General features: G+C 47.5%; 1 protein-coding gene across 1 annotated transcript; it reads right to left on the bottom strand.

Moving 5' to 3' along the window:
* Nucleotides 1-25,389: 25,389 nt before the first annotated feature.
* Nucleotides 25,390-68,411, bottom strand: Eipr1 (EARP complex and GARP complex interacting protein 1). Its single transcript, XM_032907565.1, has 7 exons — nt 68,394-68,411; nt 63,694-63,850; nt 46,898-46,997; nt 32,948-33,084; nt 29,824-29,991; nt 28,088-28,252; nt 25,390-25,957 (listed from the first exon to the last, which is right to left on the bottom strand). The coding sequence occupies exons 2-7, from the start codon at nt 63,807-63,809 to the stop codon at nt 25,783-25,785; spliced, it is 861 nt and encodes a 286-aa protein (XP_032763456.1). The 5' UTR covers nt 63,810-63,850; nt 68,394-68,411; the 3' UTR covers nt 25,390-25,782.
* Nucleotides 68,412-72,089: the final 3,678 nt, after the last annotated feature.

Raw genomic sequence — 72,089 nt, 5'->3', positions numbered from 1 at the left:
GTCATGTGTAGGCCCAGAGCCAGTGAGAGGAGCTGCTATGAAGTCAAGGTAGCAATGTCACGCCCAAAGATGGCCCCTCGAGGCTCTGCTGTCCATCCTCCAGCTTTTACATTCTCTCCTCCCCACGTTCTGCAACGTTCCCTGAGCCTTATACTAATAAATGCCCTGCTTAGGACTGAGCTCTCAATTGTCACTTACGATGATTCTACATCCACAGGCATAAAAAGGAGATATTTAGAAGGCAATTTGATGCTATATCGATTTACTTCGGCAGCAATAGTAAGTCCCCCTCCTAGAGCCTAGTATCTTCCAAAGCATGGGTTTTTGACTGGGTTTATGACACCAAGTACTGGCTTTCTCCTATACAGTGGGCTTCAAACCCAATCAGAGCAGTTGGTTAACCCTAGCACTGCACAGATGGGTACAGGCAGGTTGGTTTGACGGGTCACAGCATTCTTACAGAGTACTCCCATTCAAGCAGTATGAAGCAAATACGATCAAAGTTCAAAATGAATCTCTGTCTCGATTTGCTGTGCGAGCTCTGTAAGGTCATGACCTTTTGAATTTCCCCGGTTTGTTGATTCCGGAGAAGCGTCTCCAGCGTGCCAAGCCTTCCTGTTCTGTGTCCCATCCACATGGACATTGATTCCATGCCATTTAAAGTCAGATCTGCTTGGACTTCACAGAATGAGCGATGGTTGGTAGGAGCGTGGTCCTGTGACAGCTGGGGGCTTTCCCGAAAGGCAGCAGACAGTAAGAGTATCCTAAACCAGAAGCCTGGAGATCTCTCCGGATATAGAGACAAGGAGGGTCAGTAAGCTGGTGCCAATTAATAATTAATGGCCCTGGGTACTAGAACCAGACAAGCTTCATGTGCTTTGAATAAGCTTAAAAATATGTTTGCTTAGTAAATCTTTAATAAATGCACATGTTTTATGTATAAAATAATACAGGTACGGCTAGAAAAAGAAAAGGTGGGTGGGGGCTACAGAAGAAGGACTGAGGAGGAGGAGGGAAAGGAAGGAAGCCCCAACCAGGTCTCTCAGACTTCCCTGAGGTACAGCGCTTTTCATAGCACTGTTCGTATATTTTTCCTGCATTTTATTCTTCAGTGTCTCCGAGGAGTCTAATTACTGGGGATTTTATTATTGTTTGCCTACAGAGCCTATTTTTATCCCATTTATTTATTTTAAATAGTTTTAAATATTTCCAACCACAATTGAAGGATCATTTGTGGTGCAGGTATCAGAATAGAAGTCAAGCCAGGACCTGGCGCCTGACAGGTGAGTGATTTACCACTGAGACCTCTCTAGGCATGGTTCAGAGTGACGTTCTGCAGGTTGGTGGCAGGCTTTTCTTTGGAGGTGAGTAGGGATTCCCAAGTATCATAATGAACCATCTTTGACTCCACCAGCACTCCACCAATTCACCCCCTGTGCACATATACTGTTTTCTTGGGATATTTAGAGAAGAAGGAAGGGCTTTGCCCTCTCCATGGAGTGGAGTGACAGCTGCCATTGCGGTGTCTCACCAGGTAGGTCTGCCTGGACTTGGCTGTGTCTGTTCAGTTCACCTCCACTGTGATACCCTGTATCCACTCGCCTCCCTAGTCTGCTCCTCCATCACATGCACACATACCATTCGTACCCGCTGAGCAAGAACACCTCCTCCACCCCTGCCCGACTGTGCTCCAGACAGTCTCCTCAAGTCATGTGCTGATGGCTCATCTCCCAGCTCATGTTAAAGAGATCTGGGAAGGAAGGAAATAAACACTGAGCACAACCTGTCATCTTGAGCCAGAATCTAGCCCTCTTTTGCAAACAAAGCATCCTTTCTGACAGGCACAGAAGCCTGCTCTCAGAAAGTGGGGGGTAGGAGTACAGGGGAGAAGACATTGTATCTAGGCACACTTTCTGAGGGTATGCAGTATTCAAAATGCCTGGAACCAAAGACCCATACATGAGGGGCAGGGTCTAGTCAGATGGGGCCCTTCTGGAAAAGAAGGGAGGGAAAAGACAGAGAAGAATTTACCATGAGTGCTTGGATTCTGAACCATTTGGTCCTTGTGATACAAGGGGTTTATTGTCGTTTTATGATTGAGAATGTAGAGAGTTGTGCTTAATGATGATTTACCTATGAAGATCTCTCAATTCTACAAATACCCTCCCTAACTGCTATGATGTTCGATGTCTCCGTAGCAACCTGAGCACAGTGTCACAGTATGTCACACAGACAGGTTTAATGGCATACATGTGAGAGCACATCTAGACAGGCACCTTCTGTGGTCTTGAGTCCTTGAATCCTATCATTTTATATATATATATATATATATATATATATATATTAGAACATTCTGCCTGCTGGAGACAGCAAGTGCCAGATGGAGGCTAATACAGCCTCACCCATGGGCCCCAGCATCAGAAAGCAGAAATCGACCTCTTCCGTGATTACCCAGGCACCCAGTTCATCATGTCCCTGAATTCTCTCACTTCCTATACTTGCAAAGAAAGGTGCCTTAGTTTAAGGTTGAGAGGGGCATGGAGAGCTCTGATGTTGGGGTGACGCATGCAACCTGGATTTGAACCTGTATCTGTGTGACCCAAAGACAGGGTTCTTCCAGTGCATCACTGCTATTTCCGAACACCATAGAACACAGCACAAACACAGACACCACCTAGTGCTACACTAATGCCATATCAACAGCAGGTTAGAACAATGCTAGTACCACACTGGCACCATACAAATACCACTCTCACCATGCTAATCCCATGCCAGCACCATGCTAGCCATGCCAACACCACACTAACCATGCTAAACCCACACTCTCACCATGCTAGCCATGCTAACATCACACTAACCATGCTAAACCCACACTCTCACCATGCTAGCCATGCTAACATCACACTAACCATGCTAAACCCACACTCTCACCATGCTAGCCATGCTAACATCACACTAACCATGCCAAACCTACATTCGTACCACACTAACCATGCTAGCATCACGCTAAAGCCAGCAATATGTACCAATCACTGCAAAAGACCATGCATCAACTTATAAGAGAACACTGACACTGGTATGTTGGGACCTCCATGCTACAATATGAACAACACGGACTGATCAATAGCCGTGGCAACCAGAGTGATGAACTGAACTTCTCATACACAACCCAGGAAGTATGTGACAACAGACACCAAATCCTGCAGTGCCTAATACCCTTCTGGTGCCATGAGAATGCTTCTGCTGGCCACCACCATGTGCCAGCAGAGTTCTACAGATGTAGCAATAGCCTGGTTAGAGCCATTGAAAGTGGAGACCTCAACATACTCACTCATGCGGTAGTAGACACGCCTGTATCTCTTTCATGCTTCCTCGAAGAAGTGCTCGGTAGAGAACAGCAGCCACCATCTGTGCCCACCAACACCTGGCACGCACTGCCCCAGAGTCATGGCCAGTGGTACTTCTCCAGCGTCTTTTTGTTTGCTCACTCTTGCTCTCTCTTTGCCATTGACAGTGTCTCACTGCACTTTAATAGAGAGGTGGACAGTCCCTCTGTAGTGACCTGTAGGATCCTCATGCACTGACCCCATCCCAGGCAGAGGGTGGGTGGTCATGGGTAACTGTGCCTCTTGACTACAAAGTACACGAAAATAGTGTAGAACCACACACACCCAGGCAGGGGAATCTGTGTAGGAGGAGGTGGTTTGTATTAGAGCTGGTAGTCTAGCTGCGATGATCTTACAAGGCAGATTACCTTTTTTGGAAAGAATCTGGGTGAAGAATCTACGGGCCCTCCCTGTTGTTTCTTACCTGTGAGCCTGTAATTGTAGCAAACTAAGAAGGCTTCTTAAAGCAAGGAATACAGATTTCTCTGACCTTGCAAATGAAGTCTGATCTGCATTCTGGCTGGGCCAGGGAATGGGTGGCAAAGATAAGCTCTTGTAGTCAGCTAGGACTAGAAACCGCTGTCCAGGATACCGATCTTCAGTTTTGTCTCCTCTCTTCCCTGGGGTGGGGGTGGGGGGCTGGAGAGAACAGCTTCACCACAGGCTCCCTTAACAAAGCCTGGTGCAACACTAATGGCTAACAGAATCATTCAGGTGAGTGACTTCCCTCCACCAGCACGACATGGGTTCTTAAAGGAGTTTTGGCAGCCAGCATACAAATCAAAGGTTGGACAGAGCTGTCTTCTCTCAGTGGCTCTCTTTGCTTCACTAAACCATATCGCTCAAGTGATCTGGGCAGGCTGTGTGCTGCTTCCCCCAGCGCTGTGCCAGGAAACCCCGTCTACAGAGCTAGCACTCCCCGGTGGATGGGCTAGATCCTTCCAGCTGTCAGTCAGAGTGCCTGAGAATGATTCTATTCAGGGCACCGCATCATCAGAGGGAAGGCAGTGACGGGGAGTCGGGAGCCATGCGCTTTTTAATTATCTGCAGATCTCGACTGCAAAAATGATACTTCTGTCAAAGCGAAGGGTAACTAACGATTTTTCTCTGTGTGCTCAGCAGAGTGTGCCAAGAATTATGATAAGGGCGACACCTCATCTGCTCAGACCTTCCAGAGAAGGCTTGGGTTTCTCTCTCAGTACCGAAGGAAAAAAAAATAAAACTGTAAGTGAAATCTGTGGGTCAGACCAGTGGACCTGTTTGATGGGGGTTAATGGAGACAAGAGATAACAATACCTCACCACCATTCTGATGCTGCAGTCTGTGGTCAAGTCAGGGAGAGACTCAGATCATCCAGGACACCATGTTTATTAGGGTAACAAACTAATGCACGCTTCATTCTCACTCAGCCTGAAACTCAGATGGTTTGTGGCCAGGCAGTACTCACAGACCTCCTACAGGGCCTAGGGCCAAGTCCCCACGTGTGACTGCTACAGTGCCTTGGAGCCAAGGCACTCTGCACTCAACTGGCCTGAGCTTAGAACCAGGGCCATGGGGCACACATATGTGGCCACAAGTGGGAACTCCCGTTGTGTTCCTCTTGCTTTTCTGGACTGACTGCAGCCATCGGTTGAACTGCAGAGTGCACAGGGACTCTGATGTGACTCACAGGTTTCCTTAGCTGTGCTTATCTGCAGCAGACCCAGAGAAGCACAATGCATTTATCAGACCGGGCCCTATTACGCAACACAGCAGACCAGCATCTTAGTCAGCAGAAGCTGACATTTTATAATCCTTCAAGATGCAAATCCATGACCAGAATGCCAGCGGGGCCAGGTGCTGGCAGGCCCTCCTCTCTGGCTCCAGACAGCACATGTCTTTAATCAGACAGACAGACAGATCACCCTGGCTTCTCTGCTCATCAGGGCACTGATCTTGTGATGGGAACACCACCCACGGCCTCATTTCCAAACACCATTACGCTGAAGATTAAGCTAAAACAGCCACAGCACACATCAAAATCACCTTGCATCATAGGAGACAGTCCTCACAGTTGGAGCCCACCTCCTCCAGCTTTAAACAAGGGTTTCTTAGCATATGCATGGTTTGTATTTCTGACTGAGTATCTGTGAGCCGAGACTGTTTGCTATGTATGCTCCAGGAGGTGGCACGCCATGCCTGATCTCTATCCACTAGATGCCAGTAACACCCCATAACTGGGACATTCAAAATTGTCTGCGAAGATTCCCAAAAGTCCTGAGGGAGGCAAGAACACCTTTGGTTGAAACCACAGACTTAAAGAGAACTCATATCTCACAACACAGTATGCACAGGATCTAATCTAACATTACTTTGCATCCTAGGAGTCAGGAAAATCAGGTTCTCAGAGTTAAGGCCAGCCAGCACATGCCAACCTTGAGATGCATTCGATGTCTGAATTATCTATCCATCTACATTCAGCTTGATCACTTGTGCTCCAGAGCTGAAGGTGAACATGGCAGAAACAGAAAGGCTTCAAACACCTGCAGAGAAACAGCATTTACACCACGGAGATGTCGGAGTAGGAAAATACAAACCATAGGAAGAAAAAAATCGAAGTCCCAGATGGTTTCAGCCAATGACTTCAGATTACAGGAAAAAGCTAAAGATGTCAAAGACAGTTGCATATGGCCAATCTCATTAGGAAGACAGGGAAGCAAAGCAAAGCACAGCCTTTGAACTCAGCAGGGCAGGGCTGGAGACCCGGGGCAGCAGTGAAGAGAATGAACTGCTTTTGCAGAGGTTGGCTCCCAGCACCCACATTGCAGCCTTGCAACCACCTGTAATTCTAGCTCCAGGATATCCAACATCCTTCTCTGGCCTCAGTGGGCACCTGCACTCACATTCACAACTACACACACACACACACACACACACACACACACACACACACAAACACACACTTAAAAATAATAATAAGGAAAGACCTACTGGGTAATTTGAAACTCCTGACCAAGAAAACTCCCAGCCCAGATGGTTTTGCTGCAATTCTGCCAATGCCTAAGGAGGAAGTGAAATATATTAGCCCACAATAGTACTGAGTTCACAAGTCCAGCACTGCCAGTATCACCAGTATGCAGACAAGGAAACCAAACACAGCCTTCATGGATGTAAATGCCAAACTCCTTGGCACAATGTTAGCAACTGAAACCAGTGGAGCTGGGTAAGGACATCAGATGTCAGCAAAGGGGCCCTTCTGGGGCACATAACAGTCAGTTAGCCATCTACTATGTGAACAAACTGAGGGAAACCACACAATCTCACCAAGTGGACACTGGACGCATTCAACAAAATTCAACTCTGTTCCTGTAAAAGTTCTCCATGGAGAGGGGCAGAAAGGAGTCTCCCAACCCTGAAAGGGGTGTCTCTGAAATCCAGAATGTTATCACCGCACTTGCTTCGGAAGCTTGCCATCTTCTCTCCTAGCTGTGTGCAGCAGACCTCAAGGAAGCTGAGCTAAGTATGTGCTCCCAGATATGACGTCTTCAGCCCTCAGCTAGGGTCAGTGTGGAAGTCCTCCACATGAACAGCCCATCTCTGTGCTGGGTTGGGTGACCATGTAGCTCACAGCCACCAAAGAAAAATTCAGTTCAGCTTTTGAAATGTATCTGTTTTGCTTGTCTACATTTTTCTTCCTTTATCATAATGAAAGGTTTATGTCTAAGCAGAGCTGTTCGGAACAAGTAGACACAAAGAATACACAAGGATGATGGACGAGGAAGGTGGAATACAAGCTCTGTCCACTGTGACCCAAGGGGAGCCTGGAGACTGCCCATGCATGGTAGATGACAGTAGGCTGTAAGGAACAAGCCAGTTATACACAGTCCAGCTGTGGCCTTCAGTGGACACCTGCCTATACTAACTGTGGGATTCAACAACCTAGATGGAAGAGCCTTTGAGGGGACCCAAGTGGTTTTCTGACACTAGGTGTGGTCAGATGTGGTCAATTGTTCAATATCTGACTTGCCTTCCAATCTTGTTAAATCTATGGCTTAGTGCAGGAAGGCCACTGAATCCTTTGTCCTGCATTCCAGCCATATAGGCATCAGGTGATATTATCAACCAGCAAGGGAGGGATCTGGATGTGGGCAACATGGGGAGGGTGAGTTGCCTATCTCTCAGGATACATAGAGGGTCATCTGCTACCACGGGTTTGCAGTTCTCTTGTTGTGGACACTGCAGTGTGCTGGTATGCTGTGATTGACTGACAAGCCACCTACAAAGCTACATGTGCAACAGAGAGAAGAGACAAGGGGAAAGAGAAGGGGGTGTGGTCTTACCTCTCTCTGTAGGTTCAGAGTGATGGAGAATCAGAAAGACCTGCCAGATGTCACTGCCTTTTAAGGCAGTTATGCAGGAGATGTTTAACTAGCTCATTAAAACCTCCAGCCCATCTGAGGTGGCCTCACCCAAGGTCATCCCACAACCAGGTTTCCGGATCTTACATTGTGTCATGCTTTGATGAAAGCCATTACTGACCCATGGGAATAGGGAGCTACAAACAGAATGACCCCAGACTAAGAGGACAAATGGTATCAACCCTCCCTGAGTCTGGCAACACAGCCCACCTCTTGCCACATTAGGATCCTACCTTAGTGAATTCTAATGCTCTTTCGTAAAAGGCTATGCTCCTGGCTTTGCTGTGCTAACCCCACCCCTGCTGCCCTGACACTCAGCACAATCTAGTGGAGGTCCAGAACACACCAAGACATGCCTCCTCAGTGGAACCTGGCCCCGCTCCATGGCAATCCCAGTGTCCTTCAAGCACAATGGCTTAATTTATTACTGTTGACACTTTAAGTGGACTGCAGATTAATTTGTGGCACGAGGTCAGTCGGACGTCACTCTGCCATCTCCAGGGTTTGCCCTGCATATCTAAGGTCTATTATCTGCCTTGTTCCAGGACAGTGAAGAGGAATTCTCCTCCTTTTAACACAGAAAGAAAGGGAAGTAAATTATAACTCTCTGTCTTCCTAAAAGAAAGAGGGGAGGGAACTTATTTGCTATACTAAAATAATTTATATTCTGCAGAGTACTAATTCGTGTGATAATTTGAATTTAGCCCCCTCTTTGGTGATACAGCAGCTGGGCCAGGGCGCTCAGACAACTGGTATTCCATGCATGAAGTCCAGACTTTTAGTCCCTGAAAGGTAAGCACAGAGTAGTCTCTACCAACATCTTGTTACACCTAATTTATGTGCCTTTAGGAACCCTGGCCACATCCTCAGCGGCAATGACCAATGCTCTGCCAATTGCCATGGTGCGCTGGGGCACCCACGGGCAGACTACATCCTGTGCTGTCTAGAGTTACAAAAGGACTTGGTGCTGCGTCCAGCATGACTCCAGGGACTTGGCCTAACTAGAAAAGACAAACACACAGACACGCAGAAAAGAAAAGCTGGGTTTGGGTAAACTGCTCTTGGATGGAAAAGCTACAGTACCGCGGAAGTCCATCATATTATTATGCACAGCTGAGCAAGGAGGCGGGGTTATTGCTTACAGGTAAGCAAGGAGGCAGAGCTCGTGGTATACAGCTGGATCGAGGAGACAGATATAGATCATCTCTGTAGGAGCAGTCTCGATAGGAGAAAACTGTGGTGGGCATTTTCTGCACACACACTATCAACACCACACTCAGACCCTCCAAGGAAGGCTTTGCCATTGTCCTCTGAGCCTCACCCAGGGAAGGTTAGAGAGCCTGCTATTTCCTTCTGGGTCTAAGGCACTGGGGTCCTTAACATGGCTGTGCCTATGCCAACAGTCCACATTGACTCAGGATGTCCCTCATGCAGGGCTTCCTGCACGACCCACGAGGTGTGGTATGTGTCTTCTTGGCAAGAAGGCCAAGGCTCCTCCAGCATATTCCTGACCCTGCTTCCCACTTTTGTACCCCACAATCCATCTCATCTTTCACTCCAACCTACAAAACTCGACGGCTATTATGTTCCCTGTACGGCGGGAGGGGTGAAGATGCATGTGTAGGTGAGAAGAGGCGTATGGGTGGGTATGGAGGGATGTGGGGGCAAGTGGGGAGAGTAGGGATATGTAGGTGTGTGTGTGTGTGTGTGTGTGTGTGTGTGTGTGTGTGTGTTCAAGTACACATATTTGGGAGGTATGGCAGTTAGAGAACAAACATTAGGCATTGTTATTCAGGCCCTGTCTACTTTGTTTTTGGAGACAGGGTTACTCACTGGCTTGAAGCTTACTGATTAAGCTAGGCTCGCTAGCCAGCAATCTCCAGAGATCCACCTCTCTCTGTCTTTCTAGAGCTGAATTACAAATATTACAAATGTGTGCAGCCACACTCACTTGGCTTTCCTATTTTATTTCATTATTAAAATTTTCATACAACTTATTTTGATTATATTTGTTTCTCTCCCCAACTCCTCCCAAATAGGCCCCTCTCTACCCACCCAACTACATGTTCTCTCTGTCTCTCTATCTCTGTCCCTGTTTCTGTCTCTTCCCTCACCCTGTCTCTCTCTCTCTCTCTCTCTCTCTCTCTCTCTCTCTCTCTCTCTCTCTCTCTCTCTCTCAACACCCCCCCCAATATTCACACAAAACCAAACACGGAGTCTCCATGGAATACGGCTGACATAACCATAGACACTCAAGTAGAGAAAACTAATTTTCTCTCTCCCAGCATGTCAAATAGCTTCTTGGTTAGGGCTGGGACTTTGTGCTCGCTTTTTCTTCTCCCTGGTAGGATTGTTTCTGGCTTAGACTTGTGCAGGTCATGTGCAGCATGATGTCACAGTCTCCATGAGTTCCTATGTGCATGAGCCCTGTTGTGTCTGCAAGACATTTTTTTCTTGGAGTCATCTATCACCTCTGTCTCTTACCTTGAGGACAGGAGTGTGATACAGACCACTTAGGACTGAGTGCTTCAGGGTTTGAACTCTTTGAATATTGTCCAGTTGTGAGTTACAAGAAGAAGCTTCTCTAATGAGGTCTGAGTGATGCTCTGGTCTATGGGTAGTATGCCATCAGGAGTCATTTGTTGCTGCTCTTTTAGCAGAGTAATAGTAGTACTCTCTAGCCTCAGGGTCTTGTCCTCATCAGCAATGTCAGCTATAGGTTCCATCTCATGGATTGGGCCTTAAATCCTATCAGAAAGTGGCTGGTTATCCCCAGAAAGACAAGCATTACATCTGTGTGCCTTTTTATGTGGTTATTAGATTTTAAGCTTTAGGTGGTGTGTGTGTGTGTGTGTGTGTGTGTGTGTGTGTGTGTGTGTGTGTGTGTGTGTTACCTAGTTAGGAGGCCAGGGGAGGAGAAAATCCCCAAAAGAAATGAAAAATAGAATATAGTGTTACTAAAAAATAAAAGGGAAACTATGACAATTAAATGGGTGGACAGGCAGGCAGGGTAAAGGAGGGGATATGAGAAGGGCCTTTTTAAAAGCCATGTGGAAGTCTACTACTGTAGACGCTTCCTAAAATATGTACATATATAAAAGGAATTGAAATGGGGAAGATGAGCCCCACTTAGATATTTTATATTACCAAGTCAAACCCTCAGTACCAGGAATAGGTAACACTTCTTTCAGTTACTAGCCTAAGGGGTCCTAGAGATCAAACATTTCAGGTTATTGTCAATGCTACTGGTTACCTTCCACAACCTGACAGTAGACAGACAACTCTACTGCTGAGAATACCATATGCTTATGTCACCGAACATGGTGAAATTAAGCTTGAACTCAATTCAAAGCTTGTTGTCTACTGGGTAGCATTCGCAGGGCTGGAAGGTGCTATGTATACTACTAGAGGGAAAGAGTAATCACCAGCCAGCTATGGACCTTCTGAGCTACAGTAAGGATGTGCATGCAAGGTATACTGGTACAACGGTGGCACAAATGTTATGGTAGCCCACTAGCTTATCTAAACATGGGTCCTGGGGATGGAGCTCAGGTCCCCATGAAGGTAAGGCAAGAACTTTTAAGGTAAGAGACATTTCCCTACATTTCCCTGCATTAATCTAATAGTATTCTGGCAATGCCTGCCTTTTCCTGGCCATCTTGTAGTTATTGTGGTAAAGTTCTTCAGACTCATGTCCACATGATGTCATTCACACATGAGACATCCCAGTTGTAGTGCATGCACATAGCATCCCTTGACCATAGTCCACACGTAAGACTCTTCTACATGGTGTATACATAGGACTCCTCAACAATGGGGTCCTCTGCCATGGAGTAAGCAGCCACAAGAACCTGTTTGCATAGACTATGCATAGACAGAAATCCATACTATTCCTCCTTGGTTATCACAGATATGTGTCAAGTTGTCCGTCCAGGGTAGAAGACTGCTTGCTACCTGCCAGTTCTCCTCTCTGGCTGAATCTCATAAACTCAAATAAATACCTGTACTCCATACACAGACCGGGGTCATTTAGTAGCATGTGCCCCCCCCAACCCCCAACCCTTGGTGTCTTCTGGTATCACTTGCTTCTTTGCCAGACAACTCTCCTTTCTTCCAAAGCCTTAAGACATTTTCTAGTTCCCCTTAGGATTACAGTGCCTATTCTCACCACCTAATTTTGAACTCCCTGAGAGCAGGGACATAGTCACACTGCTCTTAGACACAAGAACAAGGCCCAGAGCATATGCCATGCCTTGGTGATTTTCCCTCCTTCCATGAGGTTGTATTAGGTTCCCAACCCGAGCTGAAAGCATGCTGTCCCTCTCCTCCACCCTGACAGAGTGAGCCAGAGCACTGGCCAGTCAGCTGGTGTCTGCTGTGCCTGCAGGGGCAACGGGCAAACTTAGCACCTTGATTAAGAACAAAAGAGAGATGCCAAACATAGCAGTACACACCCTTAATCCCAGCACTCTGACAGGAGAAGCGAATGGAGCTCTGTAAATATGAGACCACCTTGGTTTACATATAGATTTCTAGGCCAGCCAGGACTGCAGAGTACAGGACTGAGACAAGAGAGAAGAGGGGGTGGGGGACCTCAGTCCGATCGGAGAGAGGCAGGCAGGGGCATATCTCACTAGAACAACTGAGAGGAGAGTCAGCTTTGATATGCCTGCCTACAGGGCATGAAAGCAGTTACTTATGCAAATTTATAGGCCAGTGTGTATTACTGCACAATACAAATCACAACCAACCCATCACAGCACAAACAGAGAGCCCCAGGCACTTCAGTCTGAAATGAATCCTGCCTCTGCAGCAGGCTGTTCTCAGCCACCTTCATGGGTCTCTGGACAGTCTCCTCAGCACACAGCATCAGAAGCTGAAGTAGCTGGTACCTGCAGAAGAGGCAGCACCAGGCTGTACACAGCTACAGACTTTCATCTGTCTGGCCTGAATATGACTGCAGGAATCCCTCAGCTACCTAGGTGTGAGCATTTGTTAGGGGGTGGGGGTGGGGTGACGGCAGCAGCGGTTGAAGCGATGTAGTCATCTCTGCACACACGCCCCACCCCCAGCCATCTCTACACCTACCGCTGCCACACTGCAAAGCTATGGTTCTCATCACAAGGCATGGCAGACAGACCCTTGCTAATACACACTATTCCCACTTTACAAATAAAGAAGCTGAGCAGAGAAGGCTCATAGCAAAAGGCAGAGGTAAAATCTAAGTCCGAGCCCAGGAGGATTGGCCTCTGAATTCCTATTCTGCTGGGGATGCCCAGCAGGCGTGATTCCCACAATGCCAATAGCAGAGACTCAGACAACAGGGGACTGGAGACGTTTGGCCCACCCGATTCGCCTACAGCCTAATCCAATTCTCCCTGTAAGTATTTCCGCGGAATGGAATTACCAGGAGAGCTGCACGCTGGACTTAAGTTAGAAGGCTTACCTTACAAATGAAGGATTTGTGAAATGGAATGGGTATGAGACAGAAGCAAGGGGCAGCTCATCTTTAAAGGCTGGTTTGTGAGCTCTGGCTATGCACATGTCTGGAAGAAGCTATTCAGACAGCACTTAACAGGAGGGAGGCTCCATAGCAGGTAGAAGTCCATCAGCCCAACCTGGGCTAACTATGGTGCTCCATTAGTGCTCAGGATATACCCCCCATGTCTTTTTCCCCCCAGGTTCTATCTAAACCAAGGCAGGATGACGTGGAGGTGTTAGGGTATCTGATAAGAGGCTCTCCAACATTGTAATACACGACAGCTATACCATAATATAACCCTTGCCTGGTGGCTCTGTGCATACTTTAAATCCCTTTTGGAATAAGTCTAACCCAGAAGCTAAAGCTTAAACAAAGGAGTGGCTCACCTTAATCTTTCTTCAACTTAATCACACTCAACATCTTGCATATTTCAAAAGAAACACACATTAGCAGTGTTCAGCCGTGAACATGTGAAGGTCACACTGGATTTATTCTCCATGGCTGGAAGGAGAGCTGTCAAGACTGTTAGGAAAGACAGGGTTCATGTTGCCTCAGGGACCTGAGACTTCCGGTCCCTCCTTCATTACCATTTCCCTGGAGAAGGGTCTAGGCTGGTGTCAAAGGTCAGGGAACTCTGGGAACCTCACTGACATTAGGTGGAGGTCTTTTAACTACACAGAAACAGACACCAGCACTAGCTCTAGGAACTCCCTAACGGTGGGCATCTTAACTCCACAGCAGAGAAAGGGCCTAAGAAGTAGAGTCCTTAGCTCCATCTTAGAATCTTCTCTTGGCTTCTTCAGGACATTGCTACTACAATGGAGGACCTGGGCTGCCTTCTGCACCCTGGATGGGAGCTGATGCCTCTGCTTCCTAACCTTGAATGGCTAGACTAAACCATGAGCTCTGTAAAGGAAATATTTCATCTGCTTTTTGTCTGCAGCACTTAGCAGAGCACCGTGGCCCAGAATATACATGGTAAGTGAATGGTACTGAATACCACTTTGTGATGACTATAGGACAGAACATACCCTGGGAAACAATGCTTTGAGAATTACCCTGTTGCCTATTGTTTCCCTGTTTGATAGTCATCCATTAGACATTGCATTCTTTCCTAAAAGGTCTGGGCAATTTTGGAGGTAAATTGTCTCTTTGCTCTTCAGTAATGACATTTATCAGAGGACCGTGGCCCAGGCACTGTTAAACGCAAAAAATTCAATGATGAACATGAACCATGTTTCTGACCTTTAAACCTCTAACCTTTCAATATAAGCCCCAAAATGAGACTTATTTTTTTTCAAAACTAATATATTAACACAAAGTAGAAATACCAGTGAGCTTGAAGGGCTGGGGTGCATCTCAGGGGTAGAGCATATACCTTCCATATTAAAGGCTTCCAACATGAAAGGGCTGGGTGCAGACACACAGTAATGGAGCACACATAGGGTCCTGCTGTCTTCCTGGGGAGCACAAAGCCTTTGTTCTCATACTGACACTTCACTTGCTGCTCAACCCATCCCCTCCCCCAGCCTCACAGTCAGTGTGTGTGCCCTGGGTTAGAGTTCCCTTTCAAGAGAATGGGACAGAGCTATGAGAAGCAGATGGAGTGAGTAGAGAGAAGGTGCCCAGGGGATCCAGCAAGAGAAGATCTTCCTGGAGGGAACATGGTGCCAGGCCTGTTACAGGGGCTGTAGCCTCCTGGAAGCCATAATCTCTAATGAATGCCACAGAGCTGGCCAGCTGCCACAGACCTGTCCATAGAGTGTCCAGACATCTACCACTCTGTACTGATCATCGAATATGATTCTAACACCCACCAGGTTTTTTATCAAGCTCAAACCTGCTTCCTGTTAAGATTATTCATTAGTTTTCACAGATGTGTTTTCTTGAGCTTTGAATCCTGCACTCCAATTTCACTTCCATAGGAGTCTCTAACTAAGGTCACTCCACCCTTTCCTTGAACTATCTTTCCCCATCGAAGTCCAAACCATTTCAGGATCTGAATATGAGGCCACTCTACGCAGTACCCAGCTTGGGGAGGCAGCACAAGCTCCATGTATCCTGGACGGTGCTGAGCAGGGGTGCAGTGTGGAGGAGGGGGCCATCAGCTGGGCCAGCAGTTGGCAAGCAACAGTGGTGCTGTTACCTGGTCACTATGGTACCAGTGAATACGTATCAGTGAATGAGCGGTGCCATGGGTATGAGGACTAAGAAGGTGGACATGTGTGACCCATCTAGCTATACTTCAAGCTAGATGCCCTGTGGAATGGGTCACAGTATGTATGAGCTCAGTGGCACCTTGGGGCCAGCAGGGCTCTCCTGAGTCCCTGCTCAGAGTTGGACTCATGACAATCCCATGACTTCTATGCACATGTGCGATACACCAGCATGACCATGCACTGAAGCTCAGGGCACACATGGTGCCCACTGTCCAGGGTACCCCAAATCAGGCATCCATGCCTGCTGTATCATCACGAGGGGTGCCTCTTCCAGGAGCAGGCCTTGTCCACACAGTGAAGCAAACATTTTCTCCCTGCTCTCCCTCTCTCCTGTTCCCACATTTCTCTATCCTTTCTTTCCTCCTCCCTCCCTCCTTTTTAAATATGGAGCAGGGTATGGTAGCCCTCATATATTGTCCCAGCTAGGGTAGAAATTCTGGTTTCAAGTAATCCCTATTTCAGCCTTCCAGGTAGCTGGGGATACCGAAGCTGGCTTGAGTACCCTTGTTAGACCTCAGCTTTTGGCTTCAGAGGAAGGAATGTGCCCAGCACAGAGGAGTCTGCAACAGCGCAACAGGAGTGAGCGTCACAGGACAAAGGAACCTCTTTGCCTGTTACCTTTCCTAGCCTTTCCTCATTTCATAGCTCACCCCCAGCCTTCCTGAACCCCAGGCTGACGTGCAGCACACTCCCTCTGGAGTACAGTCTAGCTAACCTAGAGTTCAGCCACAGAGGGATCCTGGCAAGGACAAGAGCAGCAACCTCACCCAGGGGCAACCTGAGTGTCTCCCTGACAAGGCAAGGCCTTGTGCGGTGACGGTCAGTGCTCTGTACCCTGTTGCTTCCCTGACAGCATGCCACAGCAAGTCCTCAGGCTCCATGCAAAGGCTTCAGGATTGGCTACTCCTCAGCGTTTCCCATGTACCCGCCTCCTCTGTGTCACAGGCACTGTCTCTGAGTATGTCTGAGCACTGATGATAGAGCACTGACCAACTATTGCTGACAGCTGCCTGACAAGGACAAGACAAAGCTCAGAGGTGACCACATACTGGCCTTCCAGAGATGCTACAGGGGCCACTCTGACTTCTGAGGCAATGTAGCCTGTTCACTGGCTAAGGAGATGAGCCAGGGCCCAAAACCATGATAAAAGGGAGGGTGTGGGGCCAAACTCTTGTGAAGAGCTGCTGTCCCAGAGGACCCTACTGAAGCCACAGCACAGATATGGTCGAGCTTGTAGTGTTCTTCAGGGATTCACTCCATAGCTCCTTGTCTCGTCAAGGACGTTGAGGTCAGCACTGCTGGGTAGCACATTGCCTAAGTGTATCAAGTGCACCAGAGCACAGCCTCTCCCAGAAGGCCTGGTGGCCAACCTCACACAGGGCTTTGGGAACACCAGGCCCCTAACAAGTATCACAGAACTCCACCTTCACCTTCAGGAGAAGGGTCATGTGACCTTCGTTTTACGGCTAGAGACTCCTGCCCAGAAAAGTAAATTTGAAACCTGACCTAGTTCATCAGGAAGCCTCCCTACCAGTCAAACCCAGACCCCCAGCATATCATACCCACCTGACCCACTCCACTATCAATGCTGAAATTAAAAAAGTAATACAGGGCAGAGGGTTAAAGACACAGAGTCACCTTGGACAATGCACACCTGGGCCCACTTTCATGGGGGACCACAGCCTGGCCTATGTTCAGGGTATGACACAGTAGGATCCAACGCAGGGAAGCCCTGTCCTACTAAAGCTGGTCTAGCCGTCACCCAGTAAAAATGGTTTTAATGGCTTTCACCTAGTGTGTGCTACCAATGTTGAAATACATGCCTAGGACTGAGTCTGATGCACACTTCTGGGAGGCTGAAGCCAGAGAAGCCAGAGGCTATTGTGTGGAATGCTCTTCCTTGGGATTGGCTTTCTGCCAATAGTGCCTTCTCCCCTGGCCCCTGCACTATGGGTTCAGTCCTTAACACCTGCCCCACTCCCACTCTACCCCCGACCTTAACAGCTACACCAGTCTGGGATGTAAGCCTCGGCCCTCCCCACACTCTGCAGTGTAGCCAGCTCTGAGATGGCAATAGAAAGACAATTCCACCACAAGCTTTTCCATACGCTTATTAAGCAGCAAGACACAACAGGGCATGAATTATTATGCAATAACTCGTGCCTGGAAGCCATTTCAGACGCAGAAGTCGGCGGATTCATCATTATCATATATTTGGTTCTATTTTTCTCTTTCGGGCTATAAAAAATCATGTCTAAATCTCCTAAAACCATCATAGTTACATCAAAAAGTAGATTGGGCTATCAACTTCGACAGTTTAAGATAAGCCGGGTGCTGAGCAGGAAGCATTCTTTAGAGTTCTTTACTTAGGTCTGGGTTCTGTTACTGGGAGATGATGATAAATATGTGATTTCTGACTCCTACTCCTGCTTTAAAAAAAAAAGAATACAGCAAAAAAAAAGGAAGTCCCCAGTTAAGGGAGCCAGGTATGCCTCTGAGATGCCGTTGCCCACACCCCGCTGCCCACACAAGGCGAGCAGCATGCTGCAGGGCAGGATTGTGGTAAGAGGGAGGCCATTCTCCCAGGGACAAGAGATCGTGGAGACAGCCTCAGTCGAGGAGCTGCTATAATGGATGGATGGGTATGGGATAGCTCAATGCTATTCCGTGTCCTCATAGGAATATGGACATGGCACCTTGCCATCCCTAATGAAGAACGGACAGCAATGACAGGCTGCAGAGTCCCTTAAAGAGACTTGAGGGAAAACTCAGGATTCTGTGGCCACCCTTTCCTGGGACATTAACGATGGCCTCAGGCCAGCCGGAGGGAGGTGCCACCAGCAGCCTGAGGTAGCTCATTACAATAGACACCCGGCTGTAGGCTCTGGCTTAGGGCCCAGCTGCGGGACTCATTAGTTACATCGGAGAAATCAGTGATGCTGGAGAAATTTGAGTTCGAGGCCCCACCCATCCTGTGCAGAAAAGTGCCTTCTCCATTGTTCCCAGGGACAAGGCCAGTGTCACCTGGTGGGGACGAGTGAGGTGGCTGGAGCCTCAGATGGCACAGGCTGCTTTGGTTTTCAGCCCCCAAAGCTGGCAGCTGGTTACATCCTCTTCTGAACCTTGGCTGCTCCTGCAGTTACCTCAACAGTGTGCACTCCAGCCTGCCAGCCACCAGCACCTCCTCGGTATCTACACTGGCATCTACTCCCAGTGCCTACCTACCTCAGCATCTACCCTAATGTCTACACCCCGCTACCTACCCTAATATACCTCAATACCCACCCCAGAACCTACTTTATTATCTGTGTTAGTAACTGTCTCAACACTTATATTAGTGCCCACCCTAATATCTCTACCCGAGTACCTACTCTACTGCTTAAAAAAAAATACAGCAAAACAGAGAAGTTCCCAGTTAAGAGTACCAGGTATGCCTCCAAGGTGCCATTGCCCGCACATCACTGCCCACATGCTGCTGCCCACACAAAAATGCAAGCAGTATACCCAATACCCATCTCACTACCTAATTATCTGCACACAGTACCTGCCGGAATATCTACCCCAGAATCCACCCTAATGTCTTAGTGTCCCCCTAGCAGTTACCCTAATACCTATACCCCAGTATCTGACCTATCATCCCTATGCTGCATTATCCACTCCACTCAGGACCTGCTCCAGTGCCCCGTGAGTCCCCCCACAAGGCCAGCAGCCAAGACATGGGAAAGCACTGAGCCTTAGGGTCGAGCAGGCTGGCTGCTGCTGCTGCTGCTGCTGCTGCTGCTGCTGCTGCTGCTGCTGCTGCTGCTGCTGCTGCTGCTGTGCCTTAGCTGCCCCCAAAACCCTGGCTCTTCATCTGCCAAGTCTGGGAGACTGTTGCCAAGAACACCCTGAGACCAACAGGAATCAGGAACTGTCCATTGCGATGAACACCGCGGGGACTCCAGTCAGAGGGGCTGAAGGGCATGGCACGACCTGTGTACCTCAAGGCCATGCAGCTGTCGTGAACAGCACTAGGACAGTGCTGAGTGTCTGGCTTTGTGTGTTTGCTGACACCTCAGGAGCACAGAGCACCAAGAGTGAGCTCATGCACCACACCATCACTTACCATGACAGGTGGGCATGGATCGCCAGCTGCAACTGTCACAAAGCAAGAAGAGCTGAAAGGTGAGCCGGAGGTGGGGTGATTTGCCCAAGTGCTCCTAGCTCCAGCTCTCTGTGTAATTGGTCCGGAAGGCTTTTAACAATTACTGATAGCTGCAGACCTGCAGACCTCAAGAGCAGCTCAGTTATTTTCTGCATCAGAGCAGTGACCAAGCCAGCCCAGAAAGTATAGCCCCTTAATGCTGAGACCATGGTAGGGGCTGGTGGGTGCCCTGACAAATGTGTGCTGGGTCACACACAGCTATTTGCACAGCACTACACAGGACCAGAGGGTGGTCTGCACTGACCCTAGGGAACCCTGACCAATGTGGACCTCCATGGTATTTGTGTAGAAGGGCAATGCCCCCACAAAAGCCATTTCTCTGCAGGCTCTGAGGCACCGCACCAAGGAACTGCCAGGCATGAGCGAGAGAACTAAGAATTATGGCCATACGTGGCTTTAAATCACAGCTTGGTGACAGGCATTCCAACAGTGATCCATGAGCAGCGGTACGGGTCTGCATGGCACGGCCTGTGGTGAATCCGTGTGAGCTGGTGACTTGGGTAGGGCCAGGGTGCTCCCTCCTCTGCTGAGCTTCTACTGGAGCCAGAGGACTGGCTCTGCTCTGGAGAGAACTAAGACACGGCTGTCCTTCCGTGGTAACCTCATCATGCTTTCTTTGCAACAAAAGCCAACAACCAGAAGCAGATCGACACTAGCCTGTCCTGACAGCCCTGCCTATAGGAACACGGAGGCCGGTCATGCAGACAGCTCTGATGGGCAGGCAGCGTGGTGCTATGAGGTCAAGGTGCTCACTCAGATTGTCTCACCATGTCTGGCCCGCCCTCGGTCTTCACCCAAGAGCCAGAGTGCATCCTGGCCATGTGTGTGCCTGTCACAGGCTGTTGTCATGTGCGTCTCCTTCAGTGGAGGCAAACACCCAAGTGAACAGAACGGGGACTGTGATTTCGTTTCCCAGGCGAGGAGACGCCTCCTACGCGACTCGGAGCTTATCTGAGAGGCAGGCTCCAGACCAGCAAACTGCCGCCCACCTACACACGTGGCACTTCCTCAGGAACCGAGTGAGGAGGCTCTTTAAGAAACAGATTTGGGATCTGCTCTTCTTCAATGAAGATGTCCATTCCTCTTAGGGAAGCTCATCCACCTCCATATACTGAGGAAGGGCTGGGGGCCTTCTGGACATTAACTATCTCAAACATGACTAGGAGAGCAAGCCCACCTGTGCACCTCACGAGCATCCTGCCTGAAGGGGATGACTTGCCCCTTTCCCACCTACAGTACCACAGATAATGGTTCACTATCCCCCACTTCCCACCCGGGTTATGCACCTCGCTCATGCACCCTATGAGCCAGGCACCACATGTGCAGTATCTTTAGTCGTCCAGGTGCCATCTGAGACATGAGTGTGCTTTTAAGGTGACTTTTATCAACCCGACCCAGAACGGAACACTCTAGCTTCCCAGCTGCTCCTGTGTCCCATCTTAGGTCCACACTGGTACCAGGCCCTGCCAGTGTATGTATCCCAGCTTCCAGATACCTCCCACCTTGTTGCCTGCATGCATGAAGGATGACCCAGTATTGGTCAAGTGGGCTGCTGCTCCTCTCCTCCACCCTCAACTTTTTTCCATTAATTTATTTATTCATGTTACATCCTGATCACAGCCCCCACCTCCTCCTCTCCTCCCAGTCCTGCTTCCTCTCACACCCCTCTTCCTCTGTCTTCTCCTCAGAGAAGGGGAGCACCCCTGACATGGGGAATTCCCCATGCTGGAAGTCTCTCAAGCCACCCCTGCCACCCCTGCAGCACCGCCTCACTAACACTTAGCACGGCTCAGGGTGGTCTGGGTCTCACACAGCCCTGGGCCACCTCGCCTGCAGCTGGTCATGTCTTTGCACTGCTTGTATCTTTCTGCTCAGGGGGAAGAGTACCAGTCCACCACATAGGCGGCTTGTGTGTGGAAGAGTGGGATCTCTGTTGGCACAAACCTGCTGCTTGCCTCTCAGCCTCAGTAGCCTCAGGAACAGTCTATCAGGTCCCACTGAGGCCTGCCTTGCTAAAGGCATCCACATTGCTCTTAGTTTAGCAGAACCCAGTGTCCCTCAGTCTGGCAGACGCAGGCCACTGAGGGCATCTGTGAGCAAGGCACGCAGAGCACTTTCAGTATAGCCCCTCATGGCAGTTTCCATCTGAAACCCTTAAGCACAATGCCATCATGGTTGCCAGATGAACCTCTTATGCACAGAAAGAAACCCAAACCCATTAAGGGTCATGGAACCCATATTGCTGCCCTGAGAGTGGTATGCCCACCCCTCTCCCAGCACAGACCTGACAAGCTAACCTAAAATCCCCACACACCAAATCCTGCTCACATTCATTCATGCTGGCCCTACTTTGCTCTCTTTCACCCTGGCCCAGAAGACTCAGAGCTGACTCTTCTAGGCTCTTCCTGACCACTCCCTCTTCTGTGATGGCTACTTCCCTGGCCTGCAGAAGCTCTGGCCTCAGAGATGACAGATAATATTACATGATTTCTCTTCCTCTCCCTTTCCCAGCATGGGACATCTGACTCTCTGGGTAGTGCTGTGTCTGGGAAGGGCTTTTCAGACAAGAAGACGCTGGTCTTCGGAAAGGTGGCTGAGGGTAGAATTCAGAGGTGCTCCTGCAGATCTGTGATGGTGAGGAGACTAGGAAAACAGCCAGGGTCCCACAGGTGTAGCTCTACCCTGGTCACTCCAGGGATGTCAGGGGGGTGAGGAGTGGGGCGCATCTCAGGTGTAGATGAAGGGGGTCAGCATGCCCTTAGAGGCCTTAGGAGCCCTTGGTACTACTGAGTTTCAGACCCTCACTCAACAGTACCCTCTGCTCCAGATGGGGACCACAGAGTTGGACATCCTCAAAATGTCAATCATTGAGGAAGGCATTTTATACTTGAAGAAACTAGATGAAGAAAGATGGTCAAGATCAGACCTTCGTGGACCTAGCAGCTGGCCAAATGGATACCCAACTGCCATGCCTCACCCTTCCCCTGCTCTTGTCTACCCCCTGCTTCTCCCAGTCTTACACTAGCCTGTACTAGGATTCAAAGTATAAAGCAGTTTTCTCTTTCAGTTGTTTTCTGGACACAGGGGTGATGGGACTACTGGAGGTCCGGCAGGACCCTGGTGTTATGGGAAGCAGAAAGCAGGGCTCTCCCATAGGGGTTAGAGAGAAGAGTTTCCAACCTCCTCAGATGACTGAAGCAGCGATGGGAAGCTTCAGGCTGAGGATGGAGACCCTTCTTCTCTGACCTACCAGAGATATGGGGTCTTTTTGTTCTTCAGCCACTGGCCCCAGACAGGTATGGCTTTGACAGGAGTAGTAACTAGGGGACTTAGTCCTTAGGGAAGTGGTCACAGGATCCAGAAGGAGGCTCCAGGAACTCCGATGTTCTGGAAAATAGCCCATAAGGTCCAAAGGAATTTTTAAGAGATGGAGAAGAGTGGAGGGGAAAGAGGAGGAGCAGACAAGTGGGACCCGGTGCGGATAAAGGAGCACACAAAGGAGAATGTGCAGTAAGGGATGCTGCGGTGCCTGGACGTCTATTTGAGAAGAAGTAAAACCATCCCAAATGGACCCAGGAAGTAGATGTAGAACCACGACACATTCAGAAGAAAACACTGGAGAGTATCTTGGTGGGTTGATCAGGCAGGTTCAGACCATAAGGGAAAAGGCTAGGAAGTGGGATTTCATCTTCTTCTTTTTCCCCTGTAAGAGATGCTGCTCAGCAAGCAGCAAGGTGAGGAAAACAGAGGTCATTTGAAATTACAAAGCTGATAAGGAACTTACACCCAAAATAAGGAACTGTCGAAATCAATACTAATTAAACACACAATTAATTACCAACCAACTGAATTTACAGGCTTTGCCTCCTGAGCTGTGTAGCGGGGGCGTGCGAGTTCTGCAGTGTATGGGGCTGAAGCTGTGGGTAGGGCAGGCTCTACAGGGAGGGGAAGCCATGGAGCCTGGGAAGTACTAGACAGTGTACAGAGTTAATGCACAGCTACCATGGTCCCTGAGATTCACTATTTGCTTGTTTCTTTGACACAGGGTCTCACCATGTATCCCAGGCTGGCCTCAAACTCATGGCAATCCTCCTGCTTCAAGCTGAGTGCTGGGACTACAGATATGTTTATTGCACCTGGCCCTGACATCTATTTCTACTTGGAGTAGCACCAGTGAATCTGGGAAGGGCCAAAAGAAACACCCAGAATTCAGGGCCGCAGGGTCACTAGGTAGCCCTTCAGCTCAGGGGTTAACTCTCATGTGCTTCCAGGGGGGACATGGATTTGGTGACTGCTCCCAGAGACCAGGGCATGCATTTAGGACAGCTCTACTGTTCCACTACCAATCACAAGCCATAGATGACCTTTGATGGGAATGTTGCAACTGCTATGGGTCCCCACAGTAGAGAGTGGCCTGCAGGTAGAAGCAAGATGCCCTGGCACAGCTACCCAAGCATGATGCTCTATGAAAGTCTCCAGTGAAAACCATTACATAGCGAGGAGGATCCAGACAGCCATGGGAGGAGCTGTGAGCCTCAGACAGCAGGGAAGAGTCTGTGGTTTGACAAACTATTTTGCACTGTAAAGATCCATAGAATGTACTGCAAAGGTGACATCAGCCAGCAGTGTAGTGAGCATGTCTGTGCACAGCATCTGTCCCTGCCTGTACACAGGCACCAGATCCAGGTCCAGGACGTGACCTCTGGGCGCGCAATGTAGGTCATCCTGAGGAAGCGAGTGCTCCATTTCCCAGGTGTACAGTTATGTCAGGTTAGGCTTCAGACTGATGCAGAAGTCTGATGGACAGGCTGTGGGACTAACTGGACCACCCCCTCTTCCATCTCCTCCCCTGACAGGCGGAGGGGGGGGAGGGTTGGCATCTGAGTGAGGAAGCAGTGCCTGCAGGAACAAACGGACACCCTGTCTACTGCCAAGGTGACTTCTGAGAAGTGATCCTGTGTCAGATATACAAGAAAAGGCTCCAGGACCCATACAAGAGGAAAGGTAGGTCAGCAGTTTCCAGGGCTCCCTGGGGAGCTGCTGGTGGAATGTGCTGCTGGTTGCCCATGGTGACTCTACCCATTCCTGACTTCTGACATGACAGAGACCAGCAAAAGGCAGGCCGGCCAGTTTGGTTCTACAAACAGAAGCCAGGATGTCCCATAGGCAGAGTGAGTCCCACTTTACTAAACGTGCTGGGCAATTTTATGTCTTGGCACAAGCTAGAGTCATCTGAGAAGACGGAACATCAATTAAGAAACGTCTCTAGAAGATCATGCTATGGGCAAGCCTAGAAAACATTTTCTTAATTAGTGACCCTGGGCTGGTGGGCCTGGGTTCTATTAGAAAGCAAACTGGACAAGTCAGTAAGCAGCACTCCTCCAAGGCCTCTGCATTAGCTCCTGCCTTCATGTTCCTGTCCTGACTTCCTTCAATGACAAAGGACAATGAGGAAGTGTAAGCCAAGTAAAAACCCTTTCCTCTGTTTTTTGGCCATGGTATTTCATCATAGCAATAGTAACCATAACTAAGATACAAAGTGAACCACTAACATCCCAGGCTCCTGGGGCTGGGCCCTCATCCACCTAGGGCCAATAGTACACAGGAACCTTGCCTGAGGGACAGCACTATGGGGGAGGGCACACCTGTCCACAGGGGAGGGCACACCTGTCCACAGGAGAGATAGAAAATACAAAGAGCCTACTGATTTCCTCAGTGGGGCAGGGAGCCTGAAAGGACGAGGCTGTGCACATCCCACTGACTTTATTTCAGTTTGTAATCTCATGACAACAGGAAGGCGGAAACACACTTTGGAAAAGTTAAACTCCCAATACCCTTAAGACAGCAACCAGAAACCGACCAGAGACTGGGCAGCCATCAATTCACACAGGAACGCTGTGTCCAGTATGGCTCCCTCCCATGCTGAGCAGTGTGCTGACAACATCAGATGAGCTGCTGGCAGTAGCTCCAGTCCTTAGAGCTCCTGGAGAAGCAACGCTGGTTCTCCCAAGGAGGGATGTCTGTGAAGGGAATTACCTCGTAGCCGCAGATTTCTGAGAATTTGCCAAGTACCAAGCAGCAGTGCCATGGGCCACTAGAGCAGTATGTGGTACTTCAGTGCCCTGGGGACTCTGTTGATAACCAGTCTCCCGTCGTAACTCAGGGAAGCAAACAGCCATGGGTCAGCTGAGGCCCAATCCACAGCATACACGCTGTCCTCATGTTCCTCATAGGTGGCAATAACGTTGTCCTGAAGGGGTTCCTTACTCCTACAGCCCAAGAGATAGAGACGAGTGAGTTACAGAAGATACGACAGTTCACAGAGGAAAACAGGGCAAGAACCATCTGCAGCCTATGTGGGCCAGCAAGCTGAAGCTCAAGATCCCTCATGACAGCTGTGGGGACAGGGTACAACCTGTAGATTATAGACATCATGAGTGCCTTGTTCCCATCTGTGGGACTGTGGGTTCCTGGGGTGATCATCTGTCGGGTGTATTATGGGGGCCCTGTGAAGGGACCAGGACACTATGTCTAGTAGAGAATAACAGTGAAGCTGCTAGCATGTGAGCCCAAAGGACACTGAAAGCAGCCAGGCTAGTCCTTGGCTGCACAGAGTAGCCAGAGTCTGGCTACAAAAGGCTCTGTCTAGGATCTCAGCTGAGGCTGCCCAAGGCTCTAAGAGGAAGGTTTTGTTCAGGTATGTAGCCTACCTGGGTCTGGTACTGGGTGAGACAACACCCTCTCCCTACATCCTTAGATGTGAGCCCAAGTAGTCCTCATAGAGAATCCAGGGCTGTACCATTCCTAAGGAGCAGGCCTCCTGGCCTGCATCAGGAGGTCTGAAACTCCAGGGCTTCCTGTCTGGAAAATGTAGCCCCAGCCTGCTCCACACACACAGGCAACTTCTCAGAAGGCACAGCTGCTCCGGAACTTTCTCCCCTCCCCATTTTACAGAATGACTTCCCAGCACTGAATGCAGTCTGGGAGCCCTGAGTGCCTGAACAAATGCTTCCTTTTCCCACTAGGTGCTGGAGGTCTTAATGGCTTCCACTTACCCTTGAATTTCACCTGGGATCTAAGGTACAGTAAGACCCCCACTTCCCAGCAAGTAGACCTGCCAGTGGTCAAAAAATACTCTGTGACAAAATACCAGGAAGCATCTCCACAGGGAATCCCATTTTCCTGAATTCAGTGGCATCAACATGGCAGGATGTCATCAGGACAGTCTGCCAGCCACAGCCCCCTCCCCTGCTTCCTTAATGCTTCCCACATGGGGGGCAGCGCACACATTAATCACTCTGTAGACTAAGGGAGCAAGTCAGTTCCTCCCCTGGCAGAGAGGAGGTGAGAGACGCCTCCTTGGCAGAAGCCCCATCTACATGGCACCGGGGAGGAGCAGCTGGAGGCTCTGCACCTGTGCTCAGCAGTGCACCAACAGGAATGTGACAGTGAGGGACAGACCCTGCAGCACAGCCACACAGAGGAATAGCCAGACCAGTAGAGAGGCCTGCAGTATGCTCTGGGCTCTCTAGCTATCCAACGTGTTGGGTTTCGCTCCAGAGCTTCCTTTCCCTGCAATCTGGGCATGAATTTCTGGAGTGTGCCTTGGGGGAAGCATGGAAAAACCACCATGGAGGACAAGAGCATCTCCTTCCAGTGTGGCTCCACCAAGTAAGCTATGGGCCCTGCCAGCTTCTCTCACAACAGAATGAGAGCACCCATGCTGACTTGCACTGAGAGTCCAGGCAGGAACTCTGCAATCATAGTTAAAAGGGACCTCAGAGTCCTGTGTCCAAGAAACAGGAGCCCTGGCAAGTAGGGGATATAGCCATCTCCCAGCCATGGATACAAGTACCCATGGGAACAGGTACATGGAAACATGCATGACAAAGGGCTTTTAGAAAACACTGGACCAGAGTGGTACGGCTGGGATGTGCATACCAGGACTCTCTGAGCAGTGTCCGACTGACTCACTGAACAGGACTGGGAACCTTATTAACAAGCTGCAGGCTCTAAGGACAGAGGCAACACTAATGAATTATCCACTGAGAATCCTGCGGACACTGTGATGGGTTCACAGGGAGTGACAAGGCCCAGGGAGCTTCAGTCATATTGTTGCCAGTGCTCAATCTAGCAACAACAGAAGCCTTTCAGATGGCATTCATGTGGCCTTCACTAAGACAATAGAGAATACAGATACAGGGACAAACCATGTAGAAGGATGCCTATAACTACACTGTTCCACATCTCACAGCTAATGACCTTCAGATTTGTGCTCTGAAATTACAGAGAGGAAAGGGATATATCATCCTTATCACACACAGAAAGCTCCTGTCCCAAATGCCATCCGTGATCATAGTGCTCCTGCCCAGAGAGTCCCTTGAAGTAGTGTCCCTTACTTCTCAGTATGGTGCTCCTCTGGGTCACTGACGTCATCATCGTCCACCAGGTGGCCAAAGGGCTCTGAGGAGATAGACACCATGTTGGACAGGATGACTCTGCTGTCGCTGCTACCAGTGAGGACCAGCTGGTCGTGAGAGTGGTTGTAACGCACGCTCCACACCCTGCAACGGTCATGGGCAGATGGCACCGTTTTGAGTGAACACATATATATGAGTATCCCTGACCTTACTGGACAGGACTGCATTAGGGGCAATGGAATCAGCACTACATATGCTGACGCCAGGGACATTCGGGAAGGAGCTAACGTCTACCAAGTGCAGATCCAAAATATTTTTTAGGACCTAGCAAACAAGACCAGAAGACTGAGTGTCAGCTTGTACCTGCAGAGGGAGAAAGAAGGTTTGTCACTAAGCACTCTACCTTCCTTGGAACCACACATAGATTAGCCACAACTGGAAACATCTAACAAAGTTGCACACATCTTTTCAGCCAGGAACTGTCAAAGGACCCAAGACAAGGCCCAGGCATCCTCCAAGTATCAGGTCTGATACTGGGGCCATTCATCCTCACAGTGGTCAGCGGCCCTGCTGAATCTGGTCTCATGATCCTTCTAAGAGCACAGAAGGCTCTAGTGCCTACCTAGTTGGAGAGTGGAGCAGAACTTACACACAGAGTTGTGCTCAGCACAGTAGACACAGCTAAACTTTCTGCTTGGGCTGCAGCAAATTAGAACCATTCATCCAGTTCTGCACAGGGAGGACCCTAGGGCTTTGCAGACACAGCACCACTTCTGGTAAGAAAATCACAAACCCAGACATAGAACTAGAAAGGGAAAGCCCTGGAGGAGTCTCCTCACCTAGGGAGGAGTCATCAGAAAAGTGGATCTCTCAGTCAGACTTTCCTTCACATACACACATCATGCATTCGTGCACACACACTCACATTTCCTACATATACACAAATACAGACACACGGACACATTATACATGCATACACAGCCCACATTTCCTATACACACATACACATAGTACACATGCATACCCATTCACAGATTTTCTACACACACACACACACACACACACACACACACACACACACACACACACACACATTTCACATTTCACAAATACACACACATGCACACATTTCCTACACACAAACACGTATGCACGTGCACATATAGGCTTTGTTGGAATAAAAACATGATTTCATGCCATATATACTAGTCTGCATCTCATTCTTTCTCTCTCTCAGCATATGGTACGCATCCAGACAATATTTGGAGAGGATGAATGGTCTTGGGCGTCCTTCCATCCCCACACACACAGATATGCCTCATTCCTTCTGGCAGCTGCATAATCTCCCCTGCACGGATGTCACCAAATTTCCCTAACCAATCCCCCACTGATGGACATTTGGGTCGCTTCCAGGTTCCACGCGTGGCAAACAATGCTGTGTGAACATCTGCGCACATTCACGTTTCCACACTTGAACCAGCGCGGTTGAAAAAGGAGCCGAATCTGGTGTTTTTCTTCTTTTCCTACACTTATAAATCACAAACATTCACATTTGGAATTAGTGTTTCTTTAGGAAGAATAAAACTGGGCTGATTGAATGATTCACAGCAGCACAAACTAAGCTGGTTTGTGCTTTTCCAAATGGTAAAGTAATTAGCAAAATAAATTACATAATCCCCTCTTCCCTAAAGCAGCATGCAAATGAGTTTCTGTACCAGTGGGAATGCTCCTCCAGGGTCTTCACAGGCTCGGTGACATTCCGTGTGTCCCAGAACTTCACCTTGCAGTCATCTCCACAGCTGGCGAGGTAATACTGCTTGTTGGGGTTGAAGTCTAGGTCACGCACCAGCTGCCCATGAGCGTTCTCTATGCAGTATATCTGGCTGGAGAGAGGACGGCACATGGAACGAATGAATGGACTATAGAAACCACCTCACATTTCCAGGTTCTGCCTAAGCCCCCCAGCTGAAGGAAAAGCTGGCCCATGCCTTGCTGGCAGTCAAGCAGAGGAGATCCTAGCCTGGGTGCCTGGGCTCACGCACATTTCTCCCCCTGCAGAAACCACTCATGGTAGAAACACTGCTGGCATGTCAGGATTATATGTGTGGTTCCCTAGGCCAACTGAACAAGTGGACAATGGCTTGTATGTATCAAATAAGATTTGGAGGGCCACTGAGATGGCACAGTGGGTAAAGGTATCTGCCACCAAGCTTGATCATCTGAGTTTGATGGCAGGGACAGAGACTGTGAAAGGGAAAATCCTTTAATTGTCCTGTTTTCCACATGCTCACCAGGGCACAGGCCCTACCACACCCCCATCCCCACCTCCTCTAAATAAATGGAAGTGATAGCTTTTTTAAAGTATTTTTAAAATGTATGTGTTCTCTTGAGAGGGGGAGGCCAGAGGAATAGTGACGGCCATGCAGAGGCTGGAGCAGATGTGTGAGGACCCTCGAGCTCTGCAGTACAGAATGAGAAAGACGAGAGGAGAAGACTGGGTGCAATGTGCAATGGGCAGCGTGCTGTTGCTATTAGGAGGTTTGTGTAGAAAGAACAGACAAATGGGAGAAGTAGAAAACCTATAAGAAAGATGAAGAAGATGGGTTTGCTTTGCTGGATTTATTCCACGTCTGTTCCCATCCCCAATAGTTAGTTCTCAAGGCAGGAAGTATGGGAAGGGGGTGTCTGAAATTAGTCAAATGGAGTGCACATGCTCAGTACACATACACGCACTCGCACGTGTGCACACACACACCTGAAAATATATGCACACTGTTCACACACATATGTACTGCTCACACACATGCATGCACATACATTTGTATATATTCATAGTCACTATCTGTTTCTCTCTTCTCCCCTTTCTTTTCTTCTCCCCCTACACCAAACCTACTCCTGCTTCTCTGGCTGCCTCTCATAGAGTCTGAAATCCAAAAATTCTGGTCATTAGGGTCTTCCTGATGCCACATACCCAAAACAGAGTCAGGTTCAAGTACAGGTGGACAGTAGCCCCAGTTAGTGCTGGAGTGGGTATCATCCTGCTCTGTCATCCCTATCCCCAGGGGGGACTTAAGCCTCCAGTGCCATCACTGGCTCCCTCACTTGCTATAGCTTCAGTGGCATTTGGGGCACAGCCTAGAAGTCTTTATTACCTTCCACATAGCAGAATTGTATGTGTCCTGCAACAAATATCAACTCAACCCCTTTCCTTCCCCAGTCCGATGGCATTCTAATTAATTAATCTGTGCATGTGTGAGATGTGGGCACATGTGTATTCATGTACATGAATGCAGGTATACATGTATGGAGGTCACAGACAACCCTCAAGTACCTGTCCTGTCTTTCCACTTGAAGTTCTGGAACAGGGCCTTTTGGCTACTGTGTAATCTGTCATCTGCCCTTGAGTCTCTGAAAATTCCCTAGCCTCTGTCTTCCACCTGTCACTCACTACCAGCAGGGTATTCTGAGATTCCAGATGCTTATGTCTGGCTTTTATGTGGGTGGGTCCTGGGGATGTGAACTTGGGTTGTCAGGATCACAGGGCAAGTGCTTTTACCTATGGAAGTGTCTCACCAGCCTGGCATTTTACATCTTCAGCTAGCTCCTATATATAGCACTTTTTCAATATCCTAGTATCTCTAGCTCCCCAAAATCAGATGCCCCAAATCGCAAGAACTCTTGGGTGAAACAAGAAAAGCTGTAAAATTAAAAATGTGAACCATTCTGGGGTCAAGGGCAGTCACAGGCTTGCTCCCACTTCCAGCAGCACAACCTTAACACGTACGGGAAGAAACAGTACGGGCAGCCTGGCCAGACAAGAACAAAAGGCTGTTGCCAAAGGAGTCACCCGTCAATGAGAGAAGCAAAGACACTTCCTCTGGCTGTCACTGAGACACCCTGGGCACAACAAGGTCACGGTGGGGAGTTGCCAGCCAGTGCTGTGCGCATCTTGTATTGTGGCGTGTGAGCCAGTCTTTGAGCTTCTCGTCTTCTCATTCTTCAAAAGGCAGCAAGGAGAGAGGCCCAGAGGACAAGGAGAAGTGGGCTGTGTGGGATATCCATCACGGTTTGAGTCTACGGCCTCCAGCTTGATCAGGAAACCAAATCACTCCTTTGTGCAGATATGCACAGGGGAGGAGTGCCGACGGTTATTTATCAGCCCTGGATTTTCACAGGGGCCTCAGAACTAAAATTAAAGGTGTTCCCCCACCGTGGAAGAAACTCACGTTATTACATGACATCCGTCTCTTCAGCTCAGTGATAAATGATGGTGTGCTAAGGGGATAAACTGCATCTTAAAGAAGCCTGTGCAGGCTCCTGTTGCCATGGCAACAGACATCCCACCATCACTCCTCTGCCTATCAAAATCACAACTGGAACAGAAAAATCGCTCTTGTTTGTTCCATTAGAACTGCTGGTTGTTGCGTATAATTACTTAAATGACAAAATATGATTGCCCAATAGGTATGGCTCTTGAAAGCACAGAAATGGCCAGACAACTCCACAAGGGAGGCTTAGACTGGGGACTGAAAGTGCCAGCCTACAGTGCTAATCACAGAGATGAAGCATCTGTGTCGCCATGGGGCTTTGAGGCACCACAAAGCCCTGGACTTGGTTTCCTTCTACGCTGCCTCTGACACAGGAAAAACTAAGGGACATCACAAAGCTCCCTGCAATGGACCTACCAGCTTAATTTGGGGTGAAGATAATTCCCACAGAAATAAGATGAAGACAGCAACCCATGTGTCCCCAGTGCCTCTGGCTTTCAATCAATTCCTTCAGAGGATGAGGAGGGGAAGGGAGAGAAGCAGGGATCCACAGTGTGGCTCCATCACTGACCTCATGCTCCGTGTATCCCATCCTCGGAGGGTAGTATCACTGGCTGTGGCCACCTGGGTACAGTTGTGGTGTGGGCTCCACCGGCCCGCGGTAAACTTCAGCTGTCCCCTTCCTTCCAGTGCTGCTGAGCTGGCCAGCTGGGTGTGATGGGTATTGTTCAAAGGAGAGAAGAAAGATCTGAACTCTTTATAGGATTCTCAGGATTTTATGGAAATAATTAGAACAATTTGAAGGTTCAGTCTTTGTTTTCCCCCCTTAAAAGGCAAGACCATTTGAACCTTATTGGAACCATAAAATAAAATAAAACCATGCACAGCAAAAAATAGAAGGCACATTAATAGCCCCTATTGTGGAGGGCTTGCTTCAAGTGTGTGATTAGAGACAATCAGCTCAAACTTGAAGAGAACAATATAGAATAACGCAAACATCTGGCTTTCCCAAAGAAAGAGAAAAAGCAAGTCTCCATGGCCAGCTCCTTCCAAAATGACACATGTTCTTTAATCAAATGTTGTTCCCAATATAATACCGAGGAACACAGGATCCTCACAGGGGTTCACTCAATCTCTACAGGCTGGGGAACCCATAAAGCTGTCTTCTGGGGCTGAGAAAAAGCAGGCCTTAGCTCTGAGCCTGGGAGAGAAGCCCACTCTACTTTCCCCTGCCTGAGATCTTTTGGCAAAGGCCCACAGGTCTTTCCATGTTCCATTTGGAGCTCTACTCACACAAGTCACTTAAGCACCATCTCTTACACTTCTCCAACATCCCAAACCCACTCTCAATTAATTCATTTAAACCTTCAAACTGTGCTCTTCAGAGTCCCCTGAGAGACTGTATGGCCTAAGCACCTGGGCATAGTCAGGTTAAAATGTCTTCTGGGATTGCTGGCACAACGTCCTGTGGCAGGACCAGGTGTTCATGTGCCCTCCAACCATGAGAAAAACACAGGTCTGATCACAGCGCTAGGAAGCAAAGTCATGAGAGCACGGGATGGAAGCGACACCAGGGCTTCTGGGGAGGGAATGAGAAGTCACCCTCACCTGAAGCTTGGGCCTTTCTCTCACCAGTGAGGCCAATCAACACAGAAGTATATTGAGGCTGGTGTTTTAAGATCTCTACATTAGTTTGAAAAAGCTGGCTGGACAGTGGAGACCCTGCAACAGTCCTGGCTGGGCACAAGACGACAGGTACACAGAGATGAGGGCTATCTAGTGGGGCATTTGACAGCTCTGGTGCTCAGCTCTTGAGACCAGCTATTCCCGCAAACCATGTGTGAGAAAAGATCACAAGCAGGTGGGACACAGGACGTTCTGACAGGGAAGAGTTCATGAAATGGCCACGGGTGCCCAAACAGTGTCTCAAAAGTGGCTATGAAGGTGCACCTCCTATCCATCCCTCTTCCCCAGGCACTAAGGGGAAAGCATTCATCTTTCCTTCAGAAGACTATGAGCCAAGAAAAGCACAAGCAGTACTTAGTCAGAGCGCAGCTCATGATGCCAACCTCTGGCTTGCTGTCGGCTGCAGTGAGCGGCTATTGCCCCAGCGGACTTCACTCCTTCTCTGAATAGTGCTAATTCTCTATCCCAGAAAATCACACACACACACACACACACACACACACACACACACACACACACACAAATACCACACACTCTGCAAGCCTCATGCCCTCATGCTTCTGATTCATCAGCATGCTGTTTAGATAAGGAGCTCAAATCTGAAGACCCACAGGCCTTACTGTCACAGGCCTGATCTTTCAAACTCCTCACAAAGAGCTGAGAGCCACTTCTGCTCCTGTACAAAAGGTCACTGAGGCAGTTACGCAGGTACCAGAAAAATACCCAAACAAGAGGACAACATGAGGGAAAAGAGAAGAGAATCCCTAGGTCTTTGGGGACTTCAGGAAGGGATTAGGAGCATCAGAGGCCTGGGGACAGTTTAGATACTGAAGGTGGGAGTGGGAGGGGCCATTGCAGCCACAATGGAAAGAACACAGACATGTGAAATGTGTGGTGTGGCTCAACAGCCCCCTTGCACCTGGTGAGAATGTGGCAGTGAGGTAGGTAAGCATGGCGAGCCACTAAGTTCTCATGAGATAGGTCACACAGCAGCAGTCTGCTCACACAGAAACAGGTAGCAGCACACGAGTGATGGGTATGGTGAAGAGTCAGGGTCTTGATGAGAAGCCAGGAAGAGGATGAAAAGCTGGAGGTACAGGCCATTCTGCAGGCCAAAGCTTACAATCCCCAACCCAGGCAGCTCACATGGCAACTCAGGAAAAGAATGGGACAAGACAAAGAGCCCATGAAGCCTGGGATATCTCAAGATCATCACAGTCAGGGTGGTGCCCAGAGGTCAGGGCAGATGAGTAGTAGGGACCCCAAGACCTCATCCATTTTTGTCCTTTCTCTTACCCAGCTCAGTCTTTTCAAAGCCCAAGGCAGAAGGAATGATGCCCACAGACCTGACAGGCCATACTGGCAAGGTATAAGCCAATGTTCAGAACTAACCATGCAACTTCAACAGAAGGGTAAGGGATAGCCAATCAAGGGCAGCCAAATGGGGCCAGGTGGGTGAATGGTAGGGGGTAGGCAAAAAAAAAAAAAAAAAAAAAAAAGTGCTGTTCTACTAATGAGACTGGTGTCCTCTGCCCTCATTGTATTGGGTTCATGGTCCCTTGCTTGTCCTTATTTTTGCAGAATAGGGACCTCAATTCTGCTACCAGAGTGCTTTTCTTTTCAGTTCGCACAGGGGTAGGTGAGTGGGCTACTATGAAATATTGAGCACAAGGCCTGAGGGGGGCTGGGCTTGTGGCTCAGTGGCAGACACTGCTTGCCTAGTAGACAACAGAGCCTAGTTATATCCCCAACATCGCAATCAAAATCAAAAAAGCACATAGAAGAGAAGGCTCAGACCTTGACTGAGTTACAAGGGGACATTGTAGAACAAGTGAAGAGCATGCTGAGGTCTGAGGAAGAAGTTGCTATGATGCTGCACAGGAGGAGAAAATGGCAGCAAGAAGTGCAGCATGGCACCTGAGCTCTGAGACACAGGGAGGTGATAAGCGCCAGCCACCATGGTGGAATGCAGTTACTAAAGAGGAGTCATAGCATCGATGCTACATCAAGATCCAAAAGAAATTCTCACTAGACAATTGCAAATACTAACCCCTACTTGGGTATTACCATAGTAAGTAAGGATGCACAATGGCTAGTCTGGGGCATTAACTGCTGGCAACTTGGGATTGATGTCTTCATCTTCAAATACACATGTGAATGAAAAGTTTCCCCACAGTGTCTTCTCAAGGTTCACACAGAGCTGCTCAGTCTAGTCTCCTGAAAACCTAGTGTTCTGGTTAGTGACAACTCGCTGGTGACAGAGAATATACTAAAACACATAAGCTCAATAAGCAGGGATGTTTCATTTTGCCTACTCAACAGTGGTTCTCATCAATTTCCCGTTAAACACATTCATGAGCTATTTTCAGAAAAGTGAGAGCAGAGGTCATATCAGGTTTTTGAAGATTTGTTTTTACTTTATGTGTAAGAGTGTTTGCCTACATGGATGCCTATGTACCATATATATGCCTGGTGCCCCAGAATCCAGAAGAGGGCACTGAATTCCCTGGGAATGGAGTTACAGATGGTAGTAAACCATCATTTTGGCGCTGGGACTCAAACCTGGATTCTCTGAAAGCTAGTGCTCTAAACCACTGAGCCAGCTCTCCAGCTCTGGCTCATGTCTTTAAAAGATTACGGATTCAAGAAGGGACAGAGCAAGCTCACTGGTAACGCTGTATGGGAGGATGCCTGGCACGATGCCAGGAGGAATGACCCTCCCTTAACCTCAGACAACACAACCTTACAATGTCCACCCCACTCCATGAGGGCCCTGTGGTAAAGGCTAGCCAGTAGGGTTAAGCACAGCCTACTTACCCTGTTGAACTTCACACCTGTGGACATTTCTGAAACAATAAGCTATTAATTAATACGTCATCAACCAAGTACCAATTAATCGCACAGCCGAACAGCAAGTGCTTACTGTTGTGCTCACACTCAGAATCTGACTGGATGTGAAGGCTCAGGGCGGCAGAGCCAGGCCAGGCACACAGAGCTAGCACTAGTTCGTTTCCTTGACTATGTCACCAAAAGTCTCAAGGCACAGATGAGGAAGCCATGGCTGTCTTAAGAATTCAAACCATTTGGGCAATGAAGAAACCTAGCAAATGTGTGGCGGGGCCCAGTTAGCAATGATGGTTACGTTTCCTCTCCTTCCCCAGCCGCAGGAGAGAGTGTTTCCTGAGGAGCAGCCACAAAAAGGAGTGAGGCATTCAAAAAGAGGCAGAGGCAAGAAAAGGAACAGAACATCCTCAAGGCGGCCAGGAAACTGAGCTATGGGAACTGCCTCTGTAGGGGCTAGAGACAAAATGCCTATGGCTAGGCCATAAACAGTCAGAAGCAGCCTCAGCGACCCACTCTCCTGGGCAATGAGCCCTAAGCAGCCCCACCTCAGGGACCAATCACACTCTGAGAGACATCCTGAAGAGGCTCAGCCAGCAGGAGCTGCATCCTCCAAAAGCCATGCTGAGCTTGGAAGCAGGTAAGCCTCCTGTCAGTCACTAGCCCACAGGTCCTGACAGTTCATATGGAGGTTCCGTTGGACCACACCCAGGTCTTAAGTGGTACATAAAGCCCACACATATAAGTTTGGGCTGCGTGAGACAGGTAGTGATCTGACCAAGTGTAAGACAGCAGCAGAGGTCCTAAGCTGAGTATCAGGAAGTTCAGAGGTCAAGGTGAGACAGAATAAGCAAGAATCTCAAATTTAGAGACTCCATGGGGCCTCCCCTTACTCCACAAATGGGAAGACTAGATCTCAGATGGTGTAAGGAACTCACTTATGGCCCAGCGGTCAGTTGAGGAGAAACCAGGACCTGACCCCTGATCAGGCTAGTGTACGAACTCCTGAGGCAAGGAAGAAGGAGGTAAACCTTAGAAACAACCCACTGTGGGCAGCAGCAGCAGCAGATGCCACAAGGAGGGCCATCAACCTGTTTCCCTGCAGCATGGAGGCAGCTCAGCAAGAACTCCACGGGGATGACAAACATTGTCATGTCTTCAGCGCTCAGAAATGTTCAGGGCCTTCTGGTTCAAAACGGATGATTAAAGGCATCTAGCAAACACTTTCAGATGAATTGTCTCTAACACCAGGACACAGGCAAAAGGAAACACCATCCAATGAACAAAAAGTATGGTGACCTGTGTCTTTCTTGAGCCTTACACGGGTACATTTCAGAAAAGCCTTGAGTTGAAGTGGTGAAGACAAAAAGCTGCTCTTTCACTACTGCTAAGCCAGAAAGCAGTCAGGAGCAAGCACGGCATCCAAGGCAGCCCTGCAAAGACAGTCAAGCACCCCAACCCCACTTCCTTCAAGAAGAGGCAAGACTGGGGAGCTCACAATGTAGGTACCAACAAGCAAACTGTGAAGGCCGTGTGAAGGGCAAGGCAAGCGCGGCTTGTGTGACAACTCTGGCCATTCTACCCTAAGCCCTTTCCCAGCCTTGAGCCTGCGTTGCTTGAAGCCAGTAACTAGTGAAGTATGACATAGGAATGTGCTTGACTCCTGCACAGAGGAATCAGCTTTCTCTTTGCTGGTACTGTAGGGATCTTGATGTGATGGCTGGAACTATTGCAGCTGTCTTGCCAGCATCATGACAAATCAGTGATTGGTGGATATGGCAGAGAAGGATGTGGAGCAGGAAACCTTCATGCTGTTGAGAAACTGAACCAATCAACCTTGGAACTGCTTTGTCTTCTTTATTCATGCATCACTGTCCAATTCACTTATCTCTTAAGCCCCACTTTGCACTTGGAGCCAAATATAGCCTGTCATCTTGTAACACCATCTGAAAGTACTGACTCACAGTAGCCCCCACTCATTTACCCCACTCGGTCATCTCAGACTAGGAACTCTACTCCAAGAGTGGTCCGGCTCTGCCAGCTTCTGAGGATTAGCCTAGGCAGGTCACTAAGTCTCAGGAGAAGTGGCACAGTAATTCAGATGCACAGTGGAGACAGTCCTTATAGGACAGGATGTACAGGGATCAAAGAAAAAAAAAAAAACATCGCAACTGTCCAGTGCATGGTGGCTGCACTAAACTTTTTTCTTCAGCCTGCCATGATGCAATACACAAAACGTGGATCATTTCAAGGCTCTGGGATGCCCTGGGAATCAGGTCAGAGCAAAGGTACAGTCTGTGTACAGAGAGTGGGACTGAAGTTCATGTGGGAGCCTAGGTTTAAAGACAGTAGACAAACCTGCAGGAAGAACCCGCAAGGCTGTGGCAGGGCTACTGTTGGCCGTGGTAGCCAGGCTTACAGTGAGAATCAGAAGTTAAAACGGCAAAAAGACCTTAAAATTATGTACTTTGGCTAGAAAAAAAGCATACTGAAATACGGGGGCAAACTGACATAGCTTCTAAAGAGACTAAAGTTACTAGAAAGACCTCCCTTTTCAATGGAACAAAAGGAAGTCTACTTGAGGGCACCTCAGAAACTGGACAGATCCCATGGGCTCAGAGGGATGAGAGAACTATAGAAAGACTTTCCCTTGAGACAAAGCACCCCAGGCTGCCTTTCCTATAGAAGCAGCCCCCAAAAAATTGTTCTTGTAGGGTTCCTTTTGCTGTGTTCAGCCACCCAGGCATTCAGAGGCTGCTACCAGTCCAAGAAGACCTGGCTGCCACTCAAGCTGGCACAACACCTTGGCATCATCCACATGATACTAATTTTACAGAGATGAAGAAAATGAGAGCTGCAGGGTCATGGAAGCTTCCACCAAGATTTGAGAGGAAAGACTGGGAGGCCAGGCAATGTGTGGAAGGGCAGTGTCCCCAACAGCAAGGCCCCTGACAGAGTAGCACGGACTGTGAGGCTGAAACCAAAGCTGTAGTAGAGATCTCAGTGTGCTGGGGTGAAAAGAACACAGAACATCTACAAGGGAAAGCAGTGAGCACTGACAGAGCCAGCCCAGGAAAGATGCCCATGCTCTGCCATCGGCATACTGCCGCCCAAGTCCTCTGGCCTTCACATCACAGGGCTGTGTGAAACTAGGGGTTTTAACATTTGTCCTGTTGAGTTCCAGTTTTGCTCTGGTCCAATCTTTCATTACTGTCTTCCCGTTCCTCCCTTTTGAAATAGAGATGGTTACTTGGTGCCATTGTCTATTGGAGTAAGCAATTTCTTTTTGAGTTGTATAGGGCACACAGCTAAGAGTGGCCTTGAGTTAACATGGGCTTTTGAACAATGTTTGAAATATTAAGACGAAACACTATTATAAATGGGTTTAAGTCATTTTGCATTATAAGATAGCCATAACTTTTGGGGGTCAGAAGAAGAATGTTATGCTTTAAATATGAAGCGCCCTCTCAGTCTCATGGTTAATGGTTGGCTCCCAACTGGTGGTACTATATATTGGGAAGATCTGGAAATCTTAGGAGGCAGGCCTAGCTGGAGGAAGTAAGTCACTGGGATGTGCTTCTTAAGGTTGTACCTTGTCTGAATTCTGTCTTTGTTCTGCTGTGCTTTCTGGCTATCACGACGTAATGCTCCACTCTGTTCTCTACTCCCACCAGGGTGTGGACTGCTCTGCTCTACCACAATAATAATGGTGGTCTGAAATTGAGCAAAATACATCTTTCTTCCTTCTACATCATTTAACAGGAACCGTGACACAGCAACAGAAAAGCTAATGCAACCAAAGACCTGGAGACAAGGTAACAGATGGGATCCTGACATGTTTGTGTGGGAACCACAGCTTGTGATGTTGCACATCAGAGGACACAGAAGCCAGTGTGTCATGTATGTACTACCATCAAGGGCACATGTCCCTGGGATGGTCTGCTCTGAATTGTACTCCATTGGATGGCTTGACGGTCTGAGGGGCCTCCTAGGAAAGGGAGTCTTCCTGCAAAAGAATACACACGTAAGTACAGGTGACGGCATCAGGTAGCAGGACTGTGTATCAGAGCCGTGTACTCAGGTTACACCAGACATGGCTCGCAGACCTCGGCTTGCTCTTCACCTTGTTAGAAGAGCATCTTGGCCCTGGAAAGTCACACGTGCAAACCAGAATGCAAAATTGTTTCTGTGATAGCATTAGACTCAGTGACCTCTGAAGAGACCACCCTAGTTAGAGTCAATTCCTTGGCCAGGAGTAAAGACCTTTTGTGAGGAACAACAAGGCAGGAACAACTAAGTTGTACTGTGTCCAGCGAGTGACTTCATTTCATTTTGTTTTTTGAAATGGAGACTCTCTAGGTAGCCCAAGATGACCTTGAACTTGAGCTCCTTCTTCTTGGGTCTCAAGGAGCTGAGCTTGGACACACCTAAGTCTTTCATGCTTGATCATCACTTGTTGACTTTGAGAAATTAGAGCATAAACACAAACTGCTTTTTGGTGTCTCAGTTTCTTTGTTCTCTAGCTCTTGCCTCTCTGCACTAGGATCTTTGGTGGCCATTATCAATAATCTAGTCTGGATATCAAGTACTATACCATACCTTACATGCATCCATTTATGCACCCATGCATTGATGTACTCACTCATCTACCAGTGCACCTATCCATGCAGGTACCTATCTATCTAGCCTCTCACTCAGAGGCCTACCACCTACCACCCACCCACTCGCCTATCTGTCAGGTATGTGTAAGTGCTAGCCATGCCACACTTACAGAGTCTGTCCTTATACAACTCCGCTATTACATTCCATGCTCTCTAACTCCTAATGCACATGAAGATGCTTAGACAGTCGAGCAAGGAAACCTGCCCAGGCTCATCCTGTTACAGAACAGTAATAAACAGGCCTTCAACCTAAAGTCTACAATGCCACCCTGGTGACAGGCATTCCCTTGCTTGCACCCCTTTACCTCAGTCCTGACCCATCCCATGGCATTGTCTGTAGCCATAGGTTCTGCAGGGGGTCACCTATCAGATGACCCTGCGTGTGGAGAGGGGGGCATTCAGAATTGGGATTGCACCACAACTCCGCTGTTAGCAGCTCCTTTCTATAAACAAGCTTAGTCCTAAAGATGTGGATCCACTTGTTGCCAGGAAGATGCCCCTACAGTTGGGATAGCAGCACGCAGCTGTTGGACATATGAGTCCGGTGCTGGGGATCAGTGAATTATCTGAAATGTTTACAAAATCTAAGGACACAGAATACTATCTACTCAGTCACGGTAGAATATGTACTTAGTAAACTATGAAACTCTACACCTTAGAGATAGTTTGCTTTTAAAAGAAGATAGTTTCACATATAAAGCTCAAGCTCAGCTCTGACTTTACTCTGTAGCATCAAGCAGACCATGAACACTTGATGCTCCTGCCTTGGGCTCCTAGTACTTGTGGTGGTTTGACTATCCTTGGCCCAGGGAGTGGCACTATTAGAAGGTGTGGCCTTGTTGGAATAGGTGTGTCATTGTGGGTGTGGGCTTTAAGATCCTCATCCTAGCTGCCTGGAAGCCAGTCTTCTCCTAGCGGCCTTCAGATGAAGATAAAGAACTCTCAGCTCCTCCTGCACCATGCCTGCCTGGATGCTGCCATGTTCCTGCCTTGATGACACTGGGCTGAACCTCTGAACCTGTAAGCCAGCCCCAATTAAATGTTGTCCTTACAAGAGTTGCCTTGGTCATGGTGTCTCTTCACAGCAGACAGTACTCAAGTTACAGGTTTAGCCCTAAGTATAAGCACACTGGTCTGCATGTCAAGTCCAGGCTCTAAGGCTGAGACTTACTTTCATGATCCACCAAGGCTCACAACACACTGGACTTCGAGACTCCTAAGAAAATCAGGTTTCCGTTTGTTTTTCACATTTCCACCAAAAGCTTTACAAGCTTCACCAACCATCTTGTTTTTAGCAAGCTGTTCCAAATCTTTTTTTTCCACAAGTCAAATTCACCCTCCCTAGGCCCAGTATCACTGACCACTGCAGCCACTCAAACTGAAGTCCCGAGCCATTCGCTGAGATTCCCTTCCTGAAGGGTAGAGACAGGGCCTGGGCAGGTGAGGACCTTGGGACTCCCCATTGCTGGAATAAGCAGTCAATCCTGCACCTGTCACTCATATCAAGTCCCCTGCAGAAGGTTCCTTGACCTCTTTAAGCCTTTTGTTCTCATCTGCAAGTCAGGGGGTCAACAAACACATAGCCATGAGGCCTGTGTCTCAGTTTAAATGTACTCAAACATGGATGACTGCTCGCTGCAAAGCTGCCAGGAACCACTTCTGACAACAGCCAGCCTATGGCTGGCACATAGCTGGCTCTTACAGTCCAACCTTAGCCCTAGGTCACAAGAAATGCATGGAGAACAATGCCTGTCATTTTCACTGTACAGCCAGTCACTACTACTCATCCTGCCCACTTGCTTTCTTCCTCCCATTCTCCCTGGAACTGGCTAAGTAAAGCATTCATCCACATGGGTGTGGATGTTAAGGTTTTTCTTGGATTAGAGACAGCAGAATTCTCATATCATCCAGGTCTCCAAACATAAGGCAGAAAGGGAAGACACCAAAGGAGGAATCTAGAAGGTACAGTAGGCCCTCTTTCCTCTGCTCTTTCTGCTCTGCAAAGCAAAACTGTAGCTGCTGTAAGACATATAAGGCAATGTGAGGAGGAAGAAAGCAAGAGGCTGGCCAGAGGGGGCTTAGGTTACTCCCAGGATTTCTTTAAGCCTTACTTGACCCAGATGTAAAGCCAGAGAAGCCACAGCAGTAAAAATTCAGTAGAGAAGACCCAGAAATGCCTTATGGAAGTCTGTATACCCCTATAAAGTGTGCATGTAAGTTAGTCAGAAAACTTCTAGATAGTAACCACTCAAAACACCTCAGTAGGAAAGCTCAAAATGGAAACAGGAACTCTCATACTCACCTGGCAGGTATGAGGCCCCACTAGCCTCTAGGTAGAGTCCAGGATGTAAGACCTTAGATAAATATAGCCTCAAATGACTCACAGGCCTCAAGGTAGAACATAGAAACATAGGCATCTAGGAAGACCAGGATGAGAAAGCCTTCAGGATCCACGGTTCCTCGGGTTCTCGGGCTTACACACCAAGAGGAACAGTACTGGGTACAAGTAGCAAGTGGATATAAAAAGACACGGAACCTTACATGCATTGGCAAAGTGAGAGAAGCAGAGCTGAACACATGTCAGGTCTCAATTCTGTGATGTTCTGGAAAAAACAAAGCTGAGTAAATAGTGACAAGACAAGAAGATAGGGGCTTACCAGAAGAACAAGAAAAGAACAGAGAAAACAAGCTGAACACTGGGCCTTGAGGGCAGTGGAGGCCGCTGTAGGAGCCCCATCGTGTGCATCTGTCTGGACCACAGGGTCCAACTCAAGGGCAAGCCTTATGCACTGTGGAATTTGGGGATGTGATGCAACATGCATGGCCAACACCAGGAAGTGTTGTCTGGGTTGCTGCTGAGAGAGCTGGGATATCGCCTCTCGGGTCTCTGGTGTTCTGGAGATCAAGTTCAGGGGCTGCTAGCAGTGCTCTACCACAGTTAGAGCTCTGCCCTTTTAACTTTTAATTTTGAAACAGGGTCTCACTAAGTTGTCCTTTCTGACCTTATACACACTCTCTAATCAAGAAAGCCTTAAAATTGCAATTCTCCTGCCTAAGCATCCTGATTAGCTAGATTACAGGCCTGTGCCATGTAAAGCCTTTTTTTTTCTTAATGAAAATCTCTTGTGGGCGAAGGTACAGGGTGGTGGGATAGCAGGGTGTTTGGAAGAGAAATAAAAACATAATGTTTTTCAAAAACACAATAAATGCTAATATGTATGCTAATTAAAATTAGTTGGGTGGGTAGGGAGGTAGGGGAGGATCTGGGATTGGGGGAGGGAATAAATATGATTAAAATATGTATAAAATTCTCAGTGGATAAATAAAAACATTAAAAAATAAATAAAAAAGAATGTCAAACATATTGACACTAAAAAGATGAAAAGATAGGTAGGTGGCATGGCAGGAGAAATATTTCCAAACTACATCCGGTTCTGGGGAAAGGGAACCTAAAAGTCAAAGAAATGGTTCCTGTGAACACTGATCACGAACTTCAGGCAGTACTGTGTCTAAAACATGCTTCGCTCCTTCACAAGCACAACCGTGTGTAAGAGCCATCACCCCGAGGAAGTCCTGTATGGACACCAGCGGAGGTGGCACAGGCTCTCTGCTTTCCACATGACAGAACCACTGATGTCCACAGAGCTGAAGGCAGCAGGATGTGGAGCTGAGCGAGCAGATGGGAGCAGGGAGGCAGCCCATCCCTTCATCGGGGTCCACACACCCCACAGACCCTCACACTCCAGGCCTCCCCAGGGTTCAGCTAATGATTATAAATGGCAAAGGATCTCCAATTTAATTGCAGAAGGTAATGATGCAGTGAGCATAAGATTAAATTTACCACAGAAGGCAATATCCTCAAACAATAGAAGAAGAGAAGCCAGTATGAGGAGGCTGCAATCGATGGGAAGGTTTCTGTATTAAATACCACAGCACTGGGTCACAAAGGGGTATTGACAGAACTGCTGACAGCAGATAAAAAAGGGGGAGAGAAAACTAAATTGGTCTCTGCAGAAAATAAGTTACAGATTAATCACTCCGACATGAAATGCCTTAGCAATGACTTGGGGTGTGAAGAGGTGTTTACCTTCTGACCACAGTGCAGGACAGCGAAGGGCAAGTGGAGCCTCCTCAACTCCAGAGTGTGGCCCTGTGGGCCTCTGCTGGGAACACCCTCTGCTAGTGCTTGAGGAGGCTGTGCTAGGTCTTTCCCAGGGTCACAGCAAAGCCTGCCAGGGGAGGAGTATCCTTTCTTTTTTCTGAAAATTGTGACAGCTAACATACAGCTGAAGAAGGAATTGGAGCACTGGTGACTACAGCCCGGCCTCCCACCATATCTCCTGAGGGTAGGGGCTTCCAGTGTGTCCTCAACCTAGCCTAGAGGCACTCCCTCTCCTGTCTGACCTTTTACCATAAACACTCCTGTGGATTTGGGCTTATCACATAGAATGTGGTCATTTGTCTTTTTAAAATGAATGGTTTCCCTTAAATACTAACAGTGCTCTAGGAAAACAAGGCCAACTCAACCTTTAGACAGCGTGGCCAGAGTTTCTAAGCATCAAAAAGTCACTTACTATTCTAAGAAGTCTAGGCTCTGCCTCATATCAAGCACGATGCAGCATCACCCACATTCTGTCTTTAACCTAGGGACATTGTAAATAGTGGAAGGCACCAAGAGAGCAGAGAGCTCAGTAAGTGTCATGGAACAAATAAACAAGACATGGCTACCTAAGGAACCTATGCTCTGATGCTGTGAAGGTGACCATGAGCCCCTGGGGACATGGCATTATAAGGTTTCACTGCAGGATTCCAGAGTTTTCTTCTTTCTCCAACTGATACTTTGACAACACATACAATGAAATTATGAATGCCTGTGAACATGTATTTAAAACAGAAAGATTTAAGGAACCAAACATGAAAAACACACACAGTACTTAACTCTACGAAATACTCGAAATGAGTATCTGAAAACTGACTCCCAAGGAAGTGATAGAATTTATTTTTAAAAATCATGTACATACATTGAAAAGATAGCCAGCCATGTGGAATTAAGCTTGCATAAATGTCCCTCCTCAGAGTTCAATTTTCTTTTAAGAGAACATTTGAACTGAAGCCATCCTCAGTGATCCTCAGTATTATTCACAATGCTTTCAACTTAGACCCACAAGGCCTAGCACTCAGTTTTCGGCTTGATACCCCAGTGCCTGCATCATTCACTACGTGATAATTAATTTTGAAATTCCAAATGTGAGGATTAGGAAGTGTATTCTGAATTCATCTGAAAGGTGCCATTCCAAAAACCACCCAGTGAGAGCTTCTTCCTTCTTACTCACCACAGCTTGGCTTGAGCTGGGCTGGAGGTCCCACAGAAGGATGTGGCTGTCGGCCAGGGAAATGACCTTCTTCCCATCCCCCATCGGTTCCCACACGACACTAAAGAAAAATAAAGGCCAAATATTAATGTGATCAATGGGAACCCCCAAGGCTATAGCCCACAGCTTTTACACACACCCCTCACACTTCTGCAAGCTCTCTCCTGGCCCAAAGCCTTTAATGTTTATTAACACTGGCATCTAATAACATCTGTCAGAGACACTCTGTTGTCTCAGTGTCCCCAAAGTTATGTATCAAAGCTGTGACCTAGTAGGATAGACACAATTAAGGTTACAGATCATGAGGTAGACTCTCTTGATGGGATCTAAGCCCTGTAAGAAGAGAGAGTAGTACTTGCAGCCCCTGTCTCTGTCCAACATGTGAGGAGAGCAAGAAGGCAGCCATATAAGTCACAAACAAAACAAACAAATCTCACCAAGAATTAAATCAGAATGTTGGCATTCCAGCCTCACAAGATGACTCCAATGCTCACACTACACAGCTCCCTAGTAGCTAAGACACGAACAGCTGGCCCAGGAAATGGGCAGTTGGAGAAGGTACAGGGGGAAGTCGATTTCACATGTGAATGCCTTGTCTTTGGTGAGGCAAAGGCAGCACCTTGCAGAGGTCAGTAGAGCAGAGCTGAGAACTGTACCCATACTCCAGGTTCTAGGTGGGCCACCCACCTGTGACAGAGGTATTTCCCTGTCTGAGCCAAATAAAGCCAGTGTCCTTGCTGTTGCAATCCAACGACCTAACCATGGGTCTCACTGTGGTGAGAATTTTGGATTCTTTAACATAGAAATGTTTTGTGAATATGTTTTTATCTTAATCCTAGGTGTGGGGTGCGGTTGTTTCATGTCCACAGCAGCTATGATTTGTCTTGTGCTTTGGTGAGGGCGTGATTCTGCCTGCTAAGGATAGCTAATGTTTGAAATCCTGGGGATTCAACAATGCCGGAGCCCAGAGCAGCTGCAGTTTGTTAAGTGGCCATAAGCAAGGAGAAAAGAAATTGGATACCCTGATGACTAAGACCAACACTGCCCAATGATATTGATATCCCCTTCCCCCTCTTATCCTTTTTTCTCTCCTACCAAGTGTTGGGGGGTTAGGGGTGTAGGAAGAAATAAGGGTGAGGGAGGGAGGCAGATAAAGGAACCCAAGTATCAAAAAGAATGGTTATGGTAACAAAAGGCAACTGTCTCAGAGAGCTGGGGTGGGTATGATCAAGGCACACATGAATGAGGTTTCCTTTTTCTCCACATCCTCTTCAGTATTTGTTGTAGGCTGTTTTGTTGATCCTTGCCATTTTGATTGGAGTAAGATAAAATCTAAAGTTGTTATGATTTGTAATTCCCTAATTGCTAGGAACTGAACATTTTTTGAGATTTTTCTTAGACATTTTTACTTCTTTTGAGATCCCTCTGTTCAGATTTGTAGTATATTTCTTGATTGCAAAACAAAACAAAACATTCTCCCAATAGATCAAAGACCTAAAACACTGAGACTGTTAAAAGAGAATGCAGGCAGTGCCTGACAGGACACAGAGGTAGGAAAGGCATTTGTGAATAGGACTCCATTTAGGGACTGAGGCCAATGAATGGCAAGTGGGACTTCATAAAACTAAAAAGCACAACAATCAATTAAGACGATGCTAAAGATAAGAAAAGGAAGAGGAAGACAGAATGGGAGAGACTCTTTGTCAAATAGACATCTGACAGAGGGTTAATATCCAGAATACATAAAGAACTCAGAAGTTTAAAATAAGAAGAAAGAAACCGGAGGTACGGGGAGTTGGGGATCTAAACAGAGTTCTTAAACATGAAAAAAATGCTAAGAAATATCTTTTAAAATATGCTCATCGTCTCTAGCTATTAGGGAACTGCAAATCAAAGCAACTTATAGATTCCATATTACCCAGTCAAAATCTAAAGATCAACAAAACAATCGACAACAAATGCTAGAGAAGATGAGGAGGAAAAGGAACTGCTGATCCACTATAGGTAGGTGTGATTACAAACTGGTCCAGCCACTCTAGAAATCAGTGTGGAGAGCCCTCAGAAGGAATCTATGTTAGCCTAACCCCAGCTATACCTCCTCAGCACATGGCCAAAGACCCAACAACCTGCCCTACAAATGACTCTTCAGCCACATTCATTGCCACTCTCCTCACCACACCTAGAAAGTGGAAGCTACCCAAATGCCTTTCGACTGAGGAATGCATACACATACAGATGCAATACTATTCAGATATTTACATTATGATTCACAACAGTAGCAAAGGTACACTTATGAAGCAGCAATAGAAATAATTTTATTGGGGGGCAGGGAGGACACAACACGAGGAAATGTATTAAAGTCCACACATTAGGAAGGTTAAGAACCACCACTGGTTTCATGAAATGGTTGTTGTGGGTTTTTCTCTGAGATCCATGACTTCACTAGCCCTGCATAGCTGGCGGGGTTTTTAGTACTAGGCATGATTTCCCTTTTGTTGAGTGGAGCTTATGAACAACTAGAGAACTGTTGGTTATCCCCAAAGTATGCATGCTGCTACCGCACTCTTAGAGTTATCTTGACATACTAGTTGCTGTTTTAGCTCATAGGTATCATATCTGGGTAGACTATTGGCTGCTTCACTCTCTTGGAAGCTTGCATGGAACATTCTGATACTATTAAACTAGTCTTCAATAACTGAAATGGCAGGAGTAAGAGGCTTGAGGTAAAGTGTTGAGTGGGGGGACCAGGGATGTAAAGTAAAGAAGACAAAACAATAGTTAAGATCAAGGGTTCTTGCATAAGCTGCGGCAAGTTTAAAAAGAAGTACAACAGCTTGAATACTGTTTTCGGGGAGAAATGGCCAAGATCAGTAAAGAACTAAGTCAGACAATATTGGTAAAGAGAACACAGGTACCTCAGATGCAGATGCCTTAGGAGTGATAACCACAGCTCAGGGGAAGAGTTGGCTCCCCAGGAACCTTGACCCCTTTGAGGCACTGGCTCCAGTGTCAGAGAGGCCTTGTCAGTCCACTCTTGGACAAGGATATAAAACTGAAGTTCCCTTTGTTATCTGGGTTATATCACACTCAATATGATCTTGATCCACCCATTTACTTACAAAGTTTATGGTCTCATTTTCCTTTACATCTGAAGAGTCTCTGTGATTTCTGATGGTCTTAGGTAATTCCTGTGAAAAGGTCATTGGACACCCCGGGGTCGAGACCCACAGGTTGAGAACCACAGCACTATATCATAAACTACATTCTAAATATTTTTTTTTACAGCCATAGGTAAGCATAGGTCTTATCTATGTCTATCCTTGCCTATCTATATCTATAGTTTCTATATCCCTACAGCAGTATCTACAGTATCTATACCCTCTCGTCAGAAAGTGTCTCCTAACAGATGAAGAGCACTGCAGCTGATGAAGAGGCAGAGAACAAGTGAGCATGAGCACAACACGATTCCTGATCCTAAAGCTCAGGGATCAGAGCTGAAGACTGGGGGGAAAGAGTCTAACAGCCGGAGGAACAGGAAGTTTGTGTGAAAGTTTATCCCTTAGATGTGTCTGTGAAGCTGCACTCATGAAGTCTCATCAACGTGGGCTACCCTTAAGGCTTCTCTTCCTTCTGAGTTGTTTCCTATCCACGAGCAGGGAGCTTCCTCCAGTTGTCATGCCTTCTGTGCCACAATAAACTGTGTCCCCTCAGATAATGAGCCCAAATAAGTCCTCCCTCCTTTGTATTGTTTCTGTCAGATATATGGCCACAGCAATGAGAAAGGTCACCTACACACAGAAACCAGCTACGCACATCCCACGCCATCCTAACCAGAAGCACCAGACCTTGTGATCAGGACACTGCTCCTGCTAACACAGCCTACAACGGCACCTTCCCCGACCAGCACGACGATCACGCAGTGTCCCACCTTGTCTCCTCTTCTGAAGGTCTGCCAGTCTCTGAGAAAAAGCTCACATTTCTCAGTATTTTGAACAGAGGAGGAGATGAAATGATTTTCACGTGGCTGTAGAAGTAACTTTTATGTCAAAAAAGGGAAATATATTCTAATGTGAAAAGAAGCCTCACATTGCTTAAGGCTCACAGGAGGCAACATCCATTCGCTTTAGAAAATAACCTGGTTTTGAGTTATTACGTCCATTTGCAAAAGCTTCATGTCCCAGACCCAAGTTCTCTGTCACTTGTTTCTGAAGGTCACAATGAATATAAAACCTAAAAGCAGCATCTATGAAGCCTGGAAGGGCAGGTAGGCAAGACAAGGTATTTGCCAAATTCAGAGAAGTGGGTCCCTGCTCTTGAACCCCAAAGGCTGGATAGGTACATAACAGTATCATAGGCTGGCCTAGGGAGAGACCAGCTGACTCTGCATCTCACTAAATACTCACTAGACAAGGACACAAGCAAGGCTAGAAATAGTCATGGGGCTGCCTGCTGGTAGACAGGGCTCTCCCTGAAATAGCTGCCCTGTGCACTAGTGCTCTGCAGGTGACAGGGAAATACCCAGGCACACAATCATAAGCACACAAGCATCTTACACATGCCTCTAGTCTGAGAGAGGGATTATCACTGTTCTTCACTGGCTCAGAGCTGACACCAGAAAGAGCAAGTCAACTACAGGGAACGACAGGCTTCAGTTATTAAGCACCTCCCTCTTACCACCTCTCCCACAGACGGCAGTGAGCTAGCCTCTGGACATATCACCTCTCACACTGTTCATGGCGTCTGCCTTCCTGGCCCAATGTCAATTCTCACAGCCTAGATGAGCATTGCACAGGAGAGCACTGAGGAGAGGTGAGACTTCTCTCTGCCTGTTCCATGGCCAGTGTACTTAAGATGTATAGAGAAGAACTGAGTAGATCCCATAGAGGAAAACTGAGTAGATCCCACATATCGGGTACAACTCAGGGAACAGAAGCCCATTCACAGGGCTGCTCCCCAGGACGAGGGCTGCTGGGGAGGTAACTCTTGTGACTTTCGGAAAGCAAGTAATTCAAGCCCTGCAGACCTTTGATGGACACAGACTCTTAGGCCCTTATCCACATGTGTCCACTCTCATTCCCAGCTGAAAACTGCAGGGCAGCCTCGTGCTGAAGTCAAAACTCACACATCCAGCTTGCATGCCTTGCCAACTGCATTAGGGGCAATATCTCGCTACCAGAAGCGGCCCTCTGCCACTCTGCCCCTCTAGTCTGTCAGCAGTATTATCTATAGGGACACAAATCTGGGAGCAATCTTCTATGTCTATTATTCTTAAACTCCACAGGCAAAACTAAGCTTGTTGAATTTTACTTTTTAAGAACCATATGCTGTCCTGTTTTATGGAGACACTGCGTGGTCAGTTTAGTTCAGTGCAACTCTCAACAGGAAGCCCGACACAATACTGCACTAATGGGACACATGTCAGACATTGCATGTCACTACTACTATGCAAGATACTGCACGGCACCACCTGCCATGTGCTGGCTGCTGCATGTGATCTCTTTCCTTCACCACTACATACTTAACAGGATACGTGCACTAGAAACTTAATGCAGACATCACTTCACACTTAACATGGATACTCACCACTACAAAATTCCCTCTTACAAGTTCTTTTGCTGCACCCTATAAATCTTGCTGTGTGCTTCCACTGTCGTTTGCCTAGAGACATTTATTTCCCTTAAAAGTGTTGACTTGTTCTGTTAAGCCTGGTGGTTGGAAACCACCTAGTGATCTCTCTCTCACCCTGCTGCCGTTGGGGGAGTAGCACACAGACTTGCTGTGTTTGTGGTCCTGCTCTCCCTGGCCTTCTCCAGGGTTTATAACGGCAGCTCAGCTGACCATCTTTACTACTCCCACGTGCCCCTGCCAGCACTGCACTACTGCCTTCGTCAGTGAACCACCCACATCGACCAACTCTTGTTAACAAAGTAATAAGCAGCCCTGAGTGGGCACTAAAGGAGCTCTCCTCTTGGCACGAAGTTCAAGATAGCACTGGCCTTGGTGACACCTCACTGAATTGTGGTATTTACTTATTCTGCACACAAAGTCAAACGCCAAGTTAAAAAATGCGAAATTAGAATTGGAGTCCCTCGCATTCTCCCCTCCTGGGATGTCATACTGCTTGGGTCACATGCTCTCTAGGTCATCTCTAACATGCAGAGTGCAGATAGCACATTACAAAGATTCCTGGAGGATTGTCACCAGCCATTGGTATCACTGTGAAACTTCTGTTCTTCCTTTAAATTATCCTGGTCATTCTAGGTCAAACATACACACTTCTATCCACAGGCTTCACAGAAGTCAATAATATAGATTTCTGTGATTTTTCATATATTTTAATTTTCATTTTCTGTGCATGGGTGTTTTGCTTGCATGTATGTCTATGTACCACATGAATGCCTGGTGACCATGGAGGCCAGAAATGTACATCACATATCAGATCCCCTGAACCTGGAGTTACAGGTAGTTACAAGCTGCTGTGTGACCATTGGGAATCAAACTCAGGTTGTCTGTACAAACAATAAATGCTTTTAACCATTGACCTGTCTCTCCGGCCCCAGGATTTCTGTGCCTTTAAAATATGGTTACTACTGTATGACAGTTCTGGGCTTTTTTCCAATTTTTCACACAACTGATTTGTACGGTAAAACAGTAGGTATCTTAGAGATACACTTCTTGGCACCCGTGAAGATCAGGTCAGTTATCAGAACTGCCAATTCAGGTTCAACAGACAGATGTGCTTGTAGACTCTTCCCACACAGGTGCTTCCCCAGTTTTGGTCATAAATGTGATTCTGGCCATTCTGTTAAGAACTCCCAATTCCCCACCAAAGTACATGTGCTGCTTTGATTTACATCCTTGACAACAAGGAAGTTTGTACATCCTGTAAAGTGTGGCCGGTTGCCTCTAGTTCTCTTGTGAACCCCTGTTCTTTATGACACGGTCTCTAACAGGCACCCTTCACAGGAGCACTTGCTGACTTGTGAGAACTCATTCTCCATCTGTGTTTCACTGGAACAAATTCTCAGTGAGCAGAGGCCTGAGTGGGTGAAGAACTACAGGACCAGAGAATCGCCAGTCTTTCTTTTAGAACTTAAATCTAATCAACTGTAAAATAAAAACCATAAAACTATTCATAACATTAAACAAAATCCATAATTTGCTCAACAAAAATCTGAAAATCTCCCAGTGAGGAGTTGCTGTGTCAAGCAGCTGGAGAAAGTGTTATCCAGTGTCCCCACAAGGATTGGATGGTAAACAGCAAGGACCAGAAGAGCAGTGTGGCTTCTAGACCAGCAGAGTGCTCTCTGATGCACAAAAGCAGCTACTGGCGACAGAGGACCAAACCTTGGCAGCACAATGCAATAAAACTTTATTTACTCGAGGGCCCAGTGAGTGGGAGGTAAATGTTGTCTACATTATCACCAAAGGAAAAGGACTAGTAGGGATATCATTTGTTCAGTGACTCACTGTGCTGAGTCTGTTCTCAGTAAAATACCCAAGTCATCCATTTAATGTCAATTCATGCTACCACTCTGCTCCAAACATGTGGGCACCCTCCTCGTTATCACCCTTCTTGAAATCTTTAAGAACAGGCACAGAACCCTCAGAGAGGTGGCAAAGCTCCTTCGTGCATTAAGAACAAGCACCTGGGAGGAGAGAACATGCTGCAGTCTTGGCTGTCAGGCCACACGGCCAGGCTCTACAGATTACACTGTCAACCCAGGAATTTAGAGGAAATCAAAACGGCCCAGGCTTTGGCCAGAATAGCCCAGGAAGGGGGCTGCTGGCATCCTGACAGAAGGAGAAATATAATGTTCACCCTGCTCATTCTATGTCCTGTGATTCTACCTGTCCCCAGCCTCCCTGAGAAAGCACAGTGCTCTAACCCTGTGTGACAAGCATCTGTATTCACATTCCAGCAGTTCCTGGACACTTCAGTAGCCTCTTCCCTGCCCTTGGCTCACGGCACTCTCACTCCCAACAAAAGGCTACCTTTCCTGGTGTAGGACTCAGCAGAGAGAAGACAGACACCTTGTAGCCAAAAGCCACATCTTTGAGGAGAGAGTGCAAGTCCCAGGATTTAGCAGGCCATGGGCAGAAAATGCACATGAAAAGAGCTTCTTTAAAAAAAAAAGAAAGAAAAAAAATCGAGTAAGGAACTTAAATGAAAGTCACTTTTATGAATCTGAAAGTCACAAATGATTTCTATTAGCAATCTAGAAGCTGAAGTGCAAGCCTACAAGCAAAAGTTCCCAAGAAACAGTATAAAAAAAAAAAAAAAAAAAAAGCCAGCATGGTGGTGCGTACCTTTAACCCCAGTCCTCTGGAGCCAAAGACAGGAGGATCATTGTGAGTTTGAGGGAGTTACATGGAGCTGCAGATGTGGAGTCAGCAAGGGACTGCAGGTCACATGACATCTGCAGTCAGGATGCAGGGACGAATGAATGCTGGTGCTCAGATCACCTTCTCCTTTCTGGATAGTTCAGGACCCCAGTCTCTGCGATGGTGGTTCCCTTGGCTGTGGTAAGTCAGCTAATGCTTCAGCTAATGCTTTATATGTACCCTACATGTGTGTACTGCTCCATAGAGTCTGGGAACTAAACCTGGGCTTACAGATAGATGGTATCCGTTCAGGTAGTAGCAACGGCAACTTTGGTCACTGGAAGCATCCTTCGAAAACACATCCATGCATACCCACACACACACACACAAGGCACATGTGCCAACAACCAAAACTTGAGGTGACTTCCTGGTATTTCAAAGTTGTCTGAAGTGGGGCCTTCAGGTTCTTGCCTTACAACTGTCTGTCTTTCTTGTTCAGAAGCACAGAAAACTCTTGGGGCCCTGCAACTAATATTCTCAGGCAGGGCCCAAAGTGGACTAGTCATGTCATCTGTAAAACATGGGAAAGTTATAAGTAAAGACTTAACCTGTTTCCTAAAGATTGCACAATTTTAAGGTATGGATTATAGAGTGACCAAAAAATAACAGAAATTCTCCCTTTGGGCAACTGCTCCTTAACCATTACTAAATGTTGGCCAGCACTAGGATTTGGTCTAAATGTAAAGGGTTGGGATGAAGAACACCTTTATCAAGCATTACCCATAACTGACTGCCATGCGTTGTCTGAAGGCTAGGGTCTCAACTCCATCTGTTTACCATGACCCTTAGGTTAGAGCTCAGAAGAAAAGGTTAGCCTTATAATCAGGACCAGGTCACATTCACGTCCCACAGACACTGTCAGTGTTCCAAACATTTCTACATAAAACATTAGCTGAAGAGGACTTACCACAACCAAAAGGACTGGGGTCCTGAACTACCCAGGAAGGAGAAAGTGAGCAGAGCACCAGCATTCATTCGTCCCTGCATCCCGACTGCAGATGTCATGTGACCTGCACTGCCTTGCTGACATCACATCTGCAGCTCCATCATGCCGTCATTGCCATGATGGACTGACTACACACTGAAACTAGGAGCCCAAACAAGCCCTACCTACCCAGATTCCTGTTGTCAGATAGATATTTTGTTAATAAATATAACTCTGTTTATATGAACAGCAAAAAATTTCCCAGAGAATGGTTTTAAGGGGGAAAGTCAGCAGCAGAGGCCAGACACTAAATTCTTGGCTCTGTAAAGTACACTTAGCTGTGCTTTGCTTCCCTGTACACATGAAGTCCTGGATCAGAGTCTCCTTCACAGTACTTGGCTTAGGGCCTCTGGCAGTCATTCATCTTAAAGCCAGGCAGGTGCCAAGCCATGGTCCCAGGTGCTCCCATGCACACTGCCTATGCCAGTCCTTTAAAAGCAAATTGGAGGAGGCAACCATCCCATCAGAACTGAGGAAACTGTTGGACATTTCCTTCCAGGACAACTTCAGAGTGGGTTTAACGGTCAGGGAGAAGAGATCAAAAACGTTCTAAGAGGAAGACCAGAAACCCCACACACAAGACCCATCTCATCCTAGTCAAGGTCACAGTGCAGCTTCCTGCTGATACCACCATAGCCCCAACCCCCAGGAAGGCAGCACGAGGAAAGACCTAAAAGCCCAGACGTTTCAGAGTCAGGCTTCTAGGAGTCTCTAACAGTAGACTTCCAGAAAACATTGTAGTAAATTTTGACAGCTCACCAATTAAAATCTGTAGGCAAAATAAACACACAAGCGACACACAGAAGGCAGACAAAGGAAAGCTGCCATCACACAGAACACGTCCCATGTAGAGCCGACTGGCTTCCTTCAGATAACTGTGGCTCCTACAATTCACACACAGAAGGCAGGCACCCACAGAGAACACACTCTGCCCACAGGCTTTCCCTCTGCCGTTGTCAGGCATGGGTCTCTGCTGCCGGGAGGATGTTGTAAGTGATGACAGTTCTTATTTCCCAGTTTGTTTTTACCCTATAACATGCAATTGCAAAAGACACAGGGAAAAGGACTTTTGTTTCCTGCAAGCAGCATGGAGCTGCAGCACTGAGCACAGCTGGCAGAGCGTCTATAGAGCTGCAGCAGCAATGACCTTTACCTGTTGTTGTTTTACAGGTTACTCTCCTCTGGTCATCATGTTGGTGATAGCTGTAGTACACAAAACCCAATAAAAAGGGAAATTCCATCTTCCTATATATCATCACCATGAAACCAGTGCTATAAACAGAGCAAACAGCCTATGGTTTCTGCCATCCTTTCCAAACTAAGTTTTATTTATTTATTGTTCATAAAAACCACCTACTTTTTTTTATCACATTCTACCAGAAAATGAAGACATAAACAATATTAACAAGTCAAGAAAACAGTAGCACACAGCCAGTAGAAATGTGGTCTGTCCCTACATCATCATGATGCAAAAAAACACAAGCAAGGGCTGACTGTAAGTAAACCCAGTGAAGTTAGAGCTGAGGTCTTCTGAAGAAGTTACCAAGGGCCACAGGAACAGGAGGGTGGCTCCAATCAGCAAGTTTCATGTTCAAACAAAAAACACATTTTTCTTTAAGTATGTGAGCCCAAAACTAATGATTCTCCATCAGCACCTAGGGAAGGGATATTTCCACCACCACAAGGCAACCGTCAAGGCAACGCAACACAACTTAGATTGGCACTCTCCATACATGCTCCTCCCCACCTCCCTTGATCACAGATGTGCAGGGCATCTAACGAGAGGGTAGGACAGTCCACACAGGCCCCACTGCGTGAGAAGCAGTGGCCACAGCTACCAGGTTCTCCACATGCTGCTTACTGAGTAGGGAAGGGCAGAGCTTAGGATAAGAAATGCTATGTAAGTCAACTCTTTTAAAAAGAATATTACATAAGAAATTCAATATAACAAAATTTTTCCTCAGACCACAGAACAATGCTCCTGTGACACAAAGATCTGGTTAGTAACCTTCACACAAGTGCTCTAAGGATTAAAAAGGCAGTGTTGAGAACCACATCAGAAAGTCAACAAGCCCTTTTGATCTATCTGCAGAGGTACAGGACCTTTATGCTGTGGCATAAGAAACACTTCCAGTGACAGAGTCATGTTGATATGTTACCTGGGAACTTTCTGACAGGCGAGCATGTAATTCTGACACCAGGTGACTTGGTTATTAAAAGTCTGTTTACTCTGACATCGCACTGGAACAAACATCTTATGGCGCTATCAACCAAAAAATTCCACTTTCAGGCAGACAAAAAGTTAAGGGCAAACACCGCCTGGAGGTGAGGCGAAGGTGGTTGTGTCAGGTGTTTCTCTCTTTAGAGTACAACATGCAGTTAGCGACTCAGTAGAACTCTACAGTATGTATGCTCAACTTGACTGAGAGAAGCCTTCCACCAGTCAGAACTCAAGAGCAAAGAGGGCCAGAGTCTAAGTGTAACAGGGAAGCATCCCCACCCCCATAAACGATGCAAGAGACACACAAACTCAACACCTACCCCTGGATACACTGTTGCTTGGGGTGGAACAGGGTTGAAGGATGGAGAGAGCACATAGGACTCTACGCTAGAGTCTTTTCCTGCCTTTCAGCTGAACAAGCAGAGCTGGCTCAGGTCATCTTAATTATTGTGGGGAATTCAAAATCCACAGCAGCCTAACCTGGCTCATACTTAGAGCAGACTCCTTTACATTGCTACTAACGCCCAACATCTCCTCACAGGAGTCCACCCGAGAGTCAGGAAGAACACAGCAAGCCCAGGTGATGTTCCCCTGATGTCTAAAGACGCATTACATGACTCCAAAGATTCTTGTTCCTAGGTTTCGGCAAATTCAAAGGCAGCTTTTAAATTATAGTAAATTTTGAAATAAAGAACAAGCTAATATAGGAGGATCAGAAGCCTTTCTGATCATCCAGATAAGAAGTCCTTTGTCTTTTCATCTCTCAGCTCCTTAGGAGTGACAGCTATAGAGGAACATCCTCACACATGGATCACCATACCTTTAGGTTTATAATTGTTATTGGTCATCAAGTTTCAATAACAGACCTTCAATATCACTGATGGCCTTATCAAGAGCAACAAGGCCCTGGGAGCTCATGTTCCTGTGAATACATGAAGACAGTGACAGGAGCCATCAGTGAGCTGAACAGAGGGACTTACTTCATCAGACTCCAGGTCTACAGGGAATATAAGCTGGACTTTTTGACATCAAGACTGGTGGGAATGAAATGTTGCCATTAAAAGCTCCCAGTGTGCAGCACTTGGTGGTAGCAGCCAGAATGGACTTGCTTTCTCCCTTTCCACAGGGCACAATTGTGCACTCTCTGTTTCTTCCCATGTTCTGACTGACACTTGGTTCAGAAAAGGACCAACAGAAACACACTCTTGAGACATTTTAATTAAGGGAAACATGAATATAAATTTCTCTTTGCTGTAAATAATGATCTATACTTTCTACACTATTTTCAGATTTCTGTATTTGATTCTTCCCAGGAAATTCTGTCTGTGAATTGCATTTTAATACTTAATTTTTCTAAACTCATATGGGGAAAGGACAATGACACATTCCCTTCTACGGAGTTGCTGAGGAAACACCAAAGGATGTTCACAGTATCCTTTGGCGTCATAGAACTGTGCTTTTCCTCCACAAACTAAGCGGCAGCCTAAGAGACAGGTTTGGTACTGAGCAATAGTCAGGAGTCAGCTTGTTGAGTGTCTGCTTAGGGACCACAGTAGCACTGAGATGACTCTTCTGAAGTTGTGCTGATCTAACAGTGGCCTGCGGTGATCACGGGCAGATCTCTGCTGTCTCAGGACAGTCAGAGCACGAACTTCTAAAACCTTCCCGTAAGCAGCTTTGCAGGACTTTGGACAACCATTCACTTGCTCTTCACAATATTCACCCTATGGCAGCATCCTGTTTCCTCACATAAACCAAACTTAGAAAGGAGAGAGACAGGGCCAGGTCTTCTACTCCTGACAAATACTCTGGGTCCCCTCCCTCTCCTCTCTCAACACCACTCCTGCCCTTTACTTCCTAATCACCAGCTCGCTATGCACACCAGCCCTCCCAGGTGTCCTGCCTGCTCAGCTTGGCTGGCATTTCAGTGTGATATTTACTCTCTCCGTAGGGGAGGGGTCTTCTTCTCTGGCAGCTGGCTTGGGAAGCAGGGGTCAGTTGGCTGTGCAGCACCATAGTTACTCAGAATGCGGCCAGAGAAATAAATACCTACATGGAGCTGCACGCTTAAGAAACTATGAAACTTACTATGATACAAGCCAGATTCTGGATACGGTAGCTGGGAACGTATCACAGTGGGCTTCAACTACTTTTACATCCATCTCCAAAGTTTCTGACTACTAATAAAGCAACCTCTCCTATGAAGGAGATCCGCATCACCTAAGAGAGTGCTTTGCAGAGCTGCTCCATTCACTACTGGAAGGACACACACAACATGACTTACTGGGGTTTCTATCGTTTTGGCTTTTCGTCTGTTGGCCAAAGTGCTCGCTCACAAGCGGCTGGAGATGTCCTGATCACCAGAAAGAGACGGAGAGTGGTAGAACTGTCCTGTTGTGGCTATTTGGCCATTAGACCCATGGTGTTGCTACATTATATTATTCTTGGTAAGTAACCACCTCCTTCCCTGCTCTCAAGTTGAGTTCCAGGAAACCTCCCCTTTATCAGGACCTCAAACATGCTGGAGCGTACCAGCTGGGCATGTACCAGTGCTAGGAAGCAGTCAAGCATGGTGGCCCAGAGTTAATACACCTACTCCACATTAAACCATTACATAAGTATCAGTCTAGCCACAAACTCAAAGAGAACTACACAAACAGAGATGGAAGATTTTTAAAAGACCATCTTCAGGCTGCAGAGATGGCTCAGTGGTTAAGAGCACCGGCTGCTCCTGCAGAGCACTCAAATTCTATTCTTAGCACCCACATGGTGCTTCATGCCATCTGCAGCTCCAGTTTTAGTGGATCCTCTTCTACCCACCACATGGCACCAAGCACACATGTGGTACAAAGACATATATGAAGGCAAAGCACTGGAAGCCCTCTCTGCTGAGGTGAACTGTTCCCAACACCTGAGACAATAGCCAAATTCCAAGCAGTGACAGCTGCTTCTGCACCTGTGGCGGTGAGGACATAACCCAACAGTCCTGTAAGGAGTCAGCAAGCCTGTGCACTCTGCTTGACTCCCCAGGCTGCGGGACACTGGCAGACCTTTCCACACGATCAGTGGAGAAACAGCCCTGGCTCACTGACAGGGCAGCTCTATCTCAGTGTGGTAGGGATTCTTCTCCTGCTGCTGGGTCTAGCGCTGTCCGTGGTGCTGAAGTCACTGTCTTCCCCCTGACCAGAGTCAGCACTTACAGGAAGCATGCTTAGGAAGAGTGAGAACGAGAGCCCAGGGCTATTTGTCTCTTTTGGAAGAACATCTGATGGGTCACATGCTGGACTGCAAGCCTTTCCTATTAGGAGAAAGACTCATCTCTGCTCTGCATCCAACTCCGCTTTGCTAGAGACCAAAAGCAGGTGAGCAGACAGCTCAAGGACAAACTCTTCTTCTGAGGGGGCCTCAAGGACCGAGGTCAGACACACTTCCAACCTGTAGGACACAAGTAGCAGCAGAGACAATACTGGGGTACTGGGACCTGAACTCCCACACATAAGCACAGGTTGTTTGTGAAACTTCTAGTGATGGTGGAGTCACTATCATTGTCATGTAGTTACCATAGGAACCCAAGTGAAGGGTGCTCAGGGCTCCCAGGTTATTCCTACAACTGCTAGTGGGACTGTAATTACTTTAAAGTAAAACACTAAAAACAAGCAATGTTAGAAAATTGTGCAGGGAAAACAGAAAAGATGGTGAGCTCTTTTGAATACTAACACCAAGGTCAAATTCATGAGCACTGCAGATGAATCTGAGGACATCCACTGGGCCAGCCATTGTAGCCTGGACACGGGCAGAAGGCAACTGAGCAAGCACTTTAATACCCAGCTTCCTACAGGGCACACAAGTGTGCCATGGCCTTCTGAGTGGTATGTGACTGGAATACTTGCACGCTGGAAGTCAAGGAAGCCACCTTCAGGTGCCTCATTCCCAGGTATCAGCTTGCCACACACCAAGGCCTGCTTAATCTGGTACCACAATCACTGTGTGGCATGAACCCTGCAAGAGAACTCTGTACTCAGGCAGTAGAATGACAGCACACCGGTGTTCATGCCTGTAGCTTAAGGACACATTGGCTTCCCCTTGCCTGCGAGACTGGGTGATGTCAGTACTTAGCGTGCCTCTTGACAAGCAAATGGCTACTGACCAAGTAGAAACAGCAGTAGAAACAAATCCCCTAGGGCTAGCATGGAATTCATGAGAGCCCCCACATAGCTTGACTGTGACAGTCTCAGACTGTCCAGACAGTGCCCAGTTTCGAGTGCTTCCTCCAGGTGTGTCCTCTTGCAAACATGACTCACTGCTTCCCGTTGGGGCACAGCACACACTCCTGACAACCAGGGTATGTTACAGACCCATGCCTTGGCAGGCCATTGTGCTCAGCATCTCTTCTAAGGACCATAACTCCTTAAGATCAGATCCCTCGACGTTCACCCATCATCCTGGAACCCAGACAGAGCGTGTACAACAGCTGTTTAATAGTTTGCTGGGTTGCTGAGGACCCATGTCTCCTCACAGAAATGTACATGTGGACATGGGCAATTGCACTGACGTGTACAGTACCAAGTGCACAATTCTTGCTAAGGACAGACATGCTGTGATGTCTGAAGCTATGGCCACTGTAGAGGGCCTGGGAGATAAAGCCAACTTCTAACCTCATAGAGAGGAACTGCCCAGGATCCCCACAAATGGTAGTCACATTTCTTCATCTCCACACATGCCACAGGACTGACAGGAAATAAAAGGAAAGGACAGAGATGGAGGGACCTGGGGACACTGCCAGGCATATCCTACCTTCCTATGGAGTCTACAGCAAGAGAAAGTTTCGTCTTTGAAGCTGAGGCAATAGGTGATAGTTATAAATGCTACATGAGGCCAGGCTAGTCTATAATTGTCAGGTGACTGCAGGCAATGCGATTTGGAAGAGGGGAAGGGTGGGACACGCGTTCTTCAGCACTCTTGGAGGGAGGTGTTCTGTAACTGTGGGTATCCTAGATAACATCTAGGACTAAAAGTTACAGGCCGTACAAACATCTCTGTAGAGAAAGAGTAACACAAGTGGGAAGCAAGGGGGAGAAACTGGAGGAAGTGAGGGAAGCTATGCACACACAGCACCTGAGCAGCCTCTAGGCTTCTTCCCCGTGTATGAAATATGGAGCATCCTACCAGGCCACGTTGCCTTGGGCCCCGTTGTCAAGGTGACAGAGCAGCTCCAGGGTCTGCGCAGTGCTTGCCGGGTCTTCAGGGGACTCGTGGCTACCGGATTCTAATTCCTTGGGCATCCTCCACACGGCTGCACACGCCTGGACTCGGCTGTCTGAAGCTAAGCAAAAGGAAAATGTCAGCAGAGCTCCGTCCCACGTACACTCAGCACTTAGCCAGCCTATACGCAGGGCACGCTGCTCCCGGAAACACTAACGTGCAGGTAGCAGAGTGCAGAACCCTGGCTTGTAAGCCGCCAGGCTGCTGTAGAGCTTAGCCTCCTCAGACTCTTCCATCCTGTTCTCTGACAGGGGTCTTTAAGAAAGGGGACCAGATAAAGGCACTGCCGTAACTGCCAGGCCACTCTTGGGGTTCTATTCACAGCTTCATGGAATCACAAACAAATGTCAAACACTGAGATGTCGCCATTTGTCAAATGTTCTGCCTTGGTTTGCCTGAAATGACCTGCGTCTGGGGACAGAGGGCAGGACTACTCACAAGTGCCAGGAGCTGAAATCCATGTGTGCTCCTCTTGGCAAGCTAGCGCGGGAGGAGAGCAGCCAGGACCCGGGCACCTGCACAGCGCCCTGTGTGAACGCGACCCTTCCTCCCAGCTCCCACTGCGGGTGGCTTCCTACCATTCTCAGATCCTGGACACCCAGTATTCTAAGGTACTCCAGGGATCTGGGTATTCCTAGAGTAACCTGAAAAATCATGTGTAGATATAGGAAATAAACTCATCTGGAGAGAGTGGCCTCACAGCTCTCCACGCACAGTCAAGGCAGGCCTTGGACACTCTAGAAAATGTCTTAGAAGAGAGGGTGTTTAAAAATATGATTTTAATTAGATTCTGACATATACTTTTAAAACTTGCTTTCCATTTGGTTTTAGTTTGATTTGGTTTCATTGCTGTTTCTGTTTTCTGAGGCAGTCACATGTAGCAGGCTTTGAACTAGCTATATAGCTAAGGATGGTTTTGAACTCCTGATCACCCAGGTTCCACTTCCCAGGTACTGGGACTGCAGCACCACCACTCACTGGAAATGTGCTAAACAGCATCCTTTTGCCTTAAAGATCACCTCAATGAACGATCCCTAATGTGAACTCTGCTCTGTGGAGCCACTGGAGGGCTTGGCCTCAGTGGGAAAGCAACTGCTCTGTGGAGTGACCAGGATAGGGGGTGGGGTGGTGGCAGGGTCATGAGATGTCCAAGCAGTTGTTCTGTGGAGTCCTCTAGGTCAGGTCCCTGGTGTGAAAGCAGATGCTCTCTGGAGTGATCATCTGCCTCACCCTGGCTGCTCACCAGAGCCCTTGATCAAGGCAGTAAGTAATGAAACTGTGCTTGTGGCATAGTAATTCCACTCCCTTCAAGACCCACACCAGCCAGCAGGGCCACTCTGCTGACTGAGTGTCCTTCCTCTGTGTACCCTGTGTTATTAGCCTGAGCTAATACCACACCTGAGCCTACCTGACACAACAGAGAGCAACTGTAGAGCAGTCAAGGGGATACTGTTGATAGGCTACACTTGCTTCCGGTGCATACCGTCCTGGATCACTCCTCATAAAACTGAATCTGTGTGTTTTCTTTTTTATTTACTCTGGCTTTTCTTCCTGTGTTTTTCTCCTACTTTGTTTTACAGACATATACCCACATGGACAGACGGATAGGAGATGGAAAGCAGATGGCTCAGGGCCAAATGACCTCACACACAAGGAAATTGACTCTAGGCAGCAATGGGGAAAGCTTACAGCAAGCTGGCTCACATCACTCAGGCCCACACCAGCAGCACCTGGCTGCCTACAGAAGCTGGATAAACAAAAGAACAGGTTAGGAAAAAAGTCAGGCACAGTGGCCCAGACCAATCCCTCCATCAGGGAGGCTGAGGCAGAAACACCATGTGCTATATAGAAAGGTCCTGTCTTGGCACAAACAAGAAAATATACACAAAATCCAAACAAGAAGAGCAAGGCCTGCTGTCTGTTCTTAGAGCAGGAATGAAGGCTGGCACAGGCTAGCAGTATCTTGGGGGAAAGGTGATGTCACATCAGATACAAACACTGTAAAGCATCACACAGATGTTAGATTCATATTAAAGATGCTCAGAATTCAAATGAAATAGTAAATTCATAGAAAGACCAACATTTAACAGAATTAACAAAAGAAATAAACTTTCTGACTGAACAAGGATCTATTTAAGGCCTGGAGAGATGGCCAGTTGGTGAAGGCACAGGTCCTCAAGCCTAAGACTGTTCAATTCCTGGGACTCACATGATAGAAGGAAAGATTCAACTCCTACAAATTGTCTTCTCATCTCCATACCTATGCATGCACACACACAGACACAGACAGACAGACAGACACACACACACACACAAATTAAGTAAATGAATGAATTGTAAAATTAATTCTTACACAGAAACCACAAGCTCAGCTAATTACAACACAAATCTTTCCAAGCATTTAAACAAAAGACAAGAGACCAGGTATACAGCTCCTGCCTATAACCCCAGCACTTACAAAGGAGAAGGAAAAGGCTGAAAATTCAAAATTTGCTGTGCTACATAATAAGATACTATCTCAAAATGGGAAGAAAGGAGAGGGGGAGGACAGGAAGGAGGGAGAGAGGGAATGAGGACTGAGGAGGGTGAGAGCACGGAGGAGGGAGGATGTGGGGAGGAGGGAGGATGCGGGGAGGAAGGCTACCTACTAAATAGCAAGAATCTAGAAGGAATTACAAAATATCCTATGGTCCTACATCACTAATAGATATAAAAATAATAATAAATAAAGCTCAATGATGTATGCAAATAGCATCACCATGGAAATAAGGCTGGGCCAGAAGATGGCTTAGTGGGTAAAGGCACTAATGCCTCCAAGGCTGGCAACCTCGGTTCAATTCTCAGATCCCACAGAATGGAAGAAAAGAGTCAGCTCCTGCAAGCTGTCCTCTGACCTCCACATGCACACTGTGCTCTAAGTGTGTCACCAGCACACACAAATGAATGAATGCACACTTGAATGAAATAATTAAAACAATAAATAAGGAAATGAAGTTGATTCTGAATTAAGCAAACCTAATATCACATTAACATGCTAAAGGGGGGGAAAGTATGATCACCAAAAATACAGAAACAACCAGCATAATTCAGTGTCGTGTCAGCAACAGTCTTTGAAGACTAGAAGTGGAAGAAAATTTACTTATAGGGGAAGGAAAAGACAAGAGGATGGAAACGATGGGGGAGGAGAGAGAGCTGGAAGCAAAAGGAAAGTCCTACAGAAACGTAAGCATTGTCAATGAAGTGTAGAACTGCCCCTGAGAACGGGAAGGGGCAGCCTCGCACTGCCAAGGCCACATAACATGTTAGAAGGAAAGCGGCCTCGTCTGTGTGGAGACAGAGAGAAGAAACCACACTGCCACTGCTAGCTAGAAAATGCACCTGAATCTGCATCACCCTGTCGGAGCACAGCAGCTGAACACTGATATGAAACTTGGCTGTCTATCTACTGGTTATCAGCAGCACGACGAACCATTTAAAACGGTGCGGAAGAACAGCACTGTGGGCTAAGGAGAGGGCTCACAGGTAAAAGCATCACTCTTCCAAAGAACCTGAGCTCTGTCCACTGCACCCACGGCAAGTAGCTCACGACCGCCTGTACCTCTAACCTCAACAGCCGCCTGCACACACACAACTAAAAATAATAAAACAAGTAATATTTTAACTAAAAATCTCTCTCTCCTCCTCCTCTCCTCCCCTGCCCTCCTCTTCCCCTTCTCTCTCTCTCTCTCTTTCTCTCTCTCTCTCTCTCTCTCTCTCTCTCTCTCTCTCTCTCTCTGTATAAACAACGCTGACAAGAAAAAGCTAACAAGTAAACAAGTAGTGTAACAGCCCATGCTCATGGACAGAAGCTACTGAGCACTGTGTAAAATTAATGGGGAGTAGAAATCAAGAGCTTGCATGAGAGTTGGGAAGAGGTGGCTCACACCTTTAACCCCAGCACTGCAGAGGCAGAGGCAGAGGCAGAGGGAGGCAGACCCTGAGGTCCAGTCCAGCGTGATCTACAGAGTAAGTTTGAGGACAGCCAAAGCTACACAGGGAAACCTAGTCTCACAAGAACAAAGCAAACAACCTGCGGGAGAATGTGCAAAACGCAGATACCCAATAATCTTGAGAAAGAAAAACAGAATGGGGTGATTTACATGTCAGATGCCACTTTTCTGTGGGTACAGATGGCAAGTGGTCCAGAGGAGGACAAGAAAAGACTTCTGTCAAGACAGTCACTTGGTGTGCAGCAAAAATCCCTCTGCATGAGAGTGCCTTTCAGCACTGATAAGTCAGTTCTGTACCCATATGAGAAAGGCACCCTCTCCCTTCCGTAACAGCACAAACCCCAAGTGCAGATGACGGAAGGCGAAGGTATCAGAGGAGCCAGGACAAGGGTGTGCAGGCGCACACTTACCGCCCTCACAACTTCAACAGCAGAGGCACACTGGCCACTAGGGGAAAGACGGACAACAAGCAACATTAAAATTAAGAATATCTACTCACCAAACAAAACACACTATTATTTGAGCTTCATCAAAATATAACTCTATTAAAAAAAAGCAAAACAAAGGAGGAAAGGCAAAAAAAAAGGGAGAAACATTATATTATATAGAACTTACTAAGGGCTGTGTCCAGAAGTTATAAAGAACCTTTCAGCTCTGTAATAAAACAGACAGCACAGTTTTAAAACAGTTTTAAATGGGTGTCATACTGAATGAGACACTTGAGAAATGAAGATGTATAAATGGTCAGCATGTTCCAGGAACGATGCTCCACACTGAGTAATTAGAGAAATGTAAAATATGATTGAAGACACACCAAACTCAGCAGGACAGCAAATGCCTAATGCAAAAAGGACAACTTTGAGTATGCGAATAGTTGAAGAACCAGATCTCTCACGGGTTGAAGAGTGAGAAACACACTTCCAAAACACCAGATGACCCAACAATCCCTATCTTAAGAGAGCCTGCTCAAGCTTTGCGGCAACTTCCAACCATCTGGCAGTTAGGCCTGGTCCTTCCTCTAGTGGCCATGTATAGACTGCTGCAGCCAAAAGTCAGGAAGGCCTGAGCATAGTGATGGACTGGAGGAGAACTGAGGGGATGAAAATGAGGTGGCTCTCACAGGGGCACTCCCAGGGACACAGACAGGCATCCATCAGCAGTGTTCCCTGCCTAACATGCATGCACATGTGTGTGTAGACAGATACAATGAAAAGGGTAAGAGTGAGTGAGCAGAAAGCTTAGAGAAGACAGCCTTTACCTGGGCTCAGCTGAGCCAGTTTAAACCCGGACCCACTGACTACAGAAACAGCAGCCCAGGGGTGAGGAGCCTGCAGTCCTAAACAGTATACGCCATAACAATCACTCCAGTCAGAAGCACCTGCTGTCATTCACTTGAATGGTCAATCACTGGACAAAGAGTTACAAACACCTAGACATGGCAAGGCCTACCCAGAAAGATGTGTTCTCACACTACCACGTGGAGATCCAAGGTGTCGCCATGACCCTTGCGGGCCAAATGTCAAGTAAAGTTCTGGATTTTACTTACAGACCGTCCTCTGAGAGTGGGCCACTCTGTGTCATCTCCACAGTCCATGCATATAAAATGAGATCCACAGGAAAGGCAGTTTGGGGGATGTCCATGACTGTGGCCTACATAGTCACGGAGCTTTTGAAACTGCTGGCTCCCCTCATACTGCCAGAGGGTGGTAGAGACTTCAGCCTACTCCCTCCCAGAAAAGCAAAAGGAAGGCTGAAAACTGGATACATACATAGACAGTGGAAAGCAGAGTACAGTTTTCCACAGAGCTGTGTCTGCTCCCCTACAGCCTCTGGAATACAGTCCGAGGCCTACCGACAACCTCACAAGACATCACACTAACCAGTGGTTGGTGACATGCTAACCAGGCAGGAGGAAAATGCAGAAGGCCTCAGGGGCAGGAGATGTAGTCACCCAGATTCAGGGGCCAGGACATCCAGAGAGAAGTGAGAGCTCTGTCTCTGCTCCATGGAAAGGAAACACAGAGCCGGAGGCCTTACTCTACAGCCAGCCCAGCAAAGGCACAAGGGGCTGCCAGTTGAGGACCAGAAAAGCCTTGTAAAAAGCTCAGACAGGGAGGAGATGACCCTGTCACATGCCATCTGGAGCAGTATGGAGCACATCAGTGGAAGACACAAACAGCATGAACCTCATGGCAAGCACAGGAACAGCCAAACACCGTCTTCAGATCCTGAAGCAAGGTCCTCTATCTCCAGCAATGTGTCCTTTGGAACACAGCTCTGACCACACTGCTGGGTCAAAGGTGTCCCCAGGTCATGAGCCAACATGTACCCCATGTCACTCATGAGACCAGCTCAGTCCTATGCACCAGTTCTGAGGCAAGGCAGGTCAGAAATGTCCACCCAGAGCCAGGTTGAACAAGAGAACATGCAAAAGCATGTAGTAGAGCCCAGGCCTGATATGACCCAGTGTCCCATGCACACAGGGCTGGAGCCACCTGCACACAGGGTCTTAGGAACCTACACACTTAGTTGGGAAGAGGAAAAGGCAGAGCTGGTGAATCAACAGGGAGAGCTCAGCTTAGAGATAAAACTAAAGCTACACAGGAGGCACCAGCACTCACTCTTAGGAACTATGGACCAGACAGACAAGGAAGAAACCACTCAGGACAAGACCTTAAACACTGCTCTGTCCTCGAGCCATGCAAGCAGAGCTGGCATACGCTTAAGGCATGACATGACTTGCTGGCTGGTCAGTGGACTAGAAAGAAAAGATACACCAGAATAGGGACTAGATATTCACCTGGTGACAAGCAGACGTTCCAGGCCCCATCTACCATCAAAGAGTACTCTTATTCTCACTGTAACTGACACCTACTCTAGGCTTGAGTTTGTCCCTGGGCTCTGAGCCAGTCAGTGCACTGATGCCCCCAAGTATATTCACACATGCAGAATCTGAGCAGAAAAGCCACTGAACTACTGAATATGCAAACTGACCCAGGAGCTACTGTCTCCATCACACCACCTATCAAAGACGGTCAGGCTCTGCAGAGGGTGGCCCAGCATCGCTTTAGCTGTGAGCACCAAACATCACTGTGCCCCAGCAAGTGGCAGGGACAGTGTAGCATCTTTACTTTTAATTATCAGAAGATGCATGCATTTATAACAGACAATATTGTGTTCTGAACTGTGTAAGCATTGAGATGAAAAAAAATGGAAACAAATTAATATAAGTATTACTTTACCCCCCTAAAATCTACTCCTTTACTGACTTTCAGGTAAACAATAGACCTCTGGTCACCATGAACCTTTCCCTCTTGTCTTAGTGAAATCTGTCTTTACACCAGCATTCCCTTTTGCCCAGCCTGGCCGCTGGTTAACCCTTATCCCCTTGGCTCTATCACTGGATGAAATGGGATAATGAGAGCTGTTCTTCTGTGTTGGCTTGTTACACCTAGTACAATGTTGGCCACACTCACCCCAGGTCTCATTAGTTAGGATCTGCCTGTTTCCCAGGCTGAATGGCATTCCACTGCACATGTCCAATCACTGCAGCTGCTTTCCACATGCACACTCACAGTACAAGTCCTATTGCCAGCCCTCCCCTCCCCTCCCCTCCCAGCCTCATTTTCTATTTCTCATGAGCACTTTCCCAGTTTCCTGGCCTACCTACACACTCTCACAGAAATACACATATATGACAACTAAGGGAAGTGGGTACAGTGGTGCACACCTTTAATCCCAGCACTCAGGAGGCAGAAGCACACTGATCTCTGAGTTTGAGGTCAGCTGGCCCACAAAGCTAGTTCCAAGTCAGCCAGGGATACACTGAGAGAAGAGGAGAGGAGAGAAAAGGGAGGGAGCGGAGGGGAGGGAGGAGGGAGGGAGGGGAGGAGGGAGGGAGGGGAGGAGGAGGAGGAGGATAAGAGAAGAGAAGAGAAGAGAAGAGAAGAGAAGAAGAAGAGAAGAAGAGAAGAGAAGAGAAGAGAGAGAAGAGAGAAGAGAGATGTCTCAGCCCCACAGTTCCAAGTTTTACATCCAAATCCCAAGGAAAAAACAAACTCTGGAAAAAATTTCCTCTGACTTCCACATTCTCAGACACACAATAAATAAAACTTGATTTTAAAAAGTGACAAACTAGGATACGCATGAGACATAACATGTAGTGTTTCCTTCCTAAGCCCAGGTAGCCTCACGTAATGTATTTTCCACTTCCATCCATTTTCCTCAAACGTTCATAGGGAAGCAAAGACTTAATGTTTTTCACCATCATCCCTCAGCATGTGCCTTATATTGCTTGACTTTGTAAACCAT

This window comes from Rattus rattus, chromosome 7, assembly GCF_011064425.1.
Source record: "Rattus rattus isolate New Zealand chromosome 7, Rrattus_CSIRO_v1, whole genome shotgun sequence".
NCBI lineage: Eukaryota > Metazoa > Chordata > Mammalia > Rodentia > Muridae > Rattus > Rattus rattus.
This window is presented reverse-complemented; position numbering and strand designations above follow the sequence as displayed.

Bases quoted from the DNA above. Each gene is read 5' to 3' on its own strand.
- Eipr1 (XM_032907565.1), bottom strand. From the start codon at position 63,809: ATGCCCAAGGAATTAGAATCCGGTAGCCACGAGTCCCCTGAAGACCCG. The intron at 46,998-63,693 runs GTAGGATGCTCC...ATTTTTCTTTAG, and splicing joins GCCCAAGGCAACGTGGCCTG to TGTCGTGTGGGAACCGATGG. The intron at 25,958-28,087 runs GTAAGGGACACT...CTTGGGCTGTAG, and splicing joins GAGGAGCACCATACTGAGAA to GAGTAAGGAACCCCTTCAGG.